Source organism: Stegostoma tigrinum, chromosome 34, assembly GCF_030684315.1.
Source record: "Stegostoma tigrinum isolate sSteTig4 chromosome 34, sSteTig4.hap1, whole genome shotgun sequence".
Lineage (NCBI taxonomy): Eukaryota > Metazoa > Chordata > Chondrichthyes > Orectolobiformes > Stegostomatidae > Stegostoma > Stegostoma tigrinum.
The window spans coordinates 9,363,084-9,435,172 of NC_081387.1; the positions used below are offsets into that span (position 1 = coordinate 9,363,084).

Below are 72,089 nucleotides of genomic sequence, written 5' to 3' on the forward strand. Positions count from 1 at the left end.
TGCTTCATTATCATCAAGGAGAAGTGTATGTTGATGGTATAATTACTGAAGGAAATGTTGATATTCTGGGCATGTGGATACTAAGAAGGAAGAAGTCTTGAGTGCCATGAAAGGCATTAATGTAGATATGGGCCTGGGGCAGTAGAAATCAGCCCTAAGATACAGAAGGAGGCACACAGTGAGGTTTCTGGGGCCTTGACAGAGAGCTTTATATCCTCTTTAGCCACAGGCGAGATCAAGGAAGAGAGCTGACTCGCCAATATTTTTCCTTTCAGTGGGAAGTGCAGCAGACACAATGCAGGAAATTGTAGGTTGGTGAGCTTTAAATCAGTGGGGTAGAGAAACTATTTGAGAATATTCTTGGGGACATGGTTTACTGATATTTGAAAAAATGATGGGCTTATTGGGAATAGTCAGTATGACCATTTGTGGGGAATATCTCGTGTGACATAATTGTTTCATGAGGAAGTGACAAAGATGATTCACGAAGGTAGGATATGGATGTTGTCTACATTGATTTTACTAAAGCATTTAACAAGGTCCCTCATGGTTGCATGATCCAGATGATCGAGTGCAATGGGAATCCATGCTAAGTTGGCAAATTGGATGCAAAATTTACATAGAACATAGAACATTACAGCACAGTACAGGCCCTTCGGCCCTCGATGTTGTGCCGACCTGTCATACCGATCTGAAGCCCATCTTATCTACACTATTCCATGTACGTCCAGCTTGACAAACGTGACATACGTTAGCTTGACAAAGAAGGCAAAGGATAAGTGTGAGGGGTGTTTTGACGGGTGTTCTGTTACCAGTGGTATTTCTTATGGACTAATATCGGAAAAAAATGACTTTGATGAAAATGTAGGCGGCCTGATTTGAACGTTTGCACATGAAACAAAAGAAATAAAAACATGGTGGGGTTGTAGATAGTGAGGGAAGTTATCAAAGGATACAGAAAGGATCGGTCAGAAACTTGAGGGAAGAAATCACAGAGTCTAATCCAGTGAATTATGGTGCAATGTGTTTTCAGAGTTCGAATGCAAGAGGAAAGCATACATCGTCCTTCGGAGCATTTATATACACAGGGACATTGGGCCCAAGTCCATTGCTCCTTAAAAGTGGCAACGCAGGTGAATAAAATGGTAAAGAGGGCATGCAACATGCTTACCCAAATTGGCCACAGCATTGACTATAAAAGTTGGCAAGTCATGTTGAAATTGCATAGCACTTTATTTAGGCGACATTTGGAGTATTGTGTGCAGTGCTGGTCAGCGCACTCAATGAAGGGTGTATACCCTTTAGGCGAGTTGGAGAAAACGTTTACCACGATGTTGCCTGGAATGGATTGTATTACTTATCAGGAGAATTGGACAAACTTAGATTGTTTTCATTAGCAGGCAGAGGCTAATGAATGATGAATACTCCCTATTCAGTCTCGAGTCACATATCTGTCAATATATCTCTTTAACTTTGCTATTGCATCTGTTTCTATCTCCTCCTCTGTCGGAAAATTTGAGATAATTCTGTGTTTAAAATACTGCCTCCGTCATCACCTTTATTGATCCCCTTCTATCATAAACCAATGTCCCACAGTAATTTACATTCATACTATTGAACTAGTCCCCGACTATCCATTCTATCCATGCCTCTTCTAATTTTATACATTTCTGTCAGCTGCCCCTTGGTCTCCCATGTTCAAATAAAAAAATAGTTTGTTCAATCTCTTCTCATCTGTCATACCCTCAAAACCAAGGAATCCTGGAAAACTTTTTCTGTTCGCTTTCCAAAGCATCCACATCTGAGATCAGCTGGCGAGCAGAACTGCGTGCAATATTCCAAATGTGGCCCGAGCAAAGTTTCCTGCCAATGACTGGCAAAGTCCTTTCGAAATCAAGAAAGCCAAAATTCCTTTCACTCTTTCAGATAAAAACTGGCTGCCTATATCCTCTAAGTGAGTCCGAACAAGTAACGTAAGTTGCTTCTATTACCTTATCAATACTGTATTCTAATCATGGAGTAGGTTGCAAATCAGATTTCATAACTGCTTTGACTTTGTGATATGCCACACATAATCATTGGGTCCCATCCAATTTTGGCGCCATTACGATGGGTGAGCTCCATTTGCTTCAACTCACTTTGTCTATGTCATCTCTGAGCATACTTTCAAATCCTGTTTGAACCTGTATCAAATATAGGGTGAAATCGATCAGAATGTTGAAGACTACATAAAAACTGAAATAACTAGTGATGCTGTAAATCAGGAACAAAGACAAAACTTTCTGGAAAAGCTCCTAAGAAGAAGTGTCAAAGGACCGGAAATGTGAACTCTGAGTTTTCTTCACAGATGCTGCCAGCCCGACCCAGCTTTCCCAGCAACTTCTGTTTTTGTTCGATCAGAGTGTTGCTTACTTGAAACAACATTTTGTATGTGTATATCTTGCATAATCTGTTAGCACTGCCCACATAATTCCTACACATCTCTCCAAGTGATTGTAATAACTCTGTCAGGTCGTTTTGATTCTCCTCTGGAATGTAACTCAAATGCTTATCCCAATTTGTTTTAGACTTTACTCATTATCCAATGAGACACCCTGGACATGGTCTTCAAGATTTGAATCCACTGTTTAAATGCTTCCTGCAATTGTGAATGGTATGCAGTTAATTTAAATGCTTTATTCCTAAGCTATCTATAACATTCCTCATTAACTTTGATATAAAATTTGATCCTTGATCTGATTGCATTTCTGTGTGTAGTCTGCATTTAATAAAACAATTGAGTAATTCTTGCACAACCCTTTCCACCATAATGCTATGTAATGGATTCTTCTCTAGAAATCTCATAGACCCATCCATTATGGTCAACAAATGTTGATTTGTATATTTTGTTTCAGTGATGGGACCTACATAATCGGTTAACACTCTTATGACAGGATCACTAAAAATTGGAATGGTCTTAACGGTACTGGCTGTATCATTGCTTGACGTTTCCCAGTTACCTAATATGAAGGCATGCCTGGCAAAATTCAACCACATCTTTTTACAGCCCATGTCAATGAAAATGCTTTTGTACTTTGGTTGGAGCTTTTCTTACTCTTGAATGACCTCCTGCTGGTAACTCCTGTGCAACCCACAATACCTCCTTTCTATAACCGACCCGTAATACAACTTAATGAACTTCTGGCCGTTTCTCATCCAGATGAATATGTGATGTTTTTTATTTCCTCATTAAGATTTCATTCTAAGATTGAAACATTCTGGAATACAATCAAATCCTTCTTCAGTCTGTGTTTTTTGACACAACTGCTTTAGTTTCCATCTTTCTGTTGTAATTAAGCTAACTTATCTGAACTAAAAACACTTACTTTGTCCCCCACCTGTTCTTTCAGTTTTATCTCAATCGTTTGGTCAAACAACTTCTGAGAATTGAAGTTTAACTTTTCTATCTTTAACCCTTGATTAATCGTCTTGTTTCAACCTCTGCTTTTGTGGCGTTATCACACACTCAGGAAATAAAAAGATGAAGATATATTTATTGCAACACCTCAGCTGTTTGATTTTCCACTGGCTTTTGAAACACAGTAAGCGTCATTCTCATCTGTAATCCAGCAATATCGTTACAGAGGAAAATAATGTACTTCTGGAACAGAGAATTTCTCTCTCACTCCTATTACCCCTTCACCATTTTTCAACGGACTCTCCAGACTCACCCTATACAATGGGAAATTACTCTTCTCATCACTAACTCCACGTTCCTACATTTTACAGCAATGTTCCATTTGAATTACGTTTCTCCTCATCTCGCACCATCAAGTATTAACTTGGTCACGTATTTCTTAAAATCCTAACCTCTTTTCCCACTATTCCTGACGGACATGAGTAAACCTTACCGACACACATACTTTCTTTAAATAGACCTGGCAATTTCTCCTTGACGAAACCTGCATTAGGCTGTGCATTCTTTTGTGAATTTCTATCTTCCACTGGGATCTCCTTTACCACTCTAACAAAAGCCACTTGTCTTATCCTGTTTTCCCACATCCACCCTCCCAATTCTTTTGAAAACCACATCACTGCAACTTAATGTGCCCTAGTTTATTAGAGTGAAAGGAACTGAGGTTTAATTTGACCTCACTTCCCGCTCTCATGGGGTTTCCTTTTTAACTTGTGGGAAACAATCTTCATTATCGTCAATGAGATCTCCTTTTTCTTTACAAACTGAGGATTTTTCTTTTCCCAATTTTTATTCCTTGCTACTTCCACTGCTAGTCTTGCAGTCTTGCATTCTAAATGGGTTCATATAACTTTAGGAAGTGAATTTTTAAACTCTTTCAAAACAACAGTCTCTCTGATTGTGCAATATGATAGTATATTTACAATGCTCCTAGTCACTGGTCAAAGTTACTTTGTTTGATCCTTTCAACCTCTATCTTGGTTTGAACAAGTTTCCTCCTTAGATTCTGAAAACATTGCTTGCAAGCTTCTGGCGCTTGTCCAAATGCAATAAGATGGATTTTGTTTACACTGTCTTCACCACTGCACCTTCCTGTCACCTCTACCTTCGTCATTTCAAGTCAACTATCACATTTCAGTTCTAACTTGTGAAGTCCAAATTTTCTTTCTTCTCTTTCTCCATTTCTTCTCTTTATTTATTCCTTTTTTTCTGCCAGGGCTTGTTGTTTCTTTTTCTTTTTATTCCGCTTTCAACCCTAACTCAAACTGTTTGATTTCCTTTTCAGATTCAAGCTGTTTCGCTTACAATTGACTTTTTGAATTTTCAATGATTGCTGTTGCATTTCTGCCAGTTGTAGATGCTGAGCTATCTTGCAGCTATCTTCCTTTTCTTCACAGGCAAAAACAGCCTCGGCTCTAGCCTCTCCACCAATTATGGAAGCTTTACCTTAGTTACCTTCTGTAATCCACCCCAATTAAACATCAATGCATTTCTTACCTTTTGTTAACTATAGTTTGTACTGTGGGCCTGTCTGGACCCCAGGTGAAGTAACCCTTTTGTGACAACACTGTGACTGTAAGAGATTATTTTGTCCTGTTTTCTATCTTGAAGAGTGATTATAAGACAGAGGTGCGGATCAGCCTAGCAAAACTACCAGAGTAAGCAGCTTGTGAGGCCTTGGTTTGTTTGTTAAAATCTGGAATAATGGAGGCAGGCAGGGTGGGTGTGGCCAGGATTTCTGTTTTTTTTAGATTTAAGCAGTAGCAGTTGTGGGATTGAAGAAGTAAAAGCTATCATTTCCCTCTCTCGGTTATCGGTAGAGGCTGGCATTTATCACTGCTGCTGGGTTGCCTGTGAGACAAATACATTTTTCTGAATTTTCGTTTTGCCAAGGGGTGAGTTAATGGGATGTTACTATATTGGAGCAGTTAATTAGTAATGTTACTGAATCTATTGTTCCGCTAAGTTTTCCAATAAACTTATATTTTTCTAAGTTCTCGGAGATTGCAAGAGCTGCAGATGCTGGAGTCAGAGATAACAAAGTGTGGAGCTGGAGGAACACAGCGGGCTAGGAAGCATCAGATGAGTGAGAAAGTTGACGCTTAAGGTTGGCACCCTTACTCAGGTATCTGCAGAATTTCTGAAGAGGGGTCCTAACCCGAAACTTTAACTTTCCCACTCCTCTGGTGCTGCCTGGCCTTCTGTGTTCTTCCAGGTCCATACTTTGTGACCTTTTATTCTAAATTCCTCTCCCACTCATTTGTATTTTAACTATAGCATTTAAATAAATTGTGTTTTTGCTTAATGTGAATAATCTTGCCAGTAACATTGCCTCCGGAACAAGATACTTTACATTTGCTTTAACATTAGAAAAAGTTAGGTTTTGGCTCCCTTAAAGTATTTGAGGGGTTCTGGTTTGATTCATAACTCTTTGTTTTCGCACCTTTTTCTGACATGTTAGTCATAATTATGGTGGAGTAAAGTTCCTTCCTTTCTTACCCTCACTAATTCACTATGAGCACTTTTATGCCCTGCCCTGTAACTCTTCCACATAATTTTAACCTTAGCCACATCCCATTATCAGGGTTTGTTGGGGCCTATTTCCAATGTTCAAGACAATCTCTTGCCCTCACCCATTAGATTAGTGTGATGCTTTATTCTGTTCCATCCAAGCTAATTCAACCTCCGGCAGGTATTTGTTGCCACACGGTAGAGTCCGTGATCAACTGTGTGGCTTATTCCTCTCAGGACAGGTGAGAGAATTAAATGTTGTCACCAAACTAGGAGCCACATAGTCGATCTCTTACCTGTGTGGTGATTGCTCGTAGCATAAATTGTTGGAAGGATATGGAAAAATCGAGTCTTCACTCTGATTGGGTTGTAGCAAGGCCAAAATTAATGACAACACCACGTGGGTGGAGCCTCAGTGCCAAGCTTGAAAACTCTCTGTCGTATACAACATATATATATATATGTTTTCAGGTCTCAATGCAACAATGGTATTTAATAGAATATACGTCAATGCTTTCCTGCAAAATCAGAATGCAGGTTATTTTTCTTTGACTAGGTGCAGATTTCTCTAATTTCATCAGGACTTCCACATCTTCCCTTACTTCAAGGCTTATCTGTCCCCAATATCAATTCCTCACACCAATATCTTTTGTTTTTGTTAATGATTGCTTGACTATCCAGATCAACCCCAATGGACACTGAGCCTTATACAGCTGCTGACTCCGAACTCTTATGCACATGCAACTAAAGTACCTGGTCTACACTAGCTATTCCCTGACCTGGGGTTATATTCACTCTCAGTCCTCTCCTTGACTGCTTGTCCGAACCTTTTTTTCTCCTGTGTGCCATGGTCAGTATAATTTTGCTTTGTTTCTTGTCACTTTCCCCTTTTACACTCTACTATCGTCCTTGGCCTTCTTCACACACTTACACTGGCAACCAGATAGCAAGTGTTGAAAATGGGTGAGCTGCACTAATCCCATGACAGGATAATTGCCACTAATTCAACAGTAAGTGAGAAAAAAATGTGGAAAGATTTCTAGATCAAGAATTTCACCCTCTGATGGTTTGGTATCGTGAAAGAAGTTAAAATATAAATAAAAATGACTAACCCAAACCAAATTAAACTCACCCACGTACAGGACAACAGAGACAGGCCAAGGCATGAATAGCCATTCTGTTTCAAGATTGCGATTCTTGTTTCTTCTTTTCTACTAATTTGTGGGATGCGGGCATCACTGACTGGCCAGGAGTTTTTGCCCATCCCGAGTTGCCCCTGAGAAGGTGCCTGCATGGACAGCTGCAGTCCATGCTCTGTAGATAAATCCACAATGCCGTCAAGGAGGGAAATCCAGAATGTTGACCCTGTGACAGCGAAGGAAGGGGGAGATTTATTTCCAAGTCAGAATGGTATGTAGCTCGGAAGGGAACTTGAAGATGGTGATGCTCCCGTATATTTTCTGCTTCTACATAGAAGTAGTTGTGGGTTTGGAAGCTGCTGCCTGTGCATCTTTTCTGAACCTATGCTGTGCATCTTGCATATAGTAAATAATGCTGCTACTGAAAGTTGGTGGTGGAAAGAATGGATGCAACGGAAATCAAGCAGGCTGTATTATCTGGATAGCGTCAAACTTTTTGAATGCTGTTGTCGCTGTGATCATCCAGATGTCCAACACACTCCTGACTTGTGCCTTGCAGATGGTGGACAGGCTTATGAGGGGTCAGGAGATGAATTAGTTGCTGCAGTATTCCTAGCCTCTGACCTACTCTTTTGCCACTCTGTTTATGTGGTGAGCCCAGTTGAGTTTCTGGTCAAGGCTAACCCCTTCATACGTTCTGAACTCTCCTGCCTCATTGTTCACATTTCATGGAGTTGAATGCCAGAATTGAATGGAGTCAGAAATCAACATTTAGTGTCTCCCACTGACCTCGGAAGGATAACTTTCAACGTTGTATTGAACGGTTCAAGGAAAATTGATGATGGGATTCATTTTTGTCTGCTAAATTTTTAAATGTCCCTCCGTTATGTTTTAGGCTCTCTTGAGACTGCACGGAGACACAAGCATGTTACACAGCATATAAATATGTCTTCTCTCCTAAAGAAATATTTCCTTGATCTATATAAATCCTGACCCATGACTATAAATGGATTAAACTGGAATGGCAGCTGGCCAGGAATGCATTTGAAAAATCGAACATAAAGGTAGAAAATACAGGGTGAGTTCTTCACCATCAGATGACATGACATGAGGTTTGAGGGAAACAATTAATCCTGTCATAAGCTAGTTGTAAAATAAGTGCTCTTTCAATTTTCCGAATGTGTAGCTAGAAGCTCACCTTCGATCAAATATAATATCAGTAGAAATATAAAACCTTCTTTAGCCTTGGACAGTTGCCAGTCAGGAGAATGGAAATGGTCTTGAGGTAACTGAGTGTGTGGCAAAGAGCTAAGTCAATGTCTTAAAGCTCTCCACTGTTTAATAGGATGCTACCAGAACTGAGGGATTACAAATATCAGAGATTATTTGGCAATGTTGAATTGTTCAGTATTCTTTCGTGGGAAAGTGGGAGAAGGTGTGATGGAAAAATCATGCATTGGTCTTTAAAACTCTAACTGTGTTGGACAGGTTGCATAAAAGCCCAGTGATTCAGATGAGTGGCTCATGGTTATCACTGCTACCTCAATCTACCATGCACCCAGGATCAATTCCACCCTTAGGCAGCACTCTGTATGGAGTTTGTGTGTTCTCCCTGTGTCTGTGTGCAATTCTGTTAGGTGCTCCAGTTTCCTACCACAGACAGAAAATGTGCAGGTTAGGAAAGTTGGCCATGCTAATTTGTCTATTGTGTTCAGGGATGTGCAGGGGCTTGGTCTGGGTGGGATGCTGTTTGGAGGTGGATGTTTTGGGCCAAATGGGCTAGTTCTACACTTTAGCATTTCTTTGGTATACTGAAAAGGTAGCTAGAAGTGGAATAGGAGGAGACATGTGAGGCATATTGACTAGTAGTTCAGAAATAATGGGAACTGCAGATGCTGGAGAACAAAGTGTGAAACTGGATGAACACAGCAGGCCCAGCAGTATCTCAGGAGCATAAAAGCTGATGTTTCGGGCCTAGACCCTTCATCAGAGAGGGGGATGGGGTGAGGGTTCTGGAATAAATAGGGACAGAGGGGGAGGTGGACCGAAGATGGAGAGAAAAGAAGATAGATGGAGAGGAGAGGAGAGGTAGGGAGGTAGGGAGGGGATAGGTCAGTCCAGAGAAGACGGACAGGTCAAGGAGGTGGGATGAGGCTACGAGGTAGATGGGGGTGCGGCTTGGGGTGGGAGGAAGGGATGGGTGAGAGGAAGAACAGGTTAGGGAGGCAGAGACAGGTTGGACTGGTTTTGGGATGCAGTGGGTGGAGGGGAAGAGCTGGGCTGGTTGTGTGGTGCAGTGGGGGGAGGGGACGAACTGGGCTGGTTTAAGGATGCGGTGGGGGAAGGGGAGATTTTGAAACTGGTGAAGTCCACATTGATACCATTAGGCTGCAGGGTTATGCCGCATCTTCACCATGCCCCCAGACCTCCCACTGACTGAGGACAAACGGTCAGTCCTTAGTAAGGGGCTCACCTTTGTCCCCCTACAACCACACATCAACGAATACCAGTCACGTTTGGACATAGAGCAGTTTTTCCGCCGCCTTCGCATCCACGCTTACTTCTTCAACCGGGAACCTAACCCTCCCTCCACTGACCCCTTCACCCTCCTCCAACACAAGTCCTCTTCCTGGACATCACCCCCAGGCCTCCTACCCTCCCTCGAACTCTTCATCTCCAACTGCTGTCGAGACATTAACCGCCTCAACCTCTCCACCCCTCTCACCCACTCCAACCTCTCCCCCGCAGAACGGGCAGCCCTCCACTCCAACCCCAAGCTCACCATGAAACCCGCAGACAAGGGTGGCGCAGTGGTAGTATGGTGCACTGACCTCTACATCGCCGAGGCCAAACGCCAACTCTCCGACACCACCTCCTACCGCCCCCTCAATCATGACCCCACCCCCGAGCACCAAACCATCATCTCCAACACCATTCATGACATCATCACCTCAGGGGACCTCCCACCCACAGCCTCCAACCTCATTGTTCCCCAACCCCGCACGGCCCGTTTCTATCTCCTTCCCAAAATCCACAAACCTGCCTGCCCTTGGTCGACCCATCGTCTCAGCCTGCTCCTGCCCCACCGAACTCATCTCCACCTATCTGGACTCCATTTTCTCCCCTTTGGTCCAGGAACTCCCGACCTAAGTCCGTGACGCCACCCACGCCCTCCACCTCGTCCAGGACTTCCAATTCCCTGGCCCCCAACACCTCATTTTCACCATGGACATCCAGTCCCTATACACCTGTATTCCGCATGCAGGTGGCCTCAAGGCCCTCTGCTTCTTCCTGTCCCGCAGGCCCAACCAGGCCCCCTCCACCGAAACCCTCATCCGCCTAGTTGAACTTGTCCTCACCCTCAACAACTTCTCTTTTGATTCATCCCACTTCCTACAGACTAAGGGGGTGGCCATGGGCACCCGCATGGGCCCCAGCTATGCCTGCCTCTTTGTAGGTTACGTGGAATAGTCCCTCTTCCGCACCTACACAGGCCCCAAACCCCACCTCTTCCTCCGTTACATTGATGACTGTATCGGCGCAGCCTCTTGCACCCCAGAGGAGCTCGAACAGTTCATCCACTTCACCAACACCTTCCACCCCAACCTTCAGTTCACCTGGGCCATCTCCAGCACATCCCTCACCTTCTTGGACCTCTCAATCTCCATCTCAGGCAACCAGCTTGTAACTGATGTCCATTTCAAGCCCACCGACTCCCACAGCTACCTAGAATACACCTCCTCCCACCCACCCTCCTGCAAAAATTCCATCCCCTATTCCCAATTCCTCCCCCTCCGCCGCATCTGCTCCCAGGATGAGGCATTCCACTCCCGCACATCCCAGATGTCCAAGTTCTTCAAGGACCGCAACTTTCCCCCCACAGTGGTCGAGAACGCCCTTGACCGCGTCTCCCGTATTTCCCGCAACACATCCCTCACACCCCGCCCCCGCCACAACCGCCCAAAGAGGATCCCCCTCGTTCTCACACACCACCCCACCAACCTCCGGATACAACGCATCATCCTCCGACACTTCCACCATCTGCAATCCGACCCCACCACCCGAGACATTTTTCCATCCCCACCCCTGTCTGCTTTCCGGAGAGACCACTCTCTCCGTGACTCCCTTGTTCGCTCCACACTGCCCTCCAACCCCACCACACCCGGCACCTTCCCCTGCAACCACAGGAAATGCTACACTTGCCCCCACACCTCCTCCCTCACCCCGATCCCAGGCCCCAAGATGACTTTCCATATTAAGCAGAGGTTCACCTGCACATCTGCCAATGTGGTATACTGCATCCACTGTACCCGGTGTGGCTTCCTCTACATTGGGGAAACCAAGCGGAGGCTTGGGGACCACTTTGCAGAACACCTCCGCTCGGTTTGCAATAAACAACTGCACCTCACAGTCGCAAACCATTTCCACTCCCCCTCCCATTCTTTAGATGACATGTCCATCATGGGCCTCCTGCAGTGCCACAATGACGCCACCCGAGGGTTGCAGGAACAGCAACTCATATTCCGCCTGAGAACCCTGCAGCCCAATGGTATCAATGTGGACTTCACCAGTTTCAAAATCTCCCCTTCCCCTACTGCATCCCTAAACCAGCCCAGTTCGTCCCCTCCCCCCACTGCACCACACAACCAGCCCAGCTCTTCCCCCCCACCCACTGCATCCCAAAACCAGTCCAACCTGTCTCTGCCTCCCTAACCTGTTCTTCCTCTCATCCATCCCTTCCTCCCACCCCAAGCCGCACCTCCATCTCCCACCTACTAACCTCATCCCACCTCCTTGACCTGTCCGTCTTCCCTGGACTGACCTATCCCCTCTGTACCTCCCCACCTATACTCTCCTCTCTGCCTATCTTCTTTTCTCTCCATTTTCATTCTGCCTCCCCCTCTCTCCCTATTTATTCCAGTTCCCTCTCCCCATCCCCCTCTCTGATGAAGGGTCCAGGCCCGAAACGTCAGCTTTTGTGCTCCTGAGATGCTGCTGGGCCTGCTGTGTCCATCCAGCCCCACACTTTGTTATCATTGTCAGGTTCTAATGGACCCCATTAGCAGCTAGTGATTCTCCCAACCTGAGCTTTACCTATTTATTTTTATTTCCAACTGCTATTTTCTTTTCTGGCCTCCATAGCCACCTTTTTTTTAATTCCTTCATCCCTTACCCTATGCCATCCTCAGCATATATACTCACATTTTCTAGCTACAATCAAGTATAAAGCAGGGTCACTGGACGCAAGATATTGGCTTTGCTTTATTTCCACAGATGTTGCCAACTTTATTTTTACAGCAATTTCTGGTTTTGTTAATAATTTTCAACATCCACAATCCTTTTAGTTGTTGTTAACAAAAGTAAAACCACTTTCTAAAAGCAATGACCATTTTGAGATTCCCAGCTGTGCCTCATGTCATTCCAGGAAGACCCAGAATAAATTTTATCTTCATGGGCTAGAAGAACTGGCAACCAACACTCAGTTATTTTATTTATTGATGAATTGAATAATTGCTGTGAAGGGATATTTTACTACTTTCTTGAACTTGCTCCTGAACTTGGACTGAGTCACACCATAAATAAAAGCATTGGTGGAGCAATTTAGATCCACCAGCATAAATTGGATTGGTCGTAGTTTAGAGAAAGAAATATTGTAATATTTTGGGTTGGCTCCTGCTATGCTGTAATATAATAAATCTAAAACGTACAAAAACCAAAGAAGTATAAAGCTACCAGATATGGTGAAGAGTAAAATGATAGATTTACGCCTGCCCTCCATCTCTGCATCATTGAGATTTGCTCCCTGCGTATGACCTCTCAGTCCTTTCCGGACTTGGCTGGTTACTAAAATGTAACCGAATGCTAGAATGTTGAGCAACAATGTTAAAGCGTATGGGAGTAGTGGAATTAAAATCTTATCAAACCAATTAAACATGACCCATCCAGCATCAGTATAATAACTTTGTTTAAACTTACAGAACCAGGGAACATTGTCAAATATCTCTCCTGATTCTATGTTAAAAAAGAAAGGGACATTTTTTAAACACATCAAAATGGAGGTTGCAGCTAGAACCATAACTGCGGTCTTTTTAGTGCAGTATTTTGCTTTAAGATTTTGAGAACAAATAATCACAAATTGATCAAAGGATAATGTGACGGTGAACCAGACAGAGCAGCCTATAGTGATACAAAGCACAATGATAATAAACTTGCACATTGGGGTGATATTTAGGAAAAAAATTGAGAAATGATATGAATTGATCCGTAGTAGTATGACTCCCGTGATAATGAATAGTAGATCAGCTATTGCCATGGCCACCAAATAGCAAGTGGTACAGCTGGACAGGCCACAATTTCCCCGGGACAGGAGCAGAATCACCAACACATTTACTGTAGAAAGAGAAGGAAAGACAGTAAATATGGCAGATTACTGAGCGAACATTTTCTGTAACAAAGCCAGGAATTTGTAGTAACATTTTAATGCATTAAGCTGATTGTTGTGGTGTACCAGAGTGACAATATTTTAGAAAACTCTAAACTAAATTGAGTCAACACACACACACACACACACACACACACACACACACACACACACACACACACACACACACACACACACACACACAGACTCCCCCCACCACCCTACCCCCACACACCCAACGTAACACAGTTGGAGTAAATTCCGCTCCCCCCAACAAGAGACAGGTTGGCCATTTAACTTTGCTTGCCCAGTGGGTTGGTATAGATAAGTAACTAGTTACCAGAGTCAAGCGCACACCAGGGATATAACCAGAAATGTAAAAGATACAAGCATTAGTGGGAACTGAAAATAGCAGATTATGAAAACTGTTGTAGATAAAGAAGGAGGGTTTTAGTTGGGCAAAGGCAGCATCACAGATTTGTAGTGTCAAACAACCGGTTTCTGTCAGGTATAACCTATGTTATCGATATATTTCACTTAGTCACTTATAACAGCCTACTTTCTGCATTTTTTTCTTTACCACCAATTAGGATGAAAAAACTCAGGGTCAGGAGAGTGGGCAGGTCTGTCAATTGAAACATAGATTTCAAATAGATCTGCCTTGATTTACTGCAGGTAGTGATCCACAATTGGCTCAACTACAGAGTGACAAATACTCCCTATAACAGGGTGCTGACTGGGATCAGATATATTGCTACTGTGTGTGAGCTGCGCTTAGTATATTTGCACAGTGACAGATATTTCAATGTTAAATCTTCCTTCTGGGAGCTGTCTGTGGTGACTTGTGATTTAGCTCAAACAACATTTCATGGTGTGTAGTCATTGATAAAGTTGTAAGATTGTGAGATTGAAACATGTTCATTTTCAATTAAGGTGATGTAAAGAAACCACAGAATTAATTCAGGGCATTTTAGTGAATGGCATAACGTCTCTGCTCTGATGCCTGCTCAACAGGTGCCAGGAGGCCAGCATGTAATAATTTCAGTAACAATATAACCCCAGAGGCTACTAAAAATTATGTTCATAAATGCTTACCAGGAACAACAATGACAGCAAAAATCATGTAGTATATTTTCCCGACGCTGTAAAAGAATTTCATTTCTCTCTTTATAAAATGTTCTATCACTTCTTGCTATTGATAACCTAACTAAACTTTTCTCTGATTAGATGCATACCCCGAGAGCTTCACCTTATACCTTGTTGGGTATCCATAGGACACAAAGGGCACAGCATCATTCAAATTATTTTATTGAAGAATATCAAGCAAAAAGAAATGACAACTGATTTATCTCCACAATGTGATGGAAAGCATGATGTGCTGAAATTATTTTGGAAAACAATGAAAAAATAACAATTTCATTCACTTTCATTAACAAGTGAATATTGGTCAAAGTGTTGTTGATCATTCAAGTGCGCTCAGATCCATCTTTAAAGTCAGCTTATCTTAGTGATCACTGTTATTTTTGCTGAGCAATTAAGTTTCAAATCTGAAGTAGCTCTAGAGATGCAATCACCCACTGTAATTGTTTCTATTCAATTAAAAAAAGGGCATTTTCATCTCTTAACCTTCAAGCTGATGCCACTGATCAGAATTACACAAGTCCCTGGTTAGTACAGTCCTTCACACTAATAGAAAGATTAAAGTTGAATAATTTATTAGTCTAAGTGGGATGCAACCAATGTTGCCAAAGCTAGCATTCTTGCAATTCTGCATTTTTCATAAGATGTTAATTTTGTGCATGATCTTTGAATGTCTGTAATCGATGTAGTGCAGATGCATTTACATGCTAGTGTGGGGTCAGAGTAGGGCGCTGTTTCAGACCAGTGAATGATGAGTGATCTGTTGTACGGTTCGGATAGCATATGTCTTGGATGTGAAGCATCAAATTATGGTCAGATGATGGCATACACATGCACTTACATTCTTTGTCGCTCCAGACAGTGAAGGGTGTAGGTTTGGAAGTTTTATGAAGTGCATCTTGCAAACACAGAAAATTCTGGATAAACTCAGTTGGCATGGCTGCCCCTGTGGAGAGTGAAACATAGTGAATGCTTTGAGTTCTGTGAACATTCTGGCGATTCTCAGCATTGACAGTAGTCTACTTTTATTTATTTACGAAGACAATGTTGTGACTGATGAAGGCAGTAAATGTTTAGTTTAATTAATAAAGTAGAATAGAGATTGGAACGGTATCAGCAGAAATGAATTGTCTGACTACCAATCAGTCCTAGAGAGCAAGGCAGGCAGTGTAGATGTCCACTCAGTCTATCTTGTTTGTTTATCACGCTGCGACGGTAAGTGTATGAAAACTGGGAATAATACATAACCAGTGAATTGGAGTAGGAGGGATTGCACCAGTTTCCTAGGTGTTGGCTCATGGTTCTGGAACAGGTGTGATCTGTGCAAGTTTGATGTTTTAGAATTTAACGATACTGGGACTGCTATTCACTGGAGCCTGAAGGAATCTTACAAAGCATCCACGTGGGATTAATGCACAATAAATTCTTTCAGTTCAATTATGTCGTGTTTTATGAATTTAAATACTGTCAATACTCACAGCTAGAGCATCCTCATGAGTTTGCTCTTGACACATACTCTTGTATCTTTTATTATTTGCATTTCCTGTGTTAAGTGATGACATAACTGATACTGGGCAAAATTCTGGGAAGTTGGCTGTTGGTCTCAAATCTTGCACCCTCTCTCTTTACTGCAATAAATACATTGCTGATCCACTTCGGAATTCCAACTTGCAGAAAATGTTGGTAGTTGATGATTCAGTAACAGCAATGCTAATGAATGTCATAAGAGAGGTGATTAAATTCTTCAATGCGTGAGACAATCTTTTCCGTACAATTAGATGGTGCGTCTCTGTCATGTAGACTTTGCATTTAAAACTACAAGACACTTTTTTTCTTTTGGTTTCCTTTTACTTTCAACTGAGATACATCTGTATCTGAGGGATTGGAGATGTATTGAAGTTTGTAAAATCATCAGCGAGCACCCTTACTGAGATTGTCTCATTGATGAATTAACTGCTTCTTGGGTGACAACAACACAAATTTTTCGGTGGCCATGGCATTACTTCAGTGTGGTATGTCATGTCGCTTGTTTCAGGATCAATCATATTACAAAACTTCCACATGATATTCCACGGTTGGTTTCATGTTTGGGAGAGAATTCTGTGGGGGTGGTGAGCACCTAAAGGTCATAGTCAACATTTATGGCAATGACCTAGATGTAAAGAGGGATGATATTCTTAAATAAGATTTCAGGGAGCTGTGTATGCAATTGCAAAACTGGACATTCAAATCAGTACCCAAAAGACTAATTCCAGTCACCATGCCAGTGTGCATAGATGTAGTTGAATTGATCATTTGAAAATGTATAAATACATCTTCAAATTAATGACCTGTTAAATATATCTTCCATTGAGTAATGTGGCCAAATTTGATGTTGTTCAAAAACATTGTTACACTGTGTCATTTGATACTGAAAGATTTAGCAAATTTATTCTGCAATCTATTCATAATAAATTTCCAACATCAGCAGACCTAGCATTTATAATAAATGTTATAACCCAATGGAAACAGTTCAAATGTGCTTCTGACATTATATGAAACAGACGTCTACTCGAGCATAATGTGGAACAATGAGCATAACATCTGCCTACATTATCTATTTTTCATTTATAAACCTGTGTTTTTATCATCTTGCTGTAATGAATTTCTTGTATTGACATAACAGAAGATACTTGAAGGTTTTCTTGAATGTGTTATTACACAGTGCGTAGCAGACAGGGTTGATGGCACTGTTGGTGTAACACAACCAATATCCTAAGTTCCAGACAATATTTGGGACAGACACTGAGCAGAAGGTGTCAGCAAGCAGTATGGAAACATAAGGGGTCCATGTGATAAGAAATGCCAAAACAATAGCCATGATGGTCCTCGTCACCTTCTTCTCTCGGGAGGCACCTAGTTTCTTTATCTTAGCAGGAGTCTTGCTTGGATTCATTGTACAATGGCCTTCTCCAATATTTCTCTCATTCCTGTTATCGATGGTGAAGCCTGATACTGTTTCTACTCTGCTGGTGCCATCATGGGCAGTGTTAGATTGGCTAAGTATCGTTACACAAGAAAGCTTGGCATCGGCTGCCCGCAAATGGCTTTGTATGGTAAAAATATTTGTACTCTCTTGAATTGTTTCTTCATTCATTTGGTTTGATGCCATTGAACTAAATGAAGTATTCTCATTGGAAACGACTTTGAACTCTCCTTGGGCAAAAGTATCCATTGTTATCTCATTTGGTATTTTGCTCTTGATATGCAGCAACCAATTGGAAGCAGTTGATAAGATGTCGCTCATTCGTTTTTTTGGCTTTTGCTGAATTGGACTGCAACATAATGTGTCCTTGCTTGATTCCGAGTATTCCTTGTCATCCTTTATTCGACTCTTACTGGCATGGGATATGCACACATACAGGACAGCCATGATGAAAGCGGGGAGATAGAAAGCCATAATAAGAATGCCAAGAGTGACAGCTGGGTTTGAAAGGAACTGAATGTAACATTGACCCTCATGAACTGTCCGTGTCCCCACAATGAACTGCCATAAGAGAATGGAGGGAGCCCACAAGATGAATGGCAGCACCCAAGCAGCTGTGATCATCATCAATGCCATCTGAGGTGTCCTCTTCACAGGATAGCTCAAAGGCTTCGTGACACAGAAATAGCGGTCAAAGCTGATGACAACGAGGTTCATGGAGGATGCATTATTGACAACATGGTCTAAGGCAAGCCATAAATCACATACCACTGGGCCCATTGGCCAGTAGCCAAATGCATTGTAAATGGTGTATAGATTCATGCACACTACAGCAACAATCAAATCAGAGAAGGCTAAACTTAAAATAAAATAGTTGTTAATAGTCTTCAAATGTCTGTTGAATATGATGGAAAGAATGACCAAAATGTTTCCGATAGTTGTTATGAAAGTTAACAATCCTGCCAAAACCACAATGATGATCACTTGAAGCATTTTACGAGAACCAATTCTTTCAATATGAAGGAAGTCAGTTAGATTCTTTTATCGATGTTGCATTAGTCATAGTTTTAATTCTGATGTGTAATAAGCACAGATGAATCCTAAATATTGAAAAGAAAAGGAAAAGTTAGGAATCAGATTTTGGTTGCGGCAATTTTAAAGACAATTTGAGGGTGACAAACAAAACCATTTGCACTTACCAATTTCAAACTATTGGTCAAGAAATATGTTGTTTTTAATTCTGAATTCTTTTATTGTATTCACTCAAGGGTTTTGGCTTCAATGGCCTGACTTGCATTTATAACTCAATGCCATTGCCATTGACAAAAAGAGAGGTTAGCTGCTTTTTTGTTCTGCTGCTGTGTATATATTGTTAGTACACCCACAGTCTGGCGGGAGGGAGCTCCAGGACATCACCCCTGCAACAATGAAGAAAAACTGATGCATTTCCAAGTCAAATACTAACTGGCCTGGTGAGTGATTGACAGAAGACCTTGCATATGGTACATTCACGCTTCTGTTGCGCTTGCTTATTCAAATGTTAGTTATATGGATTTGGAAGGAAAAGCGAAAAGAGTCTTTGTGAATTTATGCAATGCATTTTTTGGACAAAATGAATTTGCACAAATTTGTACGAACATGTACAAATTAAAAGGCTGCAACTCACCGGATGGTTTCAAGTTTGCTGAATGATGTTAAAACAGCTTCCTTCCAGGAAAGTTTTGAGTACTTTATCACACTCCCTAACATACACTTGTAGATCATTTTCTGGCCTTTGAGAATCAAAAGATCAGTTACTCACTGCAGGATTCTGAGTCTCTGACTTGCATTTTTGTCCCCATTTTTAAAAAAAGTTAGTCAAGTTCAATTTCTTTCAAGTATTAATCTCTGGATATTGATCTTGGGGGATTCGGTCATGGAGATTGTAATTAATTGTAGGTTCTGTCTTGTTAAGGTGGCAATTGTACTTTTAATTCAATTGGTACAAAATATGAAGGTACGGTTTTTCAACTGTTGAAATGTGAAGTGTCAACAGATTCATTTTCTTTTTTCCATACATTCATGCATAAAAAGTCTAATAAATAACATGTTTTTGAAAAGGAAACGTCATCACCTGTATAAATTTTGCAAAGTATAAGATATATGCATGCTTATTTTCTCTTACAGAGAGACTATTCATTCTATCATGCAAGTTCTTCTTCAAAGACAGGTTCACCTCTGCAAGAACAAAATGAACCTGAGATGGAATCAATTCATGGATGTGACATATATTTGAAAACAGCAGGATAATAATGGAGACTCGCTGACAGGTTTCAATTGTTGTGTATCAATAATTATAAATATTATGCAAATTGTGCAAAATAAAACCCGAAGGAGGATTCTCCAGTTACTGCTGTTTCTAAAGTAAATAGTGGAAACTACATTACACATGTTAGATTGATTACTTTAGGAAAGCTCCTGCAAGAAACACAATGCTCCATGTCTTATATTCCAGATTATTTACACAGTTAATTTTATCCCTTTTAACTATCTTAGAAAGAATGCACAATGTTCACTAAGGTGTGAGCATTAATGATGCCATGCACAATTCAAGACAAGAAATGGGCTAAAGAAAACGTCTGGACAAGAGTGGTAGATCATGCAGGGAAGCAAATGAGATGCAATCATCTGATTAGATAGGGTTAAAAGGTAAGGGATGAGAGTGTGTTAACAGTGGGTGCAGACTGTGGCAAGGAGAAGCTGAAAAGGACTTAGAAAAAAATGATAAACTTCATAGAGATGAAGCAAAGGACTAGCAATAAAATGACCCAGCATGCTTTAATCCGCACTCCAGAGTAAATCATAGCAGCACGGCAGTAACAGCATAATATCTCCCAGATTGCCTAAGGATGTTTGGAGTGAAGTAGGCACAGGTAAATAAATTAGAAATGAAATGACCTTGAAAAAAATCAAATCATTTTTATGTGCAGAATATGTGAATCAACCAAAAGCTGAGATGTAAAAACTGCATTGGGCTTTAAACACTGAGGGGCCTGTGAAGGATGCATCATATTATTGATGTCGGAGAATATTTTGCTCAGCAGCATCAAAAGATCCTATAGCTGATGGGTAGATCGTAGGATCAGGTCATGCATGTTTCAGTCAGTAGGTGAAAACACTTCAAACAGGGTATTGGTGGACGAGCAATCCAATTTGGATGGTAATGTTCTAGTGACATGGCTTGCAATGGGTTAGCAGCTGTTGAATTTACTTTCAGTTAATGAATCTCGAAATAAGAGTTAAAATCTGCTATTGTGTCTGTGAAGTCATTGTCGATTATTGTAAGAACTCATCTATTTTAGCAATGTCCATTTGGGAAGCAATCTGTCTGTCTAGTAGTGATATCATGTAAATACAAACCTAGATCAAAAGTATTATCATGAACTCTTAAATCTCCGTTGAAATTACCAATTGAGCCATTTGAAAGTAGACCAAGAAAAATAAGAGCTAGGCCAAAGTAAAAAAACGGAATAAAACTGCACAGATCTCCTAACACCTATCTGAGCAATAAAAACAGCACAGACACATCCAGGGGACAGGACAGTATAGGTGCAGTGAAGTTATTTTTCCATTTTGTGGCAGAGTACAAGAAGTCAAAATAATCTCGTTGAGTTTGGCCATGAAACTACAGAAAATGCAATATAGAATTGAAACTCACTTTGTTCCAAAACACCAGGGACTTTAGATGATGGGATTTAGGCCTTTTCATTTGTGTTTTGCCATGTAATATAGCTTACACCTGTATCATGACATTCAAATTGCTCAGTGACAAATGAGAACATAAGAAATAGGAGTAGGAGCAGACACCTGGCCCATTGAAGCAGCCCTACCATTCACTAAGATAATGGTTGACCCTTTTGTGGACTCAGCTTCACTTACCTACCCACTCACCAGAACCCTTACTTCCTTTACCGTTCAAAAATCTATCTTTGCCTTAGAAAAGAGCATTAAACGAGATAGTCTGGTTAACATTAATCGTTTTGTTTTTTTTCAGTCCCAACTCTATTGGTATCAATTGTCTCCTTCCACTTAATCAACAAAACGCCTTGTTCTACCTTCCACGGGTGTACACTTCATGAGCAACTTGCACGCCAATTTCACCTGTGACGCCCTGTTAATGTACCGTTCAGTATGAGTGAGTAGAAATACAACATCATGAAAGCAAGATGCGCCTTATCAATACAAAAATATAAATATCATCAAAACCCCCTAAATCTGTGCATTGTCGAACACCCCTCGCGCCCCCCAGCCCGCCAACCTGCCATCCGACCCAGGACAGATATACCGTGTCTGGACATCAGGCTGCGCAGAATAGGTTGTTCATTCGTTGATGAAACAGCCAGAGACCAACATCATCCCTTCAAAGATGTTCTTTCAAACCAGCAATTCTCGCACCAAAAGAATGTCATGCATTCAGCCTGCGATCGTTCAAAGACAGAAGTTGCTAGAAAATTTCAGCCAGGCTGGCAGCATCTGAGAAGAGAGATCGGAGTTAACGTTTCGAGTCTGTTGACCATTCCTTAATCTTGATCTTCGGATCATATCAACCGAGAGCGATATGAAAATGCCCCAATAAGTTGTAATGATGTAGCATCTCTTAGGCCAATAAAGTTTGTTTATTCATTTCGTGTGGGGTAATATGTTCATGTCAGGCCATCGTTTTTAAACAAAAATCCTCTCACCTCAGAAAAAAAATCCCGAATATTTGCACTCTCTGGACTGTCAGCATTGATTGTGAAAAAAAATCACGCGCACAAAACCCGACTCCTTCCATTCCACGAACAGAGTTAGCCGGAACAGAAGAGATAGTATTCAGCAATTTCCCTTCAATATGACTCTCGCGAAGGACTTTTAATTATTTTGTTAATCAGTTTATTCAAAGTTGTGTAAAATTATACGTTCCCATTTTTAAAGAAGAATGTTTGAGAACAAGAAGGAAATCCATCAGCATCCGAAAGCAGAGACAATTAGTAGTTTGGGGGAGCAGTTGAAAAGACACAGAGGTGAGGTGTGTGCTGGCGGTTGAACCATTTGATTCATTCCACCATCCGGATTGAAATTTGTATTCACAGAATGACAAAAGTGTTTTAGCACAAAAGGACGCCATTCTACCTCTCATGCCCGCACGGGATTGTTAAATGAGCATCATTACCGGATGCCAACCTCTTGCTTGTTTTTGCCCCATTACCTTTGGAAATTATTTTTATCGAATTAATCATTCAATGTCCCCTCGCATGCTCGGTTGAACATATTTGAACCTGCCTCCGCTGCAATTCCACGCCTATCCGAATGATTTGCGAGTGAGACGTCGAAACTTCTTTTGCGATATATTTTAAATGTATAGAACAAAACCTCTTGCTCCAAAACAGAAGAGGGAACACTTTTCCTCTCTCTAATGACTACATCCAGCCCTCTCAGGGTTTGGAAAATCTTGATCGGATCTCTTAGTTGTTTTCTACGCCCCACCTGTTGGGATGACCCAGACTTCGCTCTGCCAAGGATTGTTTCCTTGCCCCAAACCTTTGTGTTAATTTTTGTTTTGTTTCTGAAAGTTCTCTGTGTTATTGCATGCCCGACAAAAAAAAGGAGAAAACGCCTGAAGTTGCGCCTGCTGACGGGTTTTGCTCTGCATTGATCAGACAGTGACTAGGGATGACGGGGTAAGTAAGCTTTTCCCACTAGTTCCCGAGATCTGCCATTGACTCACTCAACTGGAGACAGGTTGAAGTGAGATAGTAAAATGTGAGGCTGGATGAACACAGCAGGCCCAGCAGCATCTCAGGAGCACAAAAGCTGACGTTTCGGGCCTAGACCCTTCATCATAGGCCCGAAACGTCAGCTTTTGTGCTCCTGAGATGCTGCTTGGCCTGCTGTGTTCATCCAGCCTCATTTTATTATCTTGGATTCTCCAGCATCTGCAGTCCCCATTATCACAGGTTGAAGTGAGTTCGGCGCGCTACGTTCTTTATTTGAAGGTTGAGTTACTTCAGTCAGAAGGCAAAACTTTAGAATTACGCAATAATGATCGAAGAGCAAATTACTGTAGACGCTGGAATGTGTACTAAAAACGAAAAATCGGATAAGCTTTGGTGAGAGTAATCTAGTTCGAAACGTTAGCTTGCATTCTGTCCACGATACAACCTGAACCGTTATGATCTCCAGCATTTTTTTCGTTCTCAATAACGATCTAAGTTTTTTTTTTAACCAATTCGGACTGGATCTCTCAGGTTACCCTTTCCTTCACTATCTTCCGCTCTTCTCCTGCCTCGATACTGGTGTTAGCCTTGCTCTAAAGTCTGGACACTTTTCCGATCTGAGCTGCGCTTATCAGGGGCGCGGCAGAGGCCGAGCGTTGCCTGTTCCACTCTAGCAGGTGTTTCTTTGGTTCATCTGGCCAGAGGTAGCGTACAGAAAACTGCACATTCCTTTTCGTGCCATTAATGGCCAGAAATTCCTAAAATCCCAACAATCCACGATTCAGTTTATTTTAGAAAACAAAACACTAAGCATAGCTTTCTATGCCAATAAAATTGCTTCGTCAACCCCCAATATAAATCTCCGCACTTATCTTCCTTTTGAAGTCAGCTATCTAAGGAAAAACTAATTGAAATATTACACTCTTCTACCTAGGCCATGCTTATATGCAAAAAGCCCCAGTACACCTGAAAAGTTTCTTTTTTGTTCCCGTCTGGAGAACTATTCATTCCACTATTTTGTATTGTCGACCATCGTCAGGAACATCAAAAAAGTAACAGCTTAGTTCATGCCCCTTCCTGGCCTATTGCCCTCAGCACTGCACGTTTTTACTTTTCAGATCTTGGTCCAATCGTACCTGAAACATGTCTATTGAATTTGCCTCTAATGGGACTAAGGCCATTACATATCCGCTCCCAAACGCTCCGGACTTGGAAAACGTCAATTCAGTGACTTCGTTCTTAGAAAAAAAAATGTTTTGTCTACAAGCATATCGAACGACCCAGCTTTGTTAACTCAATCTACAGCCTCCATCTTCCCCTGGACTCAATCACACACTTAATTTCAGTGCTGGAAATATAGAGATTATTTTCATCGAATCTCACGGAATAGAATCCCTACAGTTTGAAAACAGGCCCTTCAACCCCACGAGTCCACACCGACCCTTAGCATCCCACCCAGGCCCATCGCTCTTTAACCTACCTAATCTACACATCTCTGAACACCACGGGCAATTTAGCATGGCCATCCACCTAGCCTGCACCTTTCAATTGTGGGAGAAAACCCAGGCAGATACAGGGACAGAATGTGTAAACTCCACAGTCAAACGGGAGCGCAATCGAGCCCTGATCCCCGGTGCCGTGAGGCAGCAGTGCTAACCATTGAGCCACCGTGCCGCTCGCTAATGCCAATCCGGACATTTGCGATCTGCTCAGTTAAGTGAGAATTGAGATAATTTCTCCAGTTTAAATTCTTGGAGTAGTACAGGTCAATAGTAGCGTGTTTAGCACTGAGCATCTCTTTAACTTATTTTTAAGATCAATCAGGTTTCTTCCACGCCCCTGATCTGTGTGTTATAATGTTGTCAGCTCTCGATGAACGAATTGTCAAACTGATGTTCCAATGCCACATTGAAATATCTTTCCACTATCCCTTCAGGCAGGTAATTTCAGCCCCTGAGCCTGCATTCACTAGAAGAAATCCTTCCTGCAACCTTTGTTTTGATCGTTAAACATTAAATGTGATCTCGCCGATCTGTCACAGCAGGAAAGCATTATCTCCGAGAAAAATTAACATCAGCTGCGAATGGTTTCTGTCAATGGAGAATGACGCTTCTGTTTCGGTTAGACAATATTTAATGTCAAAATTTGAAATGATTGCTAACGTGGTAAACAGCCTTTCCAAGATCAGGTAAAGAGAGATGCAAAGAGTCTATCGATTCTAACCTGTTCATTGGGCACACATTTTTCACTCATGTCAACTCTGTTCTTTATTTATCTAAATCTGTCATCATAGCCATCTTTAATGCCATATGCGTTCCCAATTGCCCAAAAAGACAAAATTATACTATTCAAACCAAGGATGCACCGTTTATAATTCTAATGACTATATAGTTAGTACTCCCTGAGCTGTCTTCTACTATCCTTATTCATCTAACCTGTGCCCCCTCCAGTGTCTTTATCTCATGTTTGTTTTATCACAACCAGATCGCTATGATGAGTGTGCAGTGAACTTCAAGTAAGGCTCGCTATCACCGTTCTGACCGTTCAGAATGAAGTGTTGATTCGTCATTGGCTTCCTTATCGAGGTGACTGGTGTTCATACAGATGTTTCATCACCATGTGAGTTAAGATAATCAGTGCGGCCTCAAATGAGACGACGTTGTTTTACACAGCATGAAACCTGTTTAATGTGTCAAACAAAATATACTTATACTGCAAGACCAACTTTACATCCCATACAGAATTTGTTACACATGTTGATCATAGTAGGATGAAATTAGCGTTGAAAGAAAGCGGTAAGGTGATGGATTTCCTTTGCCATTCCATCCCTGGGCCTCTGATTGTTCTGTAGCTTCCACTGAAGAATGGTATGTGTCTGACTGTGAGGGCATTGATTAGCAGAATCAGAACAAATACTGCCTTTTGATTGAGAATGTAGTGAAGACGCTTAGCAGTAATCAATACTCCCAATTCCATATCAATACTAAGCACATAAGAACAAAACCAAGAAGCATTGCAGAGCTGATACATCCTGATGGATATATAATACCACACGATATTCTTCAAAAGGTATAGCACAATATATGTTACACAGCCTCCACTATAATTTTCTTTGCGAAATATTTAGTTTTCAGCTTCTGGCAACAAATATCCACAAATCAATTGACTGTGATTGGCAGTGAAGCAGGCAGTGCAGTATGCGACTGCATAAAACAGGGCACTATACAAATTACACGCGAGTCAACGAAAATAAACTGCTTCCAGAATGTTATCAGGATGCGCCTCAGTATAATGTCGAAATTTACAGCTAGTAGATGTACTCCTGCCATGGCAATCAGGTAACGTGCAATGTATTTGAAATCTTGCAATCTCCCCGAGATAGGATCACAATTGTCACTCTTTTGAATGTGGAGAACCGAGGGAAATTAGGCTTCGGCTTCCGCTCAATGGTGCCAGATTCAATGAGCACATACAATGGTATAAAGGAAAGGTATCTTAAATGTAGAATTGTTTTCATCCTGATATTGTTCTCTACATTCTACTAAACTGTTACTTACCAAAATGAAAGAAAAGAAGAAATGATCCTTTATAGACAATTGGATAACAGTTTCAGTGGCTATCAAGAAATAGAAACTAAGAAAATAGTGCATTTTTTTTCTGGTCAATGCAGTCCTCTATGCTGATGTAGTTACAGTATTTGTACAGACAAAAGGACATGTGCAAATGCACATGCATTATCTATCTCTTGCCTGTGTTATATATTCTCCCATGATCAATGATAACCAAATTGTAGTTATGATCAACTTTACCAAAAAAAGTCTGCAGGCAGCCAATGAATTCCAGCTCCCCAGAATCTTTGGTCACAGGATGCCTAACTCTCACCTTGAGCAATAAGAGAACTTTCAGCTTTTACCATCGTAAAAACAATAAAAGGACTCACAGAAGTAGGGTACTTATATACCATTGAATTCATACTTTCTCTAATTGTAACCAATGTCCTGCAATATTGAACTCGGTTTCACGTTAGCATTCAATATGCAAGAAATTACCAAAAGGCAATCTCAAAATATGTTCTCTTTTTTTCGGCCACATGATATGATCGCCTGTATTTATTATAATACCCAATCAGATTCAGAAAATCACTGATGATGTTACCTAGAATGGTGATGAAACTGAATTCTGAACTATTAGGGTGATAAATATCAACATCTAGGTCCAGACTAGAGAGTTTCACGAAATTTAGCATCATTTATATTTTTCTGATAACTTTCTTTGATAATCTGTACTGGAGGTTTGCAGAATGTTTCTGTATGCAGAGGAAATCAGCAAGTGAGACAAATGTTGAACATGACGATATGTTACTACTTGAATTCAGAATGAGCAGGTGACGATGCAATGAGTAAATCAACTGAAAACAAAACGCTCGGCGACACCGATAATACATGTGAATCGGCTGATTTAGAGGGATGAGAACAGCAAATCAGTGAAACATGATTCATGCAACAAGAAAAACGAGAGGCTTAATGAGGAGACTTACCTGGGACGCCAATTGCAGCAAGGGTATGATAGAATACAGCTTCAAAGTGAGCACTGAAATGATACATCACCCATTCGTCTGTTTCTGTGCAGCCACTGATCCCTGATGGTGCCAGAGGTACTACAGCTGCTGACACAAATAAATTGTATCTTGAAAGGTGCCCCTTTATTAAGAAAAAGTGGTAATACCCTGGTGGCTCCATCCTGTTCCACAGAGAACAGCATTACTTAAGGACACAGAACACACAGATTTAGTTAACACATTCCAATCTAAGACAGGGTATGCCTTAAAAGATATCTGAATTGTCAATTTGAATATTTCTTGAAAGACCCGCAGTGCCCCCACGTTAAGCACAATCTAAAACAGCCTGAGGTTCTCTATGGGCGTATTCTGTCTTGTGAAGATGATAGCTTGCCCCGTTATGGCAATCTCTGAGTTACAATATAGGTCTGGAAATCTGATGTGGCATCATGGCCCAAGGTGCATCCACAATAGTTGAAGAACTTGATTAAAGGAGTTGCAGATTTTACTGGCTTTTTCACTGACCTATCTTCCTGGTCAGCTGTTGAAACGTTTTCATATCATCTTTCAAAATGAGCCCTAGGCAGCCAAGATCGAGAGGACTGAAACATAAGCACGTTCATACATCTCACAACCTGGAAAACATTAGGAACACAAACAGACATTGCTGGAAAAACTCAGGACGTCTGACAGCATCTGTGAAGTTAACCTTTCGAGCCCAGTGCCCCTTCTTTGGAACTAACTTTCAGTTCTGAAAAAGGTCACTGGACTCAGAACATTAATTCGGCTTTGTTTCCATAGGTGCTGTCAGACGTCTTGTGTTTCTCTGTTTCTTTTTCTCCCCAGAACTTCAGCATCTGCAGTTTGTTGTTTTATTTTAGGGTACAGAGGTCCATGTCCGTTCAAATTATTTGCAGTGGCATCTGTCAACATTCGATCTTCGGAGCAATTCGCTCCTGAGCACAAATTATTGATGACAAAAACCCCTGAGCCATTTGCTTATTATATTTCCACCATGCATCTAATGAACATAACCGAGCCAATGGAGATATTGTGGGGTTAACATGTATGCTATTGGCATGACCTCTGATTTGATTTGTTGCCTGTAGCTGGCATGGACATGTCTGAGATGACTATGATGGAAACTGAGTCAACAAAGTGTGAAGCTGGATGAACACAGCAGGCCAAGCAGCGTCTCAGGAGCACAAAAGCTGAGGTTTGGGCCTAGACCCTTCATTTATGATGGAAACCCCTCAGGTTTTGTTCTTGTTCCCTCGATCTCGACAATATAGAGGTGAGCACTGATGAGGGAAACGTAAATGTTTTGTGTTCTATCTCAGATTGCTGTCACTCTTTTCCCAATAATCATTAAGAAAACAACAACAGAGATGTTGCAAACATAAATAATGTATTTGCAATGAGTCTACCCATTTCACCATCAATAGGCGTTGACTATTGTTAACACCTGACTGTTAACTGTCAATTGTAGAAGGCAGACAGAGGAAACTTTCAACTGCCAGTGTCACATGTCGATGCTAATACATAGGGATATGCCTTGGCCAGGAAACTCCCGCGTATTGATCAGAAAGTTTCCCTTTTCCTTTGCCCCGTGCCCCACACACAAGCAATGGGCTCTGTGAGTGGGCGCCCCCCCCCTTCTCATTTGTTGTATATTATACAAATGCTCGCCAGCACAGGTGATACTTGATATGCCCATTCATTACCCTCCCAGCGAGGCTATATCAACAGAGACAGGATGTAAGATGGAACTGGGATGGAAGAGGGGTAATGTGACGGCAGGAATTGGCAAGGCAAATCCCAAGTGGGATAGAATTAGAGTGAATAGGGAAGGCAGGCTACGAGTGGAAAACGTTTTAAACCCGTAGTAGCTCAGGGAATATCAGTGGAGTGGTTAAAATGAGTTAAATTTTCAGATGAAGTGGAGTTGCTATCAGTACAGAAGATAGATGGAATCCTAGACTGAGCCAATGGAAGAGTGAACAGACATTGGAGGATGTCTAAAGGCAATGTATCAAATTTGTTAGTAACAAATTAGATTAAGACAAAACAAAAGAGTAGATGTTACAGCAAGAGAAAATATATGTCGAGATTGTGTGTGATTGGGCACAGAACAATCATTTAGTGCAACAGGATGATAGAAAAGAAGAAAGAAGAGAATGAGCCAACAAAATTTTAAGCAGATAAAAAAATAGAGGCACCAGTTTTGATACAAAATTGTTGGCTCAGTGTTGAATTCAGGAGACAATGGTTGCCTAATGAGAGATGAGGTGAGCTTTCTCAAGTGAGAGCACAAAGCGGTGGAGGAACTCTACATTTCTATGGAGATAAAAGCAGAGTTAATGTTTCAAGTACCATGACCTTTCTTCAGAACTCATTGAAATTGAAACATTATTTCTATTTCTCTCTCTACAGAAGTTTGTAGACCTGTCGTGTTTCTTCAGCATTGTCTGAATTTACGTCAGATTCCCAGTATCCACCATCTTCTGTGTTTATTTCGGATTTGTCAAGGTTGAGTCTGAAAAGGGGCAATCGGAATCTGAAATAGGAGAAACCGGAAGTCGTGATTGCATTTGCCAACGTGTTGGGGGTACTGAAATGGCAGACAATGCAGGTCAAAGTTGTCATAGTCTTAGGGACGCTCCTTTATTGGAGAGGGATGATTGATTGTCGTTTAACCTTAAGGTCGCCCATCTCAGTTTATAGAAAAGACAATTGATTTTAAAAAAGACAGACATTTAGAAAAAAAAACCTGAGCCACAGAGAAGAAATATCACTGTGAGGAAGAAATAGTCCAGGAAGGTGATAAACTGAACCATAGTTAACCAGGGAAGATAAGTATAATACAAAACATAAAAATAAAGCACAATATGGCATTAACCAGTTGTCAGTAAGATAGATGTGAAAGTTTCAGAAGCCAAACATGTAATATGAGCGAAAGGAAAGAGCACGTAATCACACTTGTGTTCTCATACTATCTCGGTTTAATTTGTTTGAGTAAATTTAAAATTTATATTAGAGTTAACTTTATAATATTGTGCTTATATTTGCAACCATTAAATCCTTTCAATTTCGGCATAATGTGGCTAATCATTTGTTGGTATAAGTGCTATTGTGTTCACACCGTTTTTGTCTTCTTAAATAGTTTTGTCTATAAGTTAGGAAGGTCAATTATACTCTTTCCACGTATTCAAACATAACAGATTTGAAACCAAAAGTTGTCAGTGACGTATTTATTCCAGATTTAATAGTTATTTCATCGAATTGATCTAGAATTGAGAAACAAAAAAAAATAAAGATTTCAATCTTTGAGTTCTGCCTGAAAAAGCATCTCTTTTATTTTAATGAAAAGGCAAGTACTATTTTGAACAATCCTTTTTTCTTTGAAAGTGGCAAAAAGAAAACTGAATGGAAAGGACGAGTCCATAGATAAATGCCAACTCGGGCAGCAGTCAGGATCTGACATCAATCAATGTACATCACCCTTAAGAGCCATGTTTAAATTGTTCATGCATCTCTCACAATTAGAAATAATTCTGCTTCCTCTTGGAAATTTAGAACTAAAGATATAATTGATTCTACGGCGGTTTGTGGCTTTGAAGGAATTAATAAGGAGCAGATTTCAGCAATCATAGTCTGCAGTATGTCTGACATTGTCTGCACTTAACCAGCAGTGGAAGGCTGTTGAGGCATTCAAGAAAGACAAGAGACTAGATATCAACTGGTACTCCAAACTGAAGTGGACAACAAGAACTGAACCATGCCCATAAAGTCACCGTTTGTGCTTTACTAAGTATTCTTTAGAAAATAATTACGTTTTCTGAGGTAATACATTAGATTGTCTCTCGTTTCCATTTGTATTAAAATATCAAATTATGCTTTTCTTAACTTTTCCCATTAATAATGTTTCACTTATCACCTTCCTTGAATTTTTCTTTCACACAAGGTTATATCCATTTTCTTCTATTCTGCTATTTTCCCTTGACTATATTTTCTGCAAAATACCTTTTCCTGTGAAGCCCAACTTCCTCTGCCCTCATTCGTTTGTAATTACCCTGATGTAAGTTTAGCACTATTGCTTCTGACCTATGCTTCCCACTTTCAAACTGAATGATAAATTCTGCCATGTTATGACCACTGCTTCCTTGGCGTCTCTTATACTGAGATCATTTACTGGACTTGCCCCATTAACTAATGCAAGGTCCAAAATAGTCTGGTTAAGAACAAAGGACAAAGAATGAAGAAAATTGCAAGACAGGAACAGGCCATTCAGCCGTCCAAGCCTGCGCTGATCCAGACCCTCTATCTAAACCTGTTGCCTATTTTCCAAGGATCTGTATCCTCTGCTCCCTGCCCATTCACGCGTCAGTCTAGATACATCTTAAATGATGTTATCAAGCCCGCCTCTACCACCTCTGTTGGCAATGCGTTCCATGCATCCACCACCCTCTGCATAAAGAACTTTCCACGCATATCTCTTTTAAACTTTTCTCCTTACACCTTGAAATTGTGACCCCTAGTAATGGAATCCCTCAGTCTGGGGAAAAAAGAAACTTCTTGCCATCCATTCTATCTATACCTGTCATGATTTTGCAGACATCAATCAGGTCCCATCTCAACCTCCTTTCTAAAGTAAGTAATCTGAATCTACTCAAGCTCTCTTCATCGCTAACACCCTCTATACCAGACAACATCCTGGTGATCCTCCTATGCACCCTCTCCAAAGCATCCACATCCTTTTGCTAAAGTGGTGACCAGAACTGTGCACAGTATTCCAAATTGGTCAAACCAAAGTCGTTTACAACCGTAACTTGACCTGCCAACTCTTGTAGTCAATACCCCATCCGACGAATGAAAGCATGCCATATGCCTTCTTGACCACCCTATCGACCTGTGTCATCACCTTCGGGGTACAATGGACCTGAACACCCAGGTCTCTCTGTGCGTTGAAGCCTAACATAATCTAGGAAACTGCCCTGAATGCAATGTATGAATTCTTCCTCATAGTTTTGTCTTCAAATTTGACGTACCATATCTCTGTTGAAGATTAAAGTTATCGTGTTTATATACTCCCATTTTTCCTTGCCCTCCTTATCTTCAAATTTATTGTCTGTTCAAACATGAAGCTGCCGTGAAGGGGACTACTGACTACACCACCCACTATTATGAAAAGTGCAACAATGACAAAAAGGTTAATTTCACTAATATGGGTCATAAAGTTTTTGCAACAAAATTGAATTCCCATTATGACTCAGGATCTTCACTGTTATATATGCTTGTTTAACAATCTCCAGAAAGAACTGACACTAATCATTCAAACCTTCATTCACACAAACCAACACCCACGTACCACTGGTTCACAATCCAAAATCTGAAATCAATTATATAAGTACATGCATGAAAGACACCTCATTTACACTCAGTATACCTGCATTCATGGTATCTTGCATGTAAGATCCACTCTGTATTCAACAACGTGGGACACAACTCTTTTCAGAAGCATTCTTCTCCATTTCAGTGGTTACTCAAGATTGAAGTTAATTATTTCTGCAAGGCTGAAGTTATTAACAGTAATCTTAAAAAGTAGTACTGCAGAACACAATTCACAAAAGCAGCCCACAGATTGTGAATTGGCTTAGGGTGTGAATGGCTTGTGCAGTGATTGGAACCAACTGGACCTACTTGATTGGGAGTTGTTAACCTGGGGCAGTCAGGAAAGCTCTTGCTGACCAATATAAGCAAAAGATTAGAATGTCCTCAGTTCAGTTGTCTGACTCTGAGCTGGCTGACCATTGCGAATGCACTGTGTGCAAGCAAGTCAAGGGTGATCTGGCGATGGGATACCATCCTGTGTGCAGTTATTTTAGCTTGGAACTGATTACCTCTCATTTTGAAATGTAAAGATTCAGCAGTACGCTCTTCTTTGCAATAGTGCCTTTCTTGGGTGATGTGAAAGTTGGGAAAAAACGTTTAATTAATCTTTAGCATTTGCAATCTTCTTTCTATTTGTGCCAAATTACATGCATTGAAATAAGTTCCATATGTCAAAACATTTCCACAGCCTTCCATGTCAGAACCCTCCATATCCCAATGTATGCAAGAGTATTCTTGGCTTCAAGAGCTGGATATGTTACATGATAGTTAAATACGAGCCCACGGCCACCTGTGCTGATTATTTCATTCTGATAACCCTGACTGAGTTTGAATGTGGATGTATATTGGGCACATTTTGCCAGTGCGTTGGTATATCAGACACCGATAATTGGATCTGTGTCAGAGACTCTTGTTATACAATCTAAATAGATCTTTCTCATAATCCTAGCTTATTGTACTTTGGATATATGAAGGAAATGATGTATTCTGAAGTTCTGGGAAGCAGAAGCACACTTTCAACAAGAAACAGGGCAATAATGAGCAGAAGAAACATTAGCTCCAATATGACACAGTCACAACATTAGTTGCAACAAGGCAGGTATGATTGAATTGGTATCCCATTTCAGCAGATGTAATGAATGTGGAATAATCATTCAATTACTGCAAATGCATTGCTGCTCGAAAGGCAAAGATCTTTGTCCCCAGAAATAAATGAAAGCTTTCTTTCCTAAAACTAAAGAATGCTGGAGGAAATCGACGTGTTTGGCAACATTTGTGGAGGAACAGAGCTAATGTTTCATGTGCAGTATGATTACTCTTGAAAATGTTTTTGGCATTTTTCTTGTTAATTAATCTTCATCTTTTCTATTGCTAAATAAAAGTGTTAATTATTGACTGATTAACAATTTTCCTGTATGTAATGCAGACTATTGCACACTCTTCAAAACCATTCATGACTCCTCAAATACTGACACTGCCCATATCCAAATGCAACAAAATGTGGACAATATTGAGATATTGGCAGAAAATAACAAGTAATATTCACACCACATTCTTATTATGTGCATGAACATGTGGACTGTTTGGTTGGAGGCCCAAAATTTGAGATCATTGCTGAAGCATGTCGTTTTCGTCAACTTGGAGTTAATGCTAGTGGTGAAATATTTCAAGGGGCAATACATATAAAGCGAGTTTACATTAACTCGGATTGTTTTCTTTAGAGCAGAGGATACTGAGGAGAGACCTCATAATGTTCATCAGGTTATGAGGGGAATGGGTCTACAATGGAAACAGAAGTAATTTTAAGGTGAAGGACAAGAAGATTCGTGGAAATGGTAACCAATATTCAATAAGAGACAATCTAATGAAGCCTCTTAACAATCAAAGGCTTCATCATCACTGAATCACCACCATCAACTTCCTGGGTATTGCCACTACTTAACTGATTCGGCATGGTCTACTGGTATCATCACAGCACTGTTAATCCAGACACCCAGCTGGCATTCTGGGGCCCCTGGTTCGAATCCTGCCAAGGCAGATGATGTAATTATTGAATTCAATAAATGTCTGGAATTAATAATCTAATGATGACCATGAATCTATTGTCGATTGTGATTTAAATTCATTGCTACCCTTTAGGGAAGGAAACTGCCATCCTCACCTACATGTGACTGCAGACCCAGCAGCAATGTGATTGACTCTGAACTGCCCTCTGGACAATTAGGGATTGGCAATAAATGCTGAATAACCAGCTTCACCTTCATCCCATGAATGAATAAAGGGGGAAAATAAACAACCAAATGCAATGGCTTCAAGAGCAGCGCAGAGACTAGGAATGTTGCAGCAAGTAATTTACCTCCTTCGTTCCCCTGGCCTATCATCTATATGGAGGCACAAGTTTGGACTCTGATGGAATATTCTTCACTTGCCTGATTGATGCTTAAGAAGCCTTGTCACCATTCATGCAAAAGCAACCTATTTGATTGATACCTTATCCACAAATATCCAGCCCCTCACCATGGACATTCAGTAGCACCATTGATGTTAGACGCTAGGGAGAAATGCAACAAAGATCCTGAGAGAACACTTCCAAAACCGATGGCCATTTGCATTCAGAGGGACAAGAACAACAGACACATGGGAATATCAGCAGCCATAATTTTTACTCACCATCCTAACTTAGAAATATATCCCTGTTACCACATTATGATTGAGTCAATTCCCTCCTTCAGAGCATTGTGGGTCTACCTAGAGTACAAGGATTGCAATGGTTCAAAAAGGCAGCTCATGCATACATTCTCACGGGCAAGTGGCGAAGTGGAAAATGTGTCGGTTCATACAGTGACACCCATATCCCATAAGTCATTCCACATTTCACACTGAAAAGATGTTAAGTTGCACTGGACGTGGGGAAAGTGTAGCACTGTCTCAGCGAGGATGTTAAGGCAGGTTGAAGCTACTTGTATCGTTTGGAAGTGAAACAGCAATTCATTCACATATGTCCACTTGTATTTGCAACATTATGCCACCTGGGCACGCTAATAATTATTTTGCCATTGTTTCCTTCTCACTCCATGCATTATGAAGGAGAAATCTTACATGGCAGCACCTGACCAGGTGCACAAATGGGCTTTACAAAAAAAAACTCAGGGAATTCTTAGCAATGCTAAATAAAACTGCCTTATAGAGAGAAATCTTCCATGAAACTGTGCAATATTGATAGTTAGTACATTTCTGGTCAACATTAGTGTCTTAGAAGCCTTATCATTTTAAGAGATCAGAGTTCAGGCACTATAGTTTCTCCCTTAACTCTACACTTTGCAGCATTTTATGATTTATTGTGTGTCACTTTCTTCTTTTTAATTTCAACAAGTGCATTGACCCTTATTTATCAGGATTAAATACCATTTGCGACTGTTCCTGATGCCGACTAACCCATTGATATACCCCTGCAGTTTGAAAATTGCTTCTTCAATTTCAAGTGCTTGGTTAATTTTTACATGATGTTCAAATGATTTAATCCTGCGTATTGCACTCAAATCCAAATCATTAACATATATCCAATCACAACATGCAAAGTTCTGATACTCAGTCCTTTCAAAGCAAATTGGAAACAGATTGAAATTCGCAAAAATAAATCAATTAATCATTACAGTTTCCTTCTGCCTGTCTGCAATGATCAATCCAACTTTACACTTTTGAATTGCTGTCATTAATCTTTTGTAATTTTAGAATTTCAACTCTTCAGAATGAGGCCAGATGGCCCATCAATTCTGTACATAAACTGCGAAAAGCATCCCACCTGGGAACACACTTGCATCTTATCAACCCTGAGTGGGGCTTATATGAAGTCTAACCTCTCTAACTTACAGCTGCCTGAAAAATATGGGACTATTTTCTATAGCATGGCCAACACACCTAACTTGCACAATGACAGCCCCCAGAGGAATGCATGGAGAACACGCACACTCTAGAGAGGGCATTGTCCAAGGCTGTATTGAAACTGGGATCCTTGGCCTGCTAGTCAGCAGTGCTAACCACTGTGCCAGCGTGCCACCAATTTTGCTTCATTAACAGGCTGCCACATTGGACGCCACAACTATTTACAGTCACCATGTGCTATATAAACAAAACTATATTCATTTAATATCAGCTTTTTCTACCTTTCATTTTACTTCAGGTTTATTCCTTTCAAGATGAACCTGTGCTTCACATTCATTTTTCTAGTGTGTTACCCCTGTTGGTTGTTAAACTGGTCTCTGAATTGAAATTCTGAACAGCTTTGACTCCTTTGTTTCATAATCTATGTCCAACGCACCATGTTGGAAGTTAACATTTCTGTCCAAAAGAAAAATGGACTGCAATGCCAAAATGGGAATCAGTTTATCATTCACATGACTGTTGTGCAATTGTTTTGGTGATGAGGATAGTAATATAGAGGCAGTTAGAGGGCACACTGTTGGGGTGCAGTGGGAACAAGTTGTGCTCCTCTGAAGGCTTAATCTTTTAAGTTGGGTCTTTATGTAGGACAGACTGGCAGGCAAAACACATTTTGTGGATGACATCCCGGGGTTTTTAAGTTAAAGTTATAATTGCTAATCTTTTCATGAATGAAGCCAGAATTAGAGGAAAACTGATATGCTTGTAGAATCTCGGGAGTTTGCAGAGGTAGTGAGGGTTGTTGGAGCTGCAGATGGGTAAAAGAGTTGGAGAAGGTTGTTTGCTAGAGGGCTTTGCAGCATAACAGCTGTGAGACTGATAAACTAACTAACAAGAGTTTACAGAGCCAGGGTGTATTTTTTTGGAAAGTGTTGAAGGAATTTAAGGAAATGGGGAAACTTGTGCAGCTAAAGACTGTATTGAAATATGGAGGTGACTGGCATGGATGGCATTACAATCTGGAAAATAGTCGTGAAATCACATTGTTATGGGACTGGGGCCTCTGTTCTGAAGAAGGGTCACTCCTCCCAAGATGTTAACTGTGATTTCCTTCCGCAGATGCTCCCAGACCTGCTGATCTTCTCCAGAAATTTATATTTTTGAGATAGAAGAGATATTGTTGGCTTCTGTTTCCCTTCATGCCATTCAGTGATGAACATGAATCTCAACTCCAACCGTCTCAACATACACAACCTCACCGCACAACCTTTTATGGAAACAGTTTCAAATGTGCTGTAATTCCCGGTATTATTCTTTTGGAAACCTTGGTTTGTTTCGTGTATTGATGAATTGAAGAAGTAATGCAACTGGATATTTTACTCCCTTTTTGAAATCCTCCCTAAATTTAGACTGAGTCACCCCACAAATAGATGTATTTGTACAGCAGATTAATTCTTCCAACATGATACTAATGCACGTAAGGTATATAGAGAACTTTTTGTTTTAGGATTGTTTTCTGTAATGTTGCTATAAGAAGTTCATAGTGTACAATAGTCACTGAAGTATGAAGTTATCAAACATGGCAAAGAATACAATCATTGACTTCATTCTGCTATCCACCTCTTGTTGCTGTGGTTCTTTCCCTTGGCCTGACTTGACTAGTTACTGAAATGTGCCTGAGTGTCAGAGCGTTCATCAACAAAACTAAAACATAAGGAGTAATTTGATGAAAACCCTAACAAATCAGCAAAATGCCAACCTACCTAGATCAGAATAATAGCTTGCTTTTTTCAGTACCAAACCAATAAATATTGTCAATTACTTTACAAGGTTCACATGTGATTTGAAGTAGATGTTTTTGAAACAGGGGAAAATTCAGGTTTTTGCTAGAACTACAGCTGTTGTTTTCTCCAGAGTATTTTGTTTTCAGCTTCAGACAATAAAGAGCCACAAATTGATCAAAAGAGAAATTAATGGTGAACCAGGCAGAACAGTCCGAGGTTGCATAAACTGGTGCTTTGATATCACAACTCACAAGAATCATGCCCAAGGAAGATGATGGAGAATAATAACAGCGGATCCAGAAAACTACGACCTCAATAAAAATAAACAGGAGATCTGCAATTGCCATGGTGACTGGGGAGTGCTTTGTGCATGTTGACAGATCATATGTTGTTCAGCATTGAATCAAAATCACCCAAATTATCTGTGAAATGAGGAAGAGAAAGGAGACCAAATGTTACTGATCATGTGCCCTCCCTGTCAGCTTCAAGGTGTTAAGGATAGATATATTCGTTCCATAGGAGATGGATGGGTTTTAAAATGGGGATATATTTTCAGGGGATAAATTGAAGAAGAATTTCAATGATGATTTCAGTTAACTCACTTCATAGTTTAGTGTAATCACAGAAGTGCATGAAGGACAAAAAATTCAGAAGAGATCATTTGGCAGTTTAAACAATTGAATAAGGGTGAAAATGTCTCATTCGACAAAATATACTCCTTTAAATCTGCTTACCCATTTTATTTGATATAACTCTCTTTGAAAATGAATCTGGGAATGATAATTCAAATATTCCTCTTACCAATTCCAGATTGAATAATCCACCTGAGCTGTTGGAAAGGATTCAGGGTCTGCGGAATTGAAGTCCTTCTCAATGATCAGGAAATTAATCAGGAGTATATGAATCACATCTGCATGAACTCGATGAAATATCTGGATTGCCAATGATCAGTCTGACCTTGGATAATTGAAGCACGGGGCTGGTCCCCACTGCATTTGGCTCAGCAGGCATTTGACTTTTAGAGAGCTGACCACACAAGAACTGTTGTGATAACCAAAATCCTGTCCATTTTTGTGGCACTTGTAATGCAACCATTTGTGAGTACGAAGTCGGAACACCAGAGATCAGACACCTACCCCTCACAACTCTAGTTATGTCATAGATCAGACAACAGCATTTACCATGATTGTGAAGGAAGTGTTTGTATATTAGAATACTTAGTGAATGCTACAGGGAGTTGAGTGTGGCACGAGTTTAGGATGATGTTTGAGGCTGGTGAGTTGGAATTTGAAAACAAGAGCACTAATGATGATTATTGCCAAGAAGGGAAACATTGTTGTCAGCAGCCTGTGGCAGGGTTGTTGGGAGATGTGTTACATACAGTAGAATGGAATCCTTAGCGGGTGGAGAACAGAGACATTTTTCATGTAGAATGTAGTGTTACCAGAATAGATGGAGTAGACCAAAGTAAAGATCAAAAATCCTTCCTGGGAGATGGTTTGGCATTTGTCAACATGCTAGAATTAGCAGTAGCGGGCTCTTAGTAGTTGTTTTATTTGGAGAGTAATTGCCAGAAATTGTGATTCAAAAGCAGGGGAAGGAAAGGGAAGTATCAGATGAAATAACTTTGCAGAGGTCAGCATCCCATCACCAAGTCACAATTTACTTACATTCGCATCATACTTGACACTGCCCTGGCTTCCTCAGAGCCAGCTCGCAGAGCGTATAGAACCTCTGACGGACCTGTTTATTATCTGTTATCTAGGGCTGACTGATTGCACCCCGTTAACAGGCCCAGGCAAAGAACTCATAGCTGCATCCTGGTTGACTTTGATCCATTATCAATGCATCCTCCCCTTCTAAGTCCGGAACATAGGCTGGTGTTTATTTCTTGTAGTCTTTCTGGGGGAGTTTTTGCATTGGTACAGTTTCTCTGGCTCAGCCTGAGGTACTGGTGGCATGTACCTGAAGTAGACCGCTTCTTGTGCCTGGAGTATCTTGGAAGAAATTCATCCTTTTCTTCAGGTGGTAAGATGTCGAGGCTGTGACAACTGCTGTATCCATCCCAGATTCCAACATTTTCTCATTTCTAGGTGGAGGGAGAGACCCTATGCACTTTCTGGCTGTTCTGAGGGGCCCGGTATGTGTGTGAACATCTCTAGTTGTCTGAGAGAGCAAAAGTTGGTACCTTATATGTGCTTGATACTTTGATACTTTATTTCTTGCCTATGTCTATTATATATAATTAGATTGCTTATCTGCATCACTTTTACTATCCTTGAGAAAGCATGAAGGTAGTTCCAAGATTTTGAACTGGTAATGCTGAAGGGACACACTGGTAACATTGCGTGCTTGTCTAGTGTTGAACATTGGACAAGCATGCAATCCATGATTTCATTACATGCTGTCAACTGTTCTTAAATACCTTAGTGGATTTATATTATTATTTCACCTAAGCCTAAACTTCTTTGACGTTTATAAGCTCCCTGAATTGTTGTCCCTGAATTTCTCACAATGCAGTGAACTTAGCGTGGACCGCTAACTGGAGTGGCACAAATCAATTCGAATTTAAAACCATGTGACTGAACACTGTATTCTATGGAAATGATGACAAGGTGATAAAAGTGCAAGCACTTTGTCCCTGTTGTATTTATAGTATGCTGCGCACAGGACATAAAGTGGTGCAATATCACTTTCTGAAACTTCCTATTTCCTCAGTTCTATTCCTCCAGAGGGGGTTGCTCATGGATAATTTGACAGTCATATAGCCTTATTAACCTTTGTTATCACGTTCAATCATTTGAGTATCATTCGCCAGAAACACTTTTCCCTCCACCCCATTCATACTCTTTATATTCAAAGGAGTAACCTGGAAGTGATCGTCCTGACTAAACTCAAAACTTTCCACAAAGTAATATTGAAGTTAGCTTATTGTTCAAATACACATTGTGACAATTGCGTCAATAGTATTGATTTTCAATACCTTTTGAAACTTTCTCCCATGCTTCCTCCGCATTGTCTGCAATCCTGATTAGGATTTGTCTGCAAATTTTCAAGTGGTGTCTGCGCTTTCTGCATTCATATTCTTCTTGTAATAAGAAGTAAATTTATCCCAAGTACTGATCCTTGTGGGACACCATTTCCACTTCTCAGTTATCAAGGTAAAACCTGAGTTACTTTCTCCTGTTTCCTCCTTTTTAAGCGAAGAAAACGTTTCATTCTGTTGGATACTGACTATCCTTTCCAGCAATTATTCACAATTTATGCCTGACTTTGTCGAAAGACTTTAGAAAATGCATAGTGCATCTGCAATATCAATCCAATGTATTCTGATGCTTATTAAATTTGGGAAAATAGAACCTCTGTTTAAGAAAATATTTTGCATATCTCTTTGTTTTCCAGTACTCTGACCCAAGAAGACATTAGCCAAAGAAAACTTCCATGGTTGTGATTGGCAAAATATTGCAGCGGATGGCAGTTTCAAAGCAGCATGCTCTTTTTTGTGGGTGTGGAAGTCTTTCTGAAAGTCTCTGTTCTGTATTGTTTGTGTGGATAAGAGTTCGATTACTTTTACTGCCACTGACAGGGTGCAAACTAATTGACAGTTCTCTGAAGAGCGGTGATCCTCAGATTGATCCACCCTCAGTCCTCTCTATCTAATGAGAGAGTAGTGCAATGATCCAGTAAGAAGCATACAACTTTAAAAACATGTTCCCAGTCCGAAGACTGGACAGAATGTCCAATGATAAAATAATTAACAAAGATGAAAAAAAAAGACAAAGCAATGTGCAAATATAAAACATGAAACACAAAACAGCAGAAAGCAAGTTAAAAAAGTGAGCGCTGATCCAGCAGGTAGGGAGTCTGAATAATTTGTAGTAGAAAATAAGAAGAGGAAAGATGAACTGAATCGGTATTTTGAATCACTCATCAACATAGAGTGCACAAATACTGCCCCAGAATTCTTCTATAGATGAAGAAATTTCACTTCGTGATTATTTTGGAGAAGCTCATATTATTGTCTTTGGTGTAAAGTAGTGAGGGAAGTTTAGATTGAGGATTACAAGATTATTACTGTCTTCAACAGAAAAAGAAAGTCTCTTTCAAGTGACTGGTGTGCGTTAAACTGTAGGGTATATCTATTAGGATCGATGATCACGCTCCCAAAACTGCCCTGTGCTTGCTTAGAACAAGATTGTGTAGTTGTTGGAGGAGTGTAGCCATCTGCTTGATGCAGTGAATTAGCGAAGGTAGTTCACATGAACACAGATACGATTGGCAAGAACCACATCGTTTTGGAGTGAGCTGCACATTGAAAGTTCTAAATAGTAGCTTTGGCGCAGTGAGCTTTGGGCTTACCAGCCTTAGAGAGTTCGTCAGGATGGGTCTTCCATGTTGGAGAACGATCAAGGAAAGGTAAGTAAGGACCAGAGATATGATCAATCTGGAATCTGCAGAAAGGAAAGCTGAGAACGATGAGGAACGAAGTATTCTTTCTTTCTAGGCAAAACACAGGCTGCATCCAGCTCGTGACTTTCTGCAAATGAATGATCATATTTCATGTGATTGTCTGTTCACTCTTTCAGTTAATAAACATGACCTTAACTGGCATTTATTATCATGTTTGACAAGTCAGGATGGTAAATGTTCACAAATTTATGAAGAGTTGTCGAAGATATTTTACTGTAACCTAGCTATTGATGTTAAATGGCTGTTAGGGTATATGGGGTTACAAATGTCTTCAATAAAATTCCCCACGTGAGGATAACTTGAAGTTTATTTAATTGAAGGTATAACGCCAAGTTGCTTTGGAAAACAGCTGATGACGGAAAGACAGGCAACATTGGTCATTTCTGGATGCTATAATTGTTAGGATCTAACTAGTTGTGTCAAGGATATTTGTTTGTATTCGATTTTTCACTCTGCCCATTCATAATATAGATGATGTGGTATAATCACACACATTTAAATCGGCAGATTACAAAACAACGTGAAACATTATAGGCTGTGTGGATTGAAAGGCAAATGCACAAAATATATGAATAGTATAAGTGAATAAACAAAATGATGGCAAATGAACTTCACTGTTAACCACAAGATCAGCTTTTTCGGTCGAAAGAAGGATTGAACAGGGCAATTTTTGAATAAGAAAATGGAGGGCTTAGGGAATTGCAATGCAGTTGTAGACATCAATGAAGTACCACTAATAAACCCTAAAATTATGACGGAATAAATCATTTCATTTGAATCCAAAGGACTGGAAGAAAATTGGGTATACGTCATAGTTCAGTTATTCAAAGACATATACAGACCACAACCGGAATACAGTGACCACTTCATGGCACCATAACTGAGACAAATTTCTTTTCGTTATTGAGATTGAGTATCGTCTCCGAGTTACTGGTGAACTACTTGAACATTGAAGCTACAAAGAGAGACTAAACATATTAGGGAATTAAACGCTGGGGCAAAATTACAGAATGTGCTTTGGAATAATGTCGGGCAAATAGCTGAGTTGGACAGATATTTGTCTGCTGCTTTGCAGTCCAGGACCATAGGGCGTAGTTAAAAAGAAAATGTCATTAGCCTTTTGAGGAGTTAAATGAGAAAACACATCTTCACTAACGTGCCATGGAAGTTTTGAACATCCCATGGCACATAACAATCTATGCAAGATCGGTTGGTAATTTTAAATCTGTCCATGATGAATGTCAGTTAACTAAATGTTTAAATTACTATGGGTATTATAAGTAATATAGAGTTGGTTGCCATTGAACCACGATGCAATTGACTTTAATATGCTCCTCCTCTTCCATTGTTCACCCTTTGGTGACACGGTGGCTCAGTGCTTAGCACTGCAGCCTCACAGCACCAGGGACCCGGGTTTAATTCCAGCCTCGGGCGACTGTCTGTGTGGAGTTTGCACATTCTCCTGGTCTCTGCGTGGGTTTCCTCTGGGTCCCCCAGTTTCCTCCCACAGTCCAAAGGTGTGCAGGCTATGTGGATTTGCCATGCTAAATTGCCCGTAGTGTTCAGGGGTGCGTGGGTTATAGGGGGATGGGTCTGGGTGGGATGCTTCAAGGGGCAGTGTGGACTTTTTGGTCCAAAGCGCCTGTTTCCACACTGTAGGGAATCTAATCTTTGGTGACCATTAGCACATGGACCTCAACATTACTCTGGTAAATTCTCTGTGTCGCATTCTTCCACTGGAGAACCTCTCTCATCTATGTTAAAATGCAAAACCCATAGTGCATTAAATGACATCATTATTTAAATCAGCCACTTTCTGGTTGATAGACATTTTATAGCTCCCAGGCAGTTTGAGATCATGCTGGAATATACCTTCAAAATTGAATTGTCCACACAGCATGATCAATGTCAGAAATTCCCAATCTGTTGAGGAATAATAACGTAGACTAAGAATTACCAAAACAGTTAAATGTCATTAAGAAATAGTTTGAAGTGGGAATTAACCCCAGTGACACTGCTAACAGTTCTCAGTTTGGGGTTGACCTCGTGGAAACAAAAATGCAGTCATTAAACCACAGAAAGGACTAACCACAAAATGGATCTTTCAGGCCAGTATGAACTGTGTCATCTAAATGAACTAGTATCCCAACTTACTTCAACCTTCAAGTGTCTGGTCCATTCCTTGCAGCATAAGCCATTTTAGGTGACAATTCCTGTTCCTTTTAATAGAGTTAAGGATTTCAGATTTAACCACCAAAGCCAACAGCAAATTTCAGATACACTGTGCCCTTTGGATGAAAATATTTTGCCATAGCCTCCTCTAAAATTTCTGGCAGTTGCCTTCAATTGGAGCCCCATGGTAATTTGTCTGTCTGATAAGGGAACCGAGTTTTCTGCTCTACTCTGTAGCGTCGCATCATTTTGAACACTTCTATTCAGTAAATCATTGGCACCACTGATCTGAAAACAGCATGAACTTTTCTATGCTTTCCTCATCGATGAAATCTTCAAATCCCGGTGACATTCAAATAAAATCCCTTTTGCTCTCTATCCAGAGCAATGATATCATTCCTGTAATACCATGGCTAGAACTGTGCACAAATCCCATCTGCAGTGAAGCCAATATTTTTGAGATTTCCAACATTGCACACTTGCTATTATATTCAGTCTCTTGGCCAATTAAAGAGCTCATCCCATATACCCTCTTTACTAGCATATTCTCCTGCCACCTTCCTGAACCAGAAGACATGCAATCCAAGCTCCCTCACGTCCACAAGTCCCTCCTACATTGTTTGTTCATTCCTTTGCATGTCCCCCACCACCCACATTCCAGTCATTAAGACACATCAGATCAAGTGTCCAGGGCCGAAACATCAGCTTTCCTGCTCCTCTGATGCTGCTTGGCCTGTTGTGTTCATCCAGGTCTACAGCTTGTTATCTCAGATCAAATACTATTTTTATGAACATGATAGTGAATTGTTGAGAAATAAGGAATATGTTTTGATAATATGGTGGTTTTATTTATTTTTCGCGTGTGTAATTACATTTTATTTTCATCGACCGGTAAGAACGCAGGCATTGACAGAACTTATTGATCATCACTTTGCTGAAATTGCCTGTTACTCTAAAAAAAACAAGTTTGGAATAAACTTATGATACTTTTAGAGCTAGTTGCGTCCTCACTACAGTTGGTTTTGCCATTGATCTCACCCACAAATGAAAATGAATGGATATTTGAGGACACGCAGCAGATCCTGTCTGAAATTACTCTGGGTCACTGCATAAATGGCTGTGTTTGTACAGCAGCTCGGAAGCTGAAGCATAATTCCTGACATTTCATAAGGGCTAAAGAGAGATTCAATTTGAAAATATAGGAAATATATTACCATTGTTATCCAGAGCAGCATAAGGCTGCTGGATATGCCAAAGAGTAAAATAATGAATTTTCTGTGATTCTGTATCTTAGGATCCTTAATATTTTCACCATAGCTGCAGTAAGATTGGAGGTTCTTTCTGGCTTGGTTGGCCACTAAAATGTGTCTGACAGTGATCACATTCAAAAATAAGATGAAGAAGAATGGAAGAACTGGAGTTAACAGCTGTTCAATCCAAGAAAATGCCTTTGCTGCAGATTGAAAATAAATCATTGGTGATACAAAGCAACCCCATGGTATATTGTTGGCTGTAACTTTAGGGATATAGAAGAAATCCCAGGGAATGTTCTTTAAAGAGAAGACCAGCTCAATGTGATGGTCACCACAGCAATGGTTTTCACTGTGCAATATTTTGGTTTCAGCTTCTGACAGCAAATTGCTACAAAATGATCAAAGGTAAATGCGACCGTGAACCAGGCAGACATATCTATGGCAGCTGGAGAAAGGTACAGAATGAATCTAGAGCAGAAGAGAGTTCCACAAACAGAGTACAGCAATCCGATGTAATATCATGTTACAAATGATAACCATGAGATCTGCTGTTGCCATGGCCACCAGGCAACAAGTGACACATTTACAGAGGCCACACTTTCCCTGAGAGAAGATCGTAATTGCTGCCAAGTTAACTGTAGTAAATAGAAAAGAAAGCATTAGTACAATAACGTGGAGTAAATGAAGAAGTGTCAACTGAAACAAGAAAGCGTTTACACAAAATTCCCCAAGAAGTCTCTTCTTGCTGGAGGTGATCATTGTCACAGTGGAGCATAACGGATCTGACTGCTCATTGAACTGCTGTTATGAAGGATCATGTCTAATGCTTTTATGCCAAAGTACCCTTTGCAGAAACATGTGGAATGGGATAAATCTGATAACAAAGCATTGCAGGACAGAGGAAATGAGTAAAATGGGTTTTAATAACCAGATTAAAAAGGTACAGGTGAGAATACAAAACAATGGGTGGCAAAGGAGTGGAGGAAAAGGTAAAATAAGGATCAATAACATCTTGAGAGAAGCAGATGCCTAAGAAAGTTCAGAATATTCAGGAGGAACTGAAGACCAGAAAGCCCAGAAGAGATAAAACACCAGTGGGAAACAAAGGGCGCAAAAGATGGCAGAAGACAATTCGACAATAAATGAGCGCTGAACACTCAACAACAATAAAAGCCAAACTGCTCAGGAGATAACGTTAAGGTTAACATGGCATATTAAAAAAAACTGGATGTGGGATGTGGCATTCGCAAGGCCATACGATATTTGGTAGAAAACAATTTCAAGAATAAGAGTATGTAGGGGAAAAGTCAAAATACTGAGCAAAAGGAAGCAGCATAAATAACGAACATTACCAATAGGCTTCTTCCCCAGGCCTAAGTATCATTTGAAAACGTTTACCAGACATTGCGCATGCGCCATCAAGTAGTTAATTTATTTTAGAAACATAACTTATCAGGCACTCCAAATGCTGAGGACAGGATAATATATGGATGCAATTTGATACAAGTTCACTTGCATGTTGTGAACTCCTGTTACCTTTGAGGGAATTAAGTCTAAATCAGATGAATCAGTAGTTATTTATGGTGAATGTAAGCCTTGGTGATGCTTTTAGAACACATCCCAAGCGGTATAGCTAAATGACATGGGGAACAAAAATAAGAACAAGTTCTTGGCAACAGATGCATTTTCACTGTTAAAGTCATTTGGCAAAGTAACAATCAAATCTACACTCTTGAAAACAAGCGCACCATAGTTAAAGAAATCCATGACCTATTTTAATTGTAAATCAGATAAACGTTGCTGATGATGGAGAATGTGTAGTAATTGACCAAATTGGATTTGTTTGCATATTTGAGCAAAGGAAATTACAGGCCTCTTATATTAATTTCTGATAAAGGAAAATATTTTAGATATTTCTTTAAAAAATGACTCAACAGGGCACTTACATAAGTCTTACTTAATCAGGCAAAGAGACCATAATTCTGTGAAAGGGAAGTTCTATTTAATCAAACTATTCGATTCCTTTGAGAAAGTGGAGTGTACTATGGAAAAGAATATCTTGTGGACATACTGCGTATAGATTTTCAGAATGCATTTTATAACCTACAAGTCGATGGATGTTGTTGAGAATTAGATATCATTGTGTGCAAAGCAGGCTGGCGGCGTTAATTGGACAAAAGTGGGGATGTTATGTCATGCTTCATTTACACAGGCATCTGGAATACTAGACCACATCTGGGATACGGGTAAAAGCCTTGCCTGTCAAATCTCCTTTAATCTTCCTCCTTTCAGCGTGAATCTATGTCTCCTAATAATTGTTGCTTATAGCCTGGGACAGATGCAAAGGCTAATACTCTTCACCCTACCCATGCCTCTCATAATTTGGTATACTTCTATCGATTGCCACTCTGACCTTCAATTGAAAACAAATCAAGTTTGTCTAAACACGAATAATATCTCTTATTGTCCAAACCAGGCAACATCCCTTTTAACCCTTTCTGTACCCTCTGTAAAACCTATGCTATTCCTTCTGCTATTCTGTCTACCAGAACTCTATTGAATATTCTAAATGCTGCCTAATTGAAGTTCTATATGGCTGCAATGAAAATTTGTTTTTTTTTAATATATTGTACACACCACACATGAAGAACAGCATGCCGTAAGACATTTTTAGTGCCTAATCCACTCTTGGTGCTAATTTTGTGGATCCATGGATAAGTACATCTCGATGCCTTTGTATGTCAATGCTTCCGAAGGTTTTGCTGTTTACTGTATATGCCCCTCCTGAGTTGGACTTTCCAAAATGTATCGCGTGACATTTGTCTGCATTAAATTCCATTCATGTTATATCCTCCGGAAATCCTCTGCTCTATCTGCAGCTCCCTCAATCTTTATGTCACAAACTTACTGAACAAACAACTTGAAATCATTTATATGTATTACAACGAACATGGTTCCCAATATTAACTCTTGCTCATCTCCGTTGTCTAACAAAAAGGCAACAATGTAGGAAAAATAAAAAGATCAAAGCTGCTGAATATGGCTAAGAGTAAGATTATTGACTTATTTCTGCTTTCCATTTGTGGATCCGAGCAGTTGTCACTATGTACTACATCTGACGAGCATGGCTACTGATTAAAACAGTGACTAATTACAGGCAAAATCAGCAATGAACAATTGTTACAGGTAGCAAAATGGCATTGTGTAAGTTTTTACCAATTTATTTCATGTGGGTGCATCCATTTCCCTGATGACTTTGGGATAGCTCAACACTTTTCTTAATATAATTCATAAAAAATCCATGAGTTGGTGAGTTACTTAATGATATCCATGCACACTTGCAATTCTTGCCAATATTGTTGCACTTTCTCAGAACATTCTCCTCGTCATGTTCAGGGCATGTGCAAGACTGCCGCTATGTACAATCTTCCTTTATTATCATCACAGGCACTTAATACCCTTTTAGCTAACATTGACCTCATAAGGTATAATAAATCATTTTCTGAGTTGTTCTTCTGGCAAACAGTCAAGCAGCTATTGCATGTCTGGTTGCCACAAGCCCATATTGACCATGGTTGGTAAGCTACTAGCATAAGTAATACATGTCTCAGTTTTATGGTCTTCCTTGGAGATGTTGGCTATGTAACCAGTAGAACAACTAGTTGTCTTCTGAAATGATTTCAATAAAGTTAATTCCTCACTAACCCCTCAAGCACATGCAAAAATTTCACCAATTATTGCAATATTTCAATAATGCTGCCCGTGACATTATAAAATTTTGGTTCTTCAGTAATACTGTACTCTCATAGTTGCATACCCTGACTGGTCAGCAACCCAACAGGGGGTAGTCCTTCTTTCTCGCCGGATTGCAAAGGTTCAAGTGAAATAAAACATAGGCAATGAATGTTGGGTTACCAATGAGATTCACATAAGTTTTAATACAGAACCGGTCAGTCTGTTATGCCCCTTGAGCCTCTTCTGACATTTAAGAATGCAATGATTCATGTGATTGTAACAGGAAACTAACATTTCACAACCCCTTAGCTCCTTGTTCAGGAAGAACCTCTCCAGCCCTGCCTTTTAAATATTGGAAGATGCTGCTCACAAAGAAGAAAGACCCAAAGCGTCTTGACACTCTCTGGGTCATAATTTCAAGCCATCTCTATTTTAAATTTGTGATTTCTTATTCTACCTTCAAGTTAACACTAATTAAGTTGAATTGATGTAATTACCCATAAACAGCATCTCTCATAACAGGTCCTAACATTTTCCCCATGTTGGATGTAAGTTTCTGTTGTCTGTGTCATAGAATTATGACAGTTTGGAAAGAGACTGTTCAACCTATTGAATCTGCACTGACGTTTCAAAGTACGTCTGACACAAACCCACCCTGCTAACCCATACCTTTGACCTTGCATCTATCATACATAATTCATCAAACCTGCACATCTTTGACACAAATGGCAATTAGCATGGTCAATCCACCTAACTTTCACATCCTCAGACTGAGGGAGGAAACGAGAGAACCCAACAGAATCTCACAGTGACAGGCAGAGAACATACACATTCCACAGAGACACTCATCCAAGGAAGAAATTGAACCTGTGTCACTGGTTCTGCGAGGCGTGTTGTTTAATACGTCACAGTGCTGCTTGTCCCTCTTTTCTTGAATGAAAGAGCAGTATTTGTGATCTTTCAATCTAATGGGAACTTCTCTGAATTTTTACGAAATTTGGAAAATTATAACCAAAGAACTATGGATATTGAGATTCTGAAATAAAACAAATGATGTTTCAGGAGAAACTCAGTAGTTCTGGCAGCGTCTGTGCGGTGAACCAGAATGAAGGTTCAACATCCAGTAACCCCTTCTTCAGAACTATCAACTGTCTTACTACTTAGTTCTGTAAAGATCCCATGATGGAGTTCGCCATGATCCCTGCACTTGTCTGCCAGTAGCTCCGATAGTTAGCTAATGACCACTTCACTGGTTTCTAATTTGATTGGTTTTCACCCTCAGCCCCTTTTGCTGTGTCTAGCTACTATTAGGTCTTTACTTGTATCCTGTTGAGTGAAGTGTGATGCACAAAGCATTTAGGAAATCGTGAAAACCGCATTTTGTCTCTCTCTCTCTCTGTGCGTGTGCGTGTGTGTTTCTGTTGTCTTAGTTATACGTTTTCCTCACCAGTCCTCCATGTGGAATCTGCTGATGGGCTTTTTGCTCTTCAGAACCAGAAAAAAAGGCACAAGAAAAAAATAACATGTTTATGGAGGATGTTTCTTTGCTCTGGTGAGGCTGGAAGGAATGAACTATTAGAATTCTCTTTCTAACCCAGCCTGCATTGTGCCGCACCTCCATTTCCTACCTACAAACCTCATCCTGCCTCCTTGACATGTCTGTCCTCCTCGGACTGACCTATCCCCTCCGCACTTCCCCACCTGCACACTCCTCTCCACCTACCTTCTCCTCTATCCATCTTCGGTCCGCCTCCCCCTCTCTCCCTATTTATTTCAGTTCCCTCACCCCATCCCCCTCTCTGATGAAGGGTCTAGGCCCAAAACATCAGCTTTTGTGCTCCTGAGATGCTGCTTGACCTGCTGTGTTCATCCAGCTTCACACTTTGTTATCCTAAATTGTGCAAGCACCATTTTCACAGTTTGGCATTCCACTGAACATGCATTGACTAATAACTGGAGTCCGTACAACCCACATGTCTTTTCCTACTGGGCTTGTAATCTGGAAGTTTCAGGTTATCTGCATCAGAAAAATTCAAGTAATGCTTTCAAATAAATATCATCTTCATGAACCCAATTCTTTCAAAATGTGCTTCTGGTGATTATTCTTTCCTTTATTACTTACCTCCTTTTAAGTCCAGCTTCACTCACTAATCACAAGGGAGCCTGTTACTTAGACCTACGTATCACCAGGAAACATAAGGTAAATGGATAGCACCTGCAATCTTACTCAGTTAATTTTAATTGCATTATATGGAATTTTACCCCCAATCACATTTCCATTTCATGATTTTTGTATGAATGCTTATGTAAAGTTGTATGCAGTTTATTATTTTGTGTGTTTGACATTTTTTTTCCTCAAATTTATTCATCCTGATTGGAACACTGGCTGGGTTGGGTCAATGCATCAGTTGCAATGAATTGAAAGGGCATATCTCAAACTTTACATGATTAAATTGTCCTGAATATTAGATAAGATGTAGAGAATGCAGAAATGAATCTTTTGGAGGCTGTAAGTTGCTCAATCGATAACATTGTTAGTAAGAAACACTAAATCTTAGAAGTGGGAAGGATGTAGAAAGGACTAAATATGGTAGTGATCAGTGATTGATTGCCCAGTACAGCTTCATTGATTGCACTAACTCAGTGAAAATGGAGGGATCACTACCTCCTTCCTGTCATTCTGTGTACAAGCTGATATTGAAAACGGTTTGACATGTGCAGAAGCTGTAACATCTGCAGAAAAAAAGTACATTTTGATGTTAGATTCTCCAAATTCCATCAATTATCCACATTAAACAATTCTCATGTGTTAAAAATGTGATTGCAGCACCACAAATATAGAATAAGCTCGAAGCCTTCCATAAAAACAATCGACTTGACTGTCACCCATTCATGACCTTCGACATTCACTCCTCAACTAATTCGGCAAATAGGTAGCAAATAACATCCAAAACACATCCAAAGCACGGCTGTACCTCAGAAATTCACCTTCCACAAAACTGCCACATGCAGTAGGAACAGAAGCGAATAACTTCTGCTCACTCAAGCTTGTTCCAGCATTCTTTAAGATCATGGCTTTTCTGTCTGGATATCAAATTACACATTCCCAGTAACTTGCAATAACCTTTGTTTTCCATGCCTGAATTAAACTATCCACCTCTGTCTGAAAAACATTTAATGTTTCCACCTCCACTACTTTCTGCAATGGACAGTTCAAGAGAATAAAGAACAAAGAATAAATGTGTGCTCAATAAAACTTGACCAAAACTGAACTCTATTGCCATGTTTTATTCTATTCCTAGTGAGGTAAATCCTCAAAAAATGATGAAAAATTAATTAAAATATTCCATTGTAATATAACTATTGATGTCAAATGGACATTGGGATGTAAGCGTTTCCAAATGCCTTTGATAAATTCACTCGTGAGACAAGTTAAGAACTCATATAACTGAAGGTATCACACTCACCTGGTTAGAAAAAATAACAGGTGAGGAAAAATGCAGAGATTGTTGTTAAGGCCTAGATGTTCTAACTGTCTGAATATGACAAATTGTGTCACACTGATCTCTGTTTGTCCTTGATTATTCACTGCGCTCATGAATAAAATAGATAATAGGCTGAAACTACACGTATCTAAATCTGCAGATGAATTAAAAAAAAAACTTAACTACATTTGTAGCTGTGCAGATTGAAATGTAAATGCACAAGTATATACTTATAGCATTAGTAAAGATGCAAAATTTTCACAAATGGAGCTTATTGAAAACAAATGTAAGATTTGTCATTTAGCACCAAAGATGTTGAACAGGGCAGTCTCTGAATGGGAAAATGCAGAGCACTGTATCTAAAAGTGCACTTATCATCATTTAAAATGTGTCATACATGGGCCATAAAGATAATTGGGGAATGCTGGTGGAATGATGGCTACTGAGTTCAGAGGGCTAGAATACAAGTGGGTGAATGCCATACGTCATTTACCCAAAGCCATAGATCGACCACAACTGAAATACTGTGAGTGTTAGTGGGCACCACAACTGAGGCAGGATATTTTTTTGTGAAGGAGAGAATCCAGCCATCACTTAACTGCATACTAAAATTTGAAACTACAAGGAGACACTAAACAGATTAAATCTTTACATTCTGAAATTCAGAAGTTAGGTGTTGATATGTATGTGTGGTGCATATAGCTGCAATGAAGAAACATTTATTTACTTCTTCAGAGTTCAGGGACAGAATCAAAAAAATTGACTTGGTCTTTTTGAGGACTGAAATGAGCGAACACATCGTCACTAAAGTTGAATAGAAGTTTGAAACATCCTCTTACATATAACAATTGATAATTTTAAATCAGTGCATGATGCATTGTCACTTGACAACTTGTATACATCACTGTGTCACTTGGATAATATAGAGTTTGGCTGCAAATAAACCACAATGCAATTGACTTGAAGATCAGACTCAAGGAGCTGAATGACCTCTTCCCCTGACCCTCTGTGTTCGTGTGCACAAGGGCCTCAACATTACTCTGCTCACTCACCTGTGTCATAATCTTTGACCAGCCAACTCCTCTCATCTCCTTTAAAATGAGAAGCATATCTGGAGCAAGTGCATTTATCTATTTCTGTTGAATGCCATCAGAACTAACGTGGCACATATATTTTTATATACATTATAACGTGCTGGCAGACTGCTTAGAAACCACACTGGAATATCGATCGAGAGTGGAATTATCTATAAACCATGATCAATGTCAGAAATTCTCAACCCATTGAGGAAGAATCTCTTGCAGACAAAGGATTAGCAAAATTGTTAAATAGAATTGAGAAGCAGTTCGAAGGAAGAATGAGACCCACAGGCGCTGCTGGAGATGACCCAGTTATCAAACTACAGAAAGGACAGGGCACCAAAAGAGACCCTTCGGCATGACATGTCTGTTTGTCTAAATGAATGAATCTCCCAATCAAATTCAACCATTCAGTGTCTAGTTATCATATATAATTCCTGTTGTGTGGAAACAGGTCTTTCAGCCCAACAAAGCCACACTAACTGTCTGAAGAACATCTCACCCAGACTCATTCCCTTACCCTTTCCCTGTAACCCTGCATTTCCCATGACTAGTACACCTAATCTGCACATCCCTGGCCAATACACCCAGCCTGCACATCCTTGGTTTATGGAAGGAAACCCACACAGACACAGAAGAATGCGAAGGCTCCACACAGACAGTCACCTGAGGGTAAAATTGAACCCAAGCCACACCTAGTCCATTGCCATGTAGCTTCTAACAGGTTTTATGATGATTCCAGAGCCTTTTAATGGAGTTAAGGATTTCAACTTTAACCACCAATACTGGCAACAAATTTCATGCAAACAGCCCTGTTTGGATGAAAACATTTTGTCTGTTGCCCCTCTAAAATTCCTAGCAATTGTCTTCATCTAGTGCATTATGGTAATTCTTCTCTCCAATAAAGGAAACAGGTTCCTCATCTACTCTGTGAGAGCACTTATGGTTTTGGATACCTCTATTAGGTAAATCCTTGGCCCCCAGGCGAACAGCCTGAAATTGCCTATCCTCCTCATGGGTGAAATCTTCAAACTTAGACTACGTTTTTGGAAGTTTCCTCTTGTGCTTTCTCCAGAGCAATGGTGGTCTTCCCATAATATGATGACTAGAACTGTGCAGAAATTCCATCTGTGTACGTACAGATTGTGGCACCCTTGCTTCTGAATTCAATTGCTTGGCTGATTAAATGAATTGTCCCAATAAAATCACTTTATTTGCTTCTCCTGTCTTGCCATATTCAGGAGCAAGAAGACACGAAATCCAAGCTCTTCCACTAACTCTTTCCCTCTCAGTATTGATTGTTTATTTGCTTGCACTTTCCCTCCATGCGTTCCAGTCATTAAGACACATCAGTTTGGGCACTTTCCCTTTAGGTGTAACAGTGAATTGTTCAGAGATAAGGAACGGGTTTCAAATAAAGTACTGATTGAGGTAATATTATTGATTTTGGGTGTTTGTAATTGCATTTAATTCTCCTCTAATGGTGAGAACACAGATATTCAAAGACATATTGTTAGTCACGTTTCCGAACATACTTATAAATCGCAAATTGTGGTTTGGGAGAGGATGGTTGCCTTCTCACTGCAGCTGCTTTCCTCATTGAGTTCACTAACAAATGAGCGTAAGGGGGCATTTGAGGGGATGCAGTAGCTCTTGCCTGAACTTACTCTGTGGTTGTATTTGTGTAGCAGCTCAAAAGTTGTCAGTTTTGCGGCAATAAACCTAAACCAAATCAGATGAAAATGAAGATAAATAGGGGATTATTTATAGTGAATAGAAGCCATAGCGACACTTTTGGAATTTGTCACAAAAGGTATGGGCAAATAATTTCAAGGAAAATAGGTGACCTTGGCAACAACTGTACTTTCACTGTTGACATTATTAGACAAAGTGTCAATTAAATCCACACCTTCAGGAACAAGAGCAACATGCCTTCAAGAAATGCATAATCAGACTTGACTACAGTTGAACTTTGGTGATGATTGAGAGTAGATGAAAGGTGCAGTCATTGACCAGGTTGGATTTATTTTGATGTTTAAGCACAGGAAACTACAGGCTAATTTCAATAACTTCTGACCCAAGGAAATTTCCAAAAGGTTCTTTCAAATAAGACACATCAGAGCTTGAAGATAAATTTAAATTAATCCAGAAAGATGATCAGAACTTGCTGAAAGTAAAATTCAAGTCATAAAATCTATTGCAATGCTTTGAGGAAGTGGCATGTATCATGGAAAAGATGATCTCATGGATGTACTGTATTTATATTTTTAGAATTTTTTTGTAATCTTCCAATTCAACAGGTATTGTTGGGAATTAATTATCATGGTGCCCAAGGTCGACTACTGGCAGGAATTAAAGATTGATTGACAAAAAGAAAGCAGAGAATATTCATGAACTTTTTTTTAAAATTAGGAAGTCTAATAAAATGTTAGGATTTAATTTGCAGGAAATGTTAAACAAATTCAAATTTTATACAATGTGGGGATGTCATGACCTGCCTTATTTATACATACACCCTCTGTACTGCGTTACACCTGTGTACAATATTCACCATCTTCTCTAGAAATGTCTTTGGTAAGTATGATTTAGGAGAATGTCAAGTCATTTCATACATATCTTGGGGGAAATAAGGTACGTCAGTAAAGTATAGGTTGGCAGGCAGTGGATTTATGCATAGGGCCAGCTGAAGTGGGTGATGACATTAATGACTACTTCACATCGGAATCAGGAAGGAGGATGGTGGTATAATTAGGGCAGGGTATACTGATATATTAGGAATATGGTTATTTAGATAGAGGAGGTGTAGAGTATCTTAAAAGCATGAATGCAGATGTTGCCGAGCCTACACAATCTACCCTAGAATGCTGAGAGAGGCACAAAATGAGATTGTTGGGACCTGAAAGCGAATTTTATTCTCTTTAGCCACAGGCGAGGTACCAGAAGAGTGCAGGCTAGCCAATGTTGCTCCTTTCAGTTAGAAAGGTGACAGAGACAATGCAGGAACTGAGAAGCTGGCCAGTGGTAGAATAATTATTTGAGAATATTCTTCAAGTTAGGGTTCACTAACATTGAGAAAATTAAGGACATTTTGAGGTAATGTGGCTTTTTGCAAGGAATGTCTTGACTCAAAAAATGTTTTTTGAGCAAGTGATGAAGATGATTCATGAAGGTAGGGCAGTGGACATTGTCTCAATTGCCTTTACTGAAGAACTTGACAAGGTCCCTCGTGGTGTGTTGGTCCAGTAGATTAAGTGGAATGGAATCCCTGTTAAAGTTGGCAGATTGAAAGCAAAATTGGCAAAATTAGAGAAATAGCAATTGTGGAGAGGTGGTTTTCTGCGTGGAATTCTATGGCCGTGAGTATTCCATAATTATTAGTGATAACACAAGTGAAAAAATGGCAAGGAAGATTTGCAATATGCTTATCATCATTTATCGCAGCATTGAGCATAAAAGTTGGCAAGTCAATTGCATAAAAGTTTAATTAGGGAAAATGTAAGGCGCTGCTTTCCTTTCTAAAGGTCAGTAAATTAGTCAAGATAATGGGCTTTAAACAAAATACACTACATATTTATACAACACATTGGAAATACAAAGAACAACGAAAAGAAATTGTTATAACTGGGATACTTTCAAAATACTTAACCAAAGTATATAGTGTTCAGCTACTACATAAATTGTTCTAAGATGGCAGCATCCCAAAAATACAAAGAAAAGGAAAACCCTCCAAAGCCGATTTATGTCTCCTGCTATCTCCTTCAGTCTTAGAAAGGGAACACGAAAAAAAATAGTCTGGCAGTAGAAAGACAACTCAAATTTTGGCAGCAACAACAAGACAGCTGCATTTTGCCACTTTAACCCCTAAGCCCCCCAAACTCAACAATCGAAAGCAAAAGTAAAATCCTGGATCTGTGTGAGCCTGATTTCACCCACTCATGATTCTTTTATCTACTTTAAAAAAAGTGTTCACTTTTCTTTCCAGGGAGCAGGCACCCTAGCATAAAGTTTGCAACGTCCGTTTTCAAGAGAAACAGAACAGAGCAAGTCCTTTCTAATGTCACAAATAATCATAAAAGCTACAAGACAGTCTGATATTTACTCATCAAAACAGCATGTTGATGCATTTTTGCTTCACAATGGTTTCATGCAGCATTCGAATTAAGTAAACAATGTGGCAACTCTTTACCGCAAAAAAAAACAGGATGCGGTTTAGTTTCTTGCGAGGTGTTGAATACTTTAATTTCAAGAGGACTTCCACTTCTGTGTTATCTTCAGACCTTATCTGCCCCTACCAGCTCTGCCTTGCAATCAAGCTTTCCATTATAATTAATGCTCTGCATGGCTGTCCAGATCTGTTTTCGTAGTTACTGAGCCTTATGCAGCTGCTGACTGTTCCCTCTTATAGGTACTCAGTTAAACTACCTGATCTACGCCAAGTATTTCCCGACATGGATGCATTGCGCTCTTAGCTCTATGATCTATTGCTTATCAAGGATTATTTTCTCCTGTGAACCACATGTATAGTATTCTGCTTCTTTTCTTGTCGCTCCTCTGTTTTTGCACTCTCCTATCCATTTCACTATTCTTTGGTCCCTCTTGTTGGCCCTTGGCGATGCCCAAGGGAGACAATGATTTTTCATTCCGTTTTATTCTAGCATGAAAACCACATTTGATCTGTTACTGCCACACTTCTATCCTCCCTCTTCTATTAATGCCTCTTAATAGTACAGGTGGGCATAAATTGTACAATTAACACAACAAACAACAAAACCACTGATGCATGAAATGGATTCTGAATCGAACAGTATATTTGACATGATGACACCAGTTCCACAATTCAGCCCAAATCTCCAGTTCTCACAATGTAATATTAGCGTTGACAGCATGAATATTAATTTCTTTGGTGTTTTCTCTCCATTTGAGAATTCATGTCGAGGCCATTGTCAGATGCAGGATTGGCAGTTGTTCGGTGGCAAAATACTACAACAGTTCTCAGAATATGTCCGAATGTTGCATCATAATGTTGCCCTTAATCACTGGATTTATCTTCAGCTTGTTGGTAGCATTATCTGAAATCACTGTGGCTCTCTAAAGAGTACTTCTTCTGCCCTTTCTCCAAATCTTAGCAGTTGACACTATGCAATATAACCTTCAAATAAGGGCATGCTGAGAAAAAAAAAAGACTTTTCATTCACAGGCAAATTCGATGTCACAAAATTGCAAACCCGAAGCGTTTTACGAAGTTATTTCCTCTGGCCCGTTGCAGTGCTCTCCCTTCTGATGTCATTGGGTTAGATCAATTCCTTTCTCAGTATCACTTATAAAAATTACATGAGTTGATGGGCTACTTAAAGATATTGATGTAATCTTGAAATATTTGTCAACATTGCGAACTTCCCACAGATTTTAGACATTCTCATCACTATGTTGGGACAATGCAAATCTGCTTCTATGTAATGACACTCTTTTATGTCATCGCAAGTTCCTAGTACCCAATCAACTAATGTTAAACTCCTGAGATGACATAAGGTCACCCTTTCGCCGACTCGTTTCCTCCATTGTTCATGTGTCCCCTCGCCAGGTACCTGATGCCAGTCTAGTTAAAACATGTATTATGGGTAACAAGCAACTAGCGTAAGTAATACACCATTGCTCTACCATTCTCATATACCAATCACTTAATCTGCACTATCAACACCCTTTATTCCTCAGCACTCTACACTCCCAGTTTTGCATAAATGCTGCCGTCACCACACTACACGTCAGCTCTGATGAAATGTCATCTAGAATGGGAACGTTAACTTGTTCACTCTCCACAGATACTGCCTGATCCTCTGTGACTTTCGGCAATTGTTTAAAATAAAGTAGTACATATCTCAGCTTTATGCTTTTCCTTGGAGATGTTCGCTATGTGATCAGTAATCAGTTTGCTTGTGTCCAAGGAGGGTTTCAAGAAACTTAATACATCACGTCCCTCCTCAGATTGTGCAAATGCTTAGCCAATACAAAACAATTGAGTAAATATGCCTCTGCAGTTACAAACTTCTGGTCTCCTTAGCATGCTACCGTCTGGTAGCAGCATAGTTCGAACGATCATCAACTCGAATGGTGTGAGCCCTGTCCCTGTCCCTGGAGTGGATCTAAGATTCATCATCATGAATAGCATCCTTGCGTAGTCTTGACCTGTTTCTGTCAGTGCTTTACTTAAATTATTCTTAAGCGTCATACCAATTCGTTCTATCATTCTCAAACTCTGGCCATAATGTAGTAAATGGAACTTTTGCTTAATTCCAAATATGACACACATGCTTTCCCACTGAAGTGAGGCCCTTGATCGTTGGCACGTTATAATGTTACAACCCTCGTCAGTGTAATTTATTCTGTTAATATTCGTGCCACTGAGCTGCCTATGTGGACTTGACCATACATCTTTCCCTTCTGACTGTAGTAGCTGTCCAATAAAGTCCACCTCGATCTGTTCCCAAGGCCACTGCAGCCAGGGTTGATAACCAATCTTTTATTTTAGTAGTCTTCCATGGTTTGCACTGGGAACTCATCACACATTTTTGTTGGAACTTCACAATGTCCCTTCACATTTCTGGTGAACATCAGCTCCAGGTCATTTGATGTTGCATTTTGTCTCTCCTGGTGCGGGGTTTACCATGATAAGTTTCAATGGTGTCTGCCAAATGCAATATGGTGGTACTATATTATCCTACAGGCTCCATAATCTCATTGATTATATGCTATAAGCAGCTCCTCAAAAACAACATGTTTCTCAGTGAGGGCTTCAGCTGCTACAAGTTGCTTTAGCTATTCACCTAATAATTACCCTATTGTTGGAGTTCAGTATCTTTCTATGGGCCTTACTTTTAGTTACCACAGCTGTTGGTAAGGCCTGTATCTTTGTATGGACCTTACATTTAATTACTACAACTCATTTTGGCAGTTTACCTATTTCCACTAGATCCCTAATCCTTTCCTCACGTTATATATGTTTTCCCTCTGGTCCTTGGCTAGCTATCATGCTTTGCTGAGGCTTGCATTTCGGCCATCTGGTAGAATATCACCCATGGATTTGCTCTCCGGCTTTCAAGTTTCCTTTACAAATAATTTCATCAATCCATCTCCTTTCAGTTTATTCCTCAGCAAACCCCGCCACTTTGTCCAAAAGTCACTTCTCTCACGCATGTCCTACTCCTTCGTTTCTTTTTCCGACTCCTTTGATATTGGAGTGCGATGATCCGCTGGAATTGTTTACGTTTATATTTTCTTTCAGTTACTGTTTCAACAACTTGCTCTAAAATTCACGATATTCTGAAACCCATAAACCTACAGATCATCGAACTCAATAAAATACATTACAATAATGGTAACAATATAATGTTTTCAATGTATTTCGCCGTTACTGAAGTTTGTGGTTAGCAAATGATTTGACTTCTTTTTTAAAAACGACTCGTCGATGACCGTGTTGCAACATTGAAAGTCTGCAGCCAAATTCAGAAATTCGAAAATGTTAGAAAAAAACCTTATGTATTTGCACTGATCTGAAAAACTAAAAAAAACTAATCGTTGCCCCCAACCCCCATCCAACACACGTAAAACTTCATGTGTTAATTAGTCCAAGCATCTCTGTTGGATACACTGATGTAAAAAGGTTGAGATTAAGACTCTTGGGCATAATTAATTTACAGCCATATGCTGTAGTGCTTTTCTGAACAAAGAAGAACTAAAGTACTTTGTTAAGGTTTCCTCTTTGTTCAAACTCCTTGATATCGTTTTTGCTTTCAGGTTTCAGAGCATGTGTTCGGAAAACCTTGTTCGAACAGAATTACTTATCCAAATTTCCAATTTACTCTGTTCCTTAAAGTATTGTTTCACGCTATTGAATATTTATAGTAAGCAAATCTTATCAGCCGTAATTAAAGATTCACCCACATGTTAACAAAATATTTGCCGTGTTACCCTGGCGAGAAAATGAAACCCAAGCATGACATTTCAGCCGGAATGGTTCTGCATTAAATATTGGCCCTGGGCTATTCCCTCAAACTAAACGCAGTTTAGAGATTACGATAGCTAAAGGAAACGGAGATAAGTTATGCCATTTGACTTGACTTTTCCTTCTTCAAATAAATGCATTCAGACGACTCCAATAAGTAATTTTTCTACAAAGTTTTTGAGAAACTGGTTATATGTCAACATTTCATAGGATTTTTTTATTTTATACGGCAACTGCTTCTTAAAAGTCCCCACAAAAATCATACAGTGTTCCATAATGGCACTCATCACGCTTTCACATCGCTTTACATTCACAAAATATAAACTAAACTTGAGGTATCCCCAGATTCCGAACTCCAGGGAATGAAAACGCATACAAATCAGATGCAAAGAGTTAACCTTTAATGCAGGGAGTGTGGACGTTCACATTTCTATCCAAACAGTGAAGATTGTTTATTACCTCGGGCAAACACCAAAAGCTGTTCCCTCTCTCTTACTTATAAACATGTTCTTACTTTCTTCCAATTTCTGCTTATCCTTTGCTCCTAGTGTCGGTGAGATGTACAAATGGATTTACATCCATTGATTCACGTCCCAGAATCAGCAGTTATAGTACACATTTCATAGTATAGGAGTGTACAGTCGCTGTGAGAAATATCTATTGCCTCAAGAATTTCTATTTTGGTTATTTAAGGTTAGTTCAGCGTCTGCTAGCATTGGCCCAGACAACACTTTTTAGGTAACTTTTGTTCATCTGTTTAATTAACTCACATATCTTGTTAATTCTACATGAACTTGATGTACTAATTTAAGGCCTTTTGTCATTTGCTTCGTTTTCCTCCTTTCCTAACATAGTTTTTGGGAAGTAATTACCGTCCAATTAGCTTTAGCCATCCGATGCTTTCTTACATTTTGTTCACAATAGACGATAGTCTGAAATGTAGATCTCTCTGGACCCCTGTGGACATCGTATTTTCCTTTGGTACCTTTTTTTGTCTCAGTAGTCATATTTAAGATGATGCAAGGTTCTTGCTTCTCTAAACCCGCTTAATTCTCCATGCTCACTCCTATCTCCTGCCTGTTACGTTGTCGTGTAGCTTTTAGTTCTTCCAGACCCCTGGAGATGTCTTGCTCTGTTCCACTCAATCTGCCTCATTCTGTGGCAGTTGTCTGGTGTTACAAATTAGAATCAACGATTAACCAGGTGGTTTTCTCCTCGAAGTACGGGTGAAATGTACCCACCCAATTCGGAGACACCGAGTCAGTCCGTATCAAGTGTAGCAGGTTGCTCATAGAATCATAGATTCCTTACAGAGTAGAAGCAGACCATTTATCCCACACTGACCACTTCTAAAAGCATCCCGTTCAGGCCCAACCCTGTATTTTGCACAGCTAATCCGCCTAGATTACACATCCCTCGATACTATGGTCAAAGTAGTATGGTCAATCAACAAAACCCGCTCATTTTTGGACTGTGGTAAGAAACTTGAGCACCTGGAGGAAACACAGGCAGACATGGGAAAAATAAACAAACTCAGCACAGTCACCCGACAGTGGAATTGAACCCGGATTCCTGAGCTGTGAGACTGCAGTGCTAACTGTTGATCCATTGGTCGTGTTTTTTTCCTCTCCTATGCGTCATATTCCATAGCATCTTGCTTCTTATCTGATGACTTCTCCTTTTCTACACTCTTTTATCCCCCTTGCCCTTGTTCATCCCGTGTACTGACCGTCAGATAACAAGAGTCGAAAATCGGCAGGGCGCACTATCATCATGACAACACAATTGCCAATAATTTAGCGGCAAGAGACAATAAAAAATGAAATAAATTGGTCAAGAGAGATAATGGGAACTGCAGGTGCTGGGGAATCCAAAATAACAAAGCGTGGAGCTGGATGAACACAGCAGGCCAAGCATCATCTCAGGAGCACAGAAGCTGACGTTTCGGGCTTTTTTTCTGATGAAGGGTCTGGGCCAGAAACGTCAGCATTTGTGCTCCTAAGATGCGGCTTGGCCTGCTGTGTTCATCCAGCTCCACACTTTGTTATCTCAAAATAAATTGGTAACCAGTTCTTGATCAATAATTTCACTCCCTGCTGGCTGGCTTTGGGAGGGGTAGGGATAGAGTGAGTGGTTGCTGGGAGTGAAATTATTGATCAGGATCTGTTTGCCAATTTATTTTATATTTTCTCTTGCAGCTAAATTAGTGCCAGTTGTGCTGTCATGATGATAGTACAGCCTGCCCATTTTCAACTCTTGGTATTGTATCAGAAGTTAATGTTCACTCAAGTGAAGGATAAACAGAGGTAGCCCAGGACGTGAGCAACCAATCTGTTTCAAGATCCTAATGTAGGTTCGCCTGCTTCGTAGCTCAGATTTTATGTAGACGTGTACTAGAATCGAATGGAGTCAGAAATTGATATTTGGAGTCTCCCACTGACCTCAGAAGGGTGACGTTCATTACTGTGTGGGTTGGTTTGATGAAATGCAATAATTAATTATTTTCTGTCTCCAAAGTTTTTAACTGTTCCTGTGCTACTTTTGGGCTGCTTTGAGACTATGTAGCGACACATACGGTACATTCAAATAAATCTTTTCTCCTAAAGAAATATTTCCTGATCTATTACATATCGTCTTATGACCATAAGGTAGTTAAAAGAGAACACAATCTGCAGACAGGCAATTGGGTAGACCTGCATTTGAATTGACGAGTAAATATACATGAAACTGCCAAAATACCTTCTATATAATGTGACTGTACTCGCTATATACACACCACTCTCTATGTGAAAAAGTTGACCCTCGGGCCCCTTTTAAAACTTATCCCGCTCAACTTTAACTTTTGCTCTCTAGTTTTAAATTCTCCCAACCTCAGGTAAAACCGTTGGCTTTACACCTTGTCTCTGCTCCTCGTGATTTTATAAACCTTTATTAGCCATTCATCAACCTCTTATACTCCAGGTAAAAAAAAAGTCCAGCTCATCCAACTTGTCTTTATCACTCAATCCCTACACTTTTGGGACCATTCTTGTGAAATTTTTGTACCCTTTCCGGTTTTATAATGTCTTTAAAGCACTCCAAACATAGCCTTACCACCACCTCTGTGATGACGTCCCAATGCATGTATTCAATGTTCTGCATGATGAAAGCACACGCACCAAACATCTTCCTCGCCAGTTGTCTACCTGCGATATTACTTTCATGGAAATATGTGCTTGCACCTCACGCCTTTCAGTTCAACTACACTCCCTAGGACCTTACTAATAATTTATAAATCCCACCCTAGTTGTTCTTACCGAAATGTAAAACTTCACATTTATCTCCATTAACTCCATCTGTAATGCTAAGTCCTCTGGCTCAGTTGATCAAGATACCACTGTAGGCTTAGATAACCTTCTTCCCTTTCCACGATATCAACAATTTGGTTTTCTATACTTCACTTATTTGAATTATATCGATCTGGCTTTGCCAGAATTTGTTACTCCACCCTACGTTCCTTTGTTTTTTTTTCAGATGTCCCGTGTGCTTTTGGATGTGTAGCAAACAAAGCTCCAGCTGATACTTTTTGTTCTGTATCTCTGACAAAGATTGGGGATGGCAGAGCCAGCTTTTCCACACAGTTCCCGTGATCTTCCATTGACTCGGAGGCATAGAGAAAAGACTTCACTGCATTATGTTCTTTCTTTAAAGTTTGCAATCACTTCAGGCCGAAGACAAAACTTTGGAATCAGAAATAATGATCTAAGTTTTGTTTGTAACAGTTCTAACTTGACCTCAATTTGTCACACTTTTGTTCCTTTAACCTGATCCCGCTCTCATGTTGCCTTGTCGCTGTTGGTCCGGCCCCATGTGGGGACCCTTCCCATCTCCCCAGGGTCCGAAAGGGAGTGAGATTCACCTGATCCTTTTTGTGTGTTTATCCAGTTCATTCCAGCCAGGGGTAGTGGGCAGAAAACTACATGTTCAAAGTCACACTGTTACCTCAGCAATGACTAAAAACTTAGCAATCCCTGTTCTAGTTTTTTTTGAAACAATAACCACAGTCCACTCCACCGATAACAGATTTTTTTCACAAAACTTTAATGTTTATCTTCCTGTTGAAGTCGGCTAGATCAGGAGAAACAGAGTTGCAATATTACACTTTTCTATTCAGGCCTCGAAAATAAACGGAAATTATGCATCAGGCTGTGTTTAATGCTGTCAATTTCGCTGAGCAAGTACACAGATTTTTTAAAAATACTATATTATACAATATAGTGATCAGAGATAATGGGAACTGCGGATGCTGGAGAATCCAAGATAACAAAGTGTGAAGCTGGATGAGCACAGCAGGCCAAGCAGCATCTCAGGAGCACAAAAGCTGACGTTTCGGGCCTAGATCCTTCATCCGCAACGTCAGCTTTGTTCATCCAGCTCCACACTTTGTTATCTATTATACAATATAGACTTGCTTTCATTCTGGTATTGTTTCTTATGTTCTATTAAGCTATTGTATTCAATTTGAAAAAGAGGAAATGCTGCCTGGGAGACAATCGAAGAGCATCTTCTCAGACTTAATGCAGCTTGTTCTGTTCAGCGCATTCCTCGATGCTGATGTGATTGCGCAATTTATACAGGCAAATGGAAAGATGTAAATGCTCATGCATTGTTCATTTGTTATCTGTATTATTTTGCCTCCCTCATTGTCAGTGATGGTCAAACTGTAGCAAAGGAACATCATGTTTGGTGTCAATTGTGATCAATTTCAATAAAATAAATTGGAGGCAGTCAGCGAATTTCAGCTTCCTAGGATCTCCGCTCACAGAAAACATACCTCTCCGCCAGGGAAGCAAACAAATAAATAATGGGTTTGTAAGAGCAATAAGTGGGCTCATAGATGCAAGGTACTTATGTACAATGCTTCCAATCGCAGCATGTTGCTGTATGGCCTTCAATTCTCCTCAATACATACTAACTAAGTTTAAAAGGTTTAATAAATTCCATCTCCAACATTAATGTTGCATTTTTTGTATTATGAGTAAATAAAATAAAAGAAATCAACAATTAAGCCTCCCTCACCCCCATCCCAGGCCCCAAGATGACATTCCACATTAAGCAGAGGTTCACCTGCACATCTGCCAATGTGGTATACTGCATCCACTGTACCCGGTGCGGCTTCCTCTACATTGGGGAAACCAAGCGGAGGCTTGGGGACCGCTTTGCAGAACACCTCCGCTCAGTTCGTAACAAAAAACTGCACCTCCCAGTCGCAAACCATTTCCACTCCCCCTCCCATTCTCTTGATGACATGTCCATCATGGGCCTCCTGCACTGCCACAATGATGCCACCCGAAGGTTGCAGGAACAGCAACTCATATTCCGCCTGGGAACCCTGCAGCCATATGGTATCAATGTGGACTTCACCAGTTTCAAAATCTCCCCTTCCCCCACTGCATCCCTAAACCAGCCCAGTTCATCCCCTCCCCCCACTGCACCACACAACCAGCCCAGCTCTTCCCCCCCACCCACTGCATCCCAAAACCAGTCCAACCTGTCTCTGCCTCCCTAACCGGTTCTTCCTCTCACCCATCCCTTCCTCCCACCCCAAGCCGCACCCCCATCTACCTACTAACCTCATCCCACCTCCTTGACCTGTCCGTCTTCCCTGGACTGACCTATCCCCTCCCTACCCCCCCTCCTACACCCTCTCCACCTATCTTCTTTACTCTCCATCTTCGGTCCGCCTCCCCCTCTCTCCCTATTTATTCCAGTTCCCTCCCCCCATCCCCCTCTCTGATGAAGGGTCTAGGCCCGAAACGTCAGCTTTTGTGCTCCTGAGATGCTGCTTGGCCTGCTGTGTTCATCCAGCCTCACATTTTATTACCCAACAATTAAGCAATCTTTTCCAGGGAAACTCATGCCACGAGCCCGAGTGATGATGAAATTAAAGAAAAGAAAAAAAAAACTTGTTTGTCCAAGATCAGGAAAAATAATACGGCCAGTCAATGATGAAAATCGAATAAAATAGACAGCCAAATGACAAAACAAAACACAAAACAAGACTTTACATTAACCACAGCAAGCGGCAATCTTCAGCTCTCACCCGATGTAAGTTAGTCATTTGCTGTAGTCAGGAATTAAGCACCAGAGTGGTTTTAGTCTTAGACACTCCGAAGCATATGACAGTATAACAACAAAAAAAAAGCATCGACAAAGATTACTGTACATCAGCAATGAGGGCTGGCTCTACACATTGTGATCGTTTGTTGTTCTGAATCTGGTTGTTCACGCAGGATAATAATTTAGCCAATCATGTCATCCAGTCAAAACAAAAACAACAAATTCTGAGTTTGCCTTCCTTTCATTTCTCACATATTGAACAATGCTAACGTGACGCTTGCATAGCTTCCAGAACCGCATTACCTGCAGGACAATGTCACACAACAGTTGAAAAATAATCAATAAATTGTCAGTAATACTTGGACATCAGAAATGCAAGAACAATAGCAACGAACAAAGTAAGAGATCAACGTTGCTGGAAATCTAGCAGTATGTTTTAATTTCCAATGTAATAACCTAAACTAGGTAACAACTATTGAAAACGACAAGAAAGAAAAAGAAAACATAAAGGAGAGGGATCTGACAGATTTTTTTCTGTTGACTGAGAGATTTCCTCCACTGAGGCGGCCAGCATATGAATTACATTAATACAATGATTGGGAAAGAATCCACCACATGCCGAATGAACACATCGACTTACTTCTGGGAGTCAGTTCACATTTGCGCTGGCGTTAGCCGACCTAGAAATGAAATATCGATATGGAACCAGAGAAAGCAAAAATGAGATGCATGATCTGAGGTGGATTCCTCGCCATTAGAGTAACACACAGTAACAGCCATGTCTGAGGTTTTTTTCTCTCGTGCAGGTAGTTTCACAAGATTTAGCGTAAATCTATGTTTGTCTAGCAGCTTATTTTATAACTTGTACAGAAAGTTTACAGAACGCTTCAATATGCAGATGAAAGCAGAAAGTGAGATAAATGGTGAAAGTGATGACGTGTCATTCCTCGAACTCAATGCAAGCGGTAAATGAACTGAAATGAAAGCACACAGTAGCACTGAGATGGTGAGAGTTTCACCCAATGAATAATTCTGAATTGACCGAGGTAGAGATTTGAGAACGGCATTTCAGTGAGACATGATTCATACTTTATGAAGAGACTTAACAGGGTGGCAAAAATGTGATCGAATGCAGTTTAAAATTTAATAATGACATGATACATTAACCATTGACCTATTTCTGTGCTGCCACTCATCACTGATGATGTAAGTGGCACTGCAGCCGCTGACACAAGTAGATAGTGTTGTGAATGGAATCTCTTTATTAACAGAAGATGGAAATTTTCCAGGGACACAACCCCGTTTCATGGAAAACGGCATTACTTACAGACACAGAACAAACTGATTCAGTTACCCTATGCCAATCTAAGACGTATATTGCCACTGCATCCCTTGAACTATATCTGACTTTTCAATTTGAAAATACCTTGAGAAGTTCCACCTTGCGCAAAACAGTCTGAGATTCGCTATGGAAGTCTTATATCTTGTGAAGATGATAGTTTGCTCACTGATTGTATTTTTAGTGTTAAGGTATAGCTTTGGAGTCCCAATCTGGCACTACGGCTTTTGACATATGTGCTGCAGGTGAAAAATTTGATTAGAGGAAGTGCAGAATTTATTGGCCTGTTATTTAATTTTTCTATGGTATCTTCTTGGGCAGCTGCTATTACTCTTAACATCAGGTTACAGTCCAACAGGTATTGTTGAAGACACAAGCTTGCAGAGTCTCGCTCCTTCTTCAGGTGTCAGTGAGAGAGGAGGCATTCTGCAGAAGGGCCATTGGACTCGAAACATTAATTGACGTTTCTCTCCACAGTTGCTGCTGGATAGTTGGTGATTCTTCAGCAATTTCTGCTTCTCTTTCAGATCTTCAGCACCTGTAGTTCATTATTTTATTTTAGGCTTCGGAGTTCAATAGTGATCCCAATTTTTTTGTGATACCTGCCAATATTCAATCTTGCTTGCAGTTCTCTTCTGGATTCAAATTGCTGATGCTAAACAGTTCATGAACCGCTGGCTTATTGCATTTCCACCATCCATTTAACTAACATGGCTGACCCAATGCAGACATTGTGTTATTAACAATTATAGTATGCTTATGCAATTAGAGTGCTGCAGGAACTCTTATTTATTAATCTTTCTTGCGCATAGATTGGATGAATTTTTCTGAGATGGCTATGAAGGAAACTGCTCACCTTTTCTTCCTGCTCTCTAGGCCTCAGCATTGTAGAGACTAACACTGATTATGGAGGGTCTGAGAACTTGCAGTTTTGTGTTCTATCTCATTTTCTATCTCATATCTCCCTCTTTTCCCCAACAAATGTTCAGAAAAAAAAAGGTTTCAAATGTAAGGTTTCACTTGCAATGTGTCCCTGTTTCACCATCAACGAACTGTTAGTTGCCAATTGTAGAAAGCTGATGCAGGAAACTTTCAACCGCCTGTCTCACTTGTTGACACTAATACATATGCCTGGGCATGGACAATCTCATTAATTCGTTTGATGCTTATATTCAAAGTTAGCATTTCATACACGTGGAAGAGTGGGACATTATCGGCAGAAGATCGTCCTGCACGTGGAATATGAGCAGAGCAATTTCGGTGTAGATAAACTCTCGGAGGATTCGGGCATTTCTTTCCTTTGATAGTGATGGATAGTGCTGACAACCTTTGCATCAATACTTTTGTGTAATCATGCTATTGGTTTGATGAACTGGACACATTTCAAAGGAGCTAAGAGAAGAATATTTCACAGACCTCTCGTGGGGTCAATGTTCCTCAGTTTGACCAAATTACAAATCACAAGTCGTTAAAATGTTGCC

At 40.2% G+C, this 72,089-nt stretch overlaps 1 protein-coding gene across 1 annotated transcript; it reads right to left on the reverse strand.

Annotated features, from left to right (window-relative positions):
- Positions 1–17,291: 17,291 nt before the first annotated feature.
- LOC125467731 (muscarinic acetylcholine receptor M2-like) lies at positions 17,292–32,068 on the reverse strand. Its single transcript, XM_059639601.1, has 5 exons — positions 31,947–32,068; positions 30,355–30,480; positions 27,903–28,105; positions 19,297–19,402; positions 17,292–18,639 (listed from the first exon to the last, which is right to left on the reverse strand). Exons 1-5 carry the CDS (start codon positions 32,066–32,068, stop codon positions 17,292–17,294), a joined length of 1,905 nt encoding a protein of 634 aa, XP_059495584.1.
- Between the last annotated feature and the right edge of the window lie 40,021 nt (positions 32,069–72,089).

Bases quoted from the DNA above. Each gene is read 5' to 3' on its own strand.
- LOC125467731 (XM_059639601.1), bottom strand. From the start codon at position 32,068: ATGGCAGAATTTATCATTCAGTTTGAAAGTGGGAAGCATAGGTCAGAA. The intron at 28,106-30,354 runs GTAGAGAGAGAA...TCTGTGGAACAG, and splicing joins CGACAGGTCTACAAACTTCT to GATGGAGCCACCAGGGTATT. The intron at 18,640-19,296 runs GTGAGTTGCAGC...TCATATTGAAAG, and splicing joins AGCAAACTTGAAACCATCCG to AATTGGTTCTCGTAAAATGC.